At 42.1% G+C, this 72,089-nt stretch overlaps 3 protein-coding genes and 5 non-coding genes across 8 annotated transcripts; 2 read left to right on the top strand and 6 right to left on the bottom strand.

Annotated features, from left to right (window-relative positions):
- The first annotated feature begins 41,699 nt into the window (after window positions 1-41,699).
- LOC124673991 (protein LEO1 homolog) lies at window positions 41,700-48,991 on the top strand. The gene is made up of 11 exons (XM_047210034.1): window positions 41,700-41,969; window positions 42,410-42,762; window positions 42,914-43,028; window positions 43,504-43,686; window positions 44,306-44,482; window positions 44,913-45,044; window positions 45,136-45,315; window positions 46,485-46,613; window positions 47,697-47,810; window positions 47,896-48,123; window positions 48,573-48,991. The coding sequence occupies exons 1-11, from the start codon at window positions 41,718-41,720 to the stop codon at window positions 48,714-48,716; spliced, it is 2,007 nt and encodes a 668-aa protein (XP_047065990.1). The 5' UTR covers window positions 41,700-41,717; the 3' UTR covers window positions 48,717-48,991.
- A 3,193-nt stretch (window positions 48,992-52,184) lies between these two features.
- Window positions 52,185-55,358, top strand: LOC124678128 (LRR receptor-like serine/threonine-protein kinase RPK2). The gene is made up of 2 exons (XM_047214052.1): window positions 52,185-54,431; window positions 55,125-55,358. Exon 1 carries the CDS (start codon window positions 52,237-52,239, stop codon window positions 54,412-54,414), a length of 2,178 nt encoding a protein of 725 aa, XP_047070008.1. The 5' UTR covers window positions 52,185-52,236; the 3' UTR covers window positions 54,415-54,431; window positions 55,125-55,358.
- A 1,316-nt stretch (window positions 55,359-56,674) lies between these two features.
- Window positions 56,675-59,519, bottom strand: LOC124677525 (60S ribosomal protein L13a-4-like). Its single transcript, XM_047213510.1, has 3 exons — window positions 59,069-59,519; window positions 58,894-58,981; window positions 56,675-56,973 (listed from the first exon to the last, which is right to left on the bottom strand). The coding sequence occupies exons 1-3, from the start codon at window positions 59,455-59,457 to the stop codon at window positions 56,830-56,832; spliced, it is 621 nt and encodes a 206-aa protein (XP_047069466.1). The 5' UTR covers window positions 59,458-59,519; the 3' UTR covers window positions 56,675-56,829.
- Window positions 57,293-57,375, bottom strand: LOC124679890. Its single transcript, XR_006995312.1, has one exon. It is a non-coding gene; the product is annotated as a small nucleolar RNA SNORD24 (small nucleolar RNA).
- Window positions 57,728-57,810, bottom strand: LOC124679888. Its single transcript, XR_006995310.1, has one exon. It is a non-coding gene; the product is annotated as a small nucleolar RNA SNORD24 (small nucleolar RNA).
- On the bottom strand, window positions 58,065-58,145 carry LOC124679915. The gene has a single exon (XR_006995333.1). It is a non-coding gene; the product is annotated as a small nucleolar RNA R12 (small nucleolar RNA).
- LOC124679917 lies at window positions 58,255-58,334 on the bottom strand. Its single transcript, XR_006995335.1, has one exon. It is a non-coding gene; the product is annotated as a small nucleolar RNA R12 (small nucleolar RNA).
- Window positions 58,442-58,521, bottom strand: LOC124679914. Its single transcript, XR_006995332.1, has one exon. It is a non-coding gene; the product is annotated as a small nucleolar RNA R12 (small nucleolar RNA).
- Window positions 59,520-72,089: the final 12,570 nt, after the last annotated feature.

The following is a 72,089-nucleotide window of genomic DNA, read 5'->3' as shown; positions in this document are numbered from 1 at the left end:
TGCTTGTTTACTGTTTTACTGCGTTACTACTGCTACCATATTACCACCATCAACTACACGCCAGGAAGCACTTTTCTGGCGCCGTTACTACTGGTTAAAACATGTGCATTGCAAAGATCCGGTAGTCCAAGCTAATTAGGACAAGGTGCGGACACTATTAGTATACTATGCATGAGGCTTGCAACTTGTAAGATATAATTTTCATAACTCATATGCTTTATTACTACCGTTGACAAAATTGTTTCATGTTTTCAAAATAAAAGCTCTAGCACAAATATAGCAATCGATGCTTTCCTCTTTGAAGGACCATTCTTTTTACTTTTATGTTGAGTCAGTTCACCTATCTCTCTCCACCTCAAGAAGCAAACACTTGTGTGAACTGTGCATTGATTCCTACATACTTGCATATTGTACTTGTTATATTACTCTATGTTGACAATTATCCATGAGATATACATGTTATAAGTTGAAAGCAACCGCTGAAACTTAATCTTCCTTTGTGTTGCTTCAATACCTTTACTTTGATTTATTGCTTTATGAGTTAACTCTTATGCAAGACTTATTGATGCTTGTCTTGAAGTACTATTCATGAAAATTCTTTGCTTTATGATTCACTTGTTTACTCATGTCATTACCATTGTTTTGATCGCTGCATTCATTATATATGTTTACAAATAGTATGATCAAGGTTATGATGGCATGTCACTTCAGAAATTATCTTTGTTATCGTTTTACCTGCTCGGGACGAGCAGAACTAAGCTTGGGGATGCTGATACGTCTCCGACGTATCGATAATTTCTTATGTTCCATGCCATATTATTGATGATATCTACATGTTATATGCACATTTTATGTCATATTTATGCGTTTTCCGAAACTAACCTATTGACGAGATGCCGAAGGGCCAGTTCATGTTTTCTGCTGTTTTTGGTTCCAGAAATCCTAGTAAGGAAATATTCTCGGAATCGGACGAAATCAAGACCCGAGTTCCTATTTTTCCACGAAGCTTCCGAACACCGGGAAGGACCAGAGGGGGGCCACAGGCCCACCAGACCATAGGCCGGCGCGGCCTGGGTGTGGCCCGCGCCACCCTATGGTGCCGCCGCCTCGTTGACCCTCTGACGTCGCCTCTTCGCCTATAAGAAGCCCCTCGACCTAAAACCTTGATACGAAAAAGCCATGGTACGAGAAACCTTCCAGAGCCGCCGCCATCGCGAAGCCAAGATCTGGGGGCCAGGAGTCTCTGTCCCGGCACGCCGCCGGGGCGGGGAAGTGCCCCCGGAAGGCTCCTTCATCGACACCACCGCCATCTCCATCACCATCGTCATCAGCTGTCTCCCATGAGGAGGGAGTAGTTCTCCATCGAGGCTCGGGGCTGTACCGGTAGCTATGTGGTTAATCTCTCTCCTATGTGCTTCAATACAATAATCTCATGAGCTGCCTTACATGATTGAGATTCATATGATGATGCTTGTAATCTAGATGTCATTATGCTAGTCAAGTGAGTTTTACTTATGTGATCTCCGGAGACTCCTTGTCCCACGTGTGTAAAGGTGACAGTGTGTGCACCGTGTGGGTCTCTTAGGCTATATTTCACAGAATACTTATTCACTGTTATGAATGGCGTAGTGAAGTGCTTATTTATATCTCTTTATGATTACAATGTGTTTTGTATCACAATTTATCTATGTGCTACTCTAGTGATGTTATTAAAGTAGTTTTATTCCTCCTGCACGGTGTAATGGTGACAGTGTGTGCATCCGTGTTGGTACTTGGCGTATGCTATGATTATGATCTCTTGTAGATTGTGAAGTTAACTATTGCTATGATAGTATTGATATGATCTATTCCTCCTACGTGGCGTGAAGGTGACAGTGTGCATGCCGTGTTAGTACTTGGTTTAGTCGTGTTGATCTTTCTTGCACTCTAAGGTTATTTAAATATGAACATTGAATTGTGGAGCTTGTTAACTCCGGCATTGAGGGTTCGTGTAATCCTACGCAATGTGTTCATCATCCAACAAGAGTGTAGAGTATGCATTTATCTATTCTGTTATGTGATCAATGTTGAGAGTGTCCACTAGTGAAAGTCTAATCCCTAGGCCTTGTTCCTAAATACTGCTATCGCTGCTTGTTTACTGTTTTACTGCGTTACTACTGCTGCGTTACTACTGCTGCGTTACTACTGCTTGTTTACTGTCCTGGGCAAAGCACTTTTCTGGTGCCGTTGCTACTGCTTATTTATACCACTTGTATTTCACTATCTCTTCGCCGAACTAGTGCACCTATTAGGTGTGTTGGGGACACAAGAGACTTCTTGCTTTGTGGTTGCAGGGTTGCATGAGAGGGATATCTTTCACCTCTTCCTCCCTGAGTTCGATAAACCTTGGGTGATCCACTTAAGGGAAACTTGCTGCTGTTCTACAAACCTCTGCTCTTGGAGGCCCAACACTGTCTACAAGAATAGAAGCTCCCGTAGACATAAAGAAGTACGTGGTTTTTTGGTTTCAAACATGGAAAGTTCAAAAACCCTCTCAAGAGCTTCATTTTGTAGTGACTACGAAGGATACATGCTTAATTTTCATATTCATGTTTTAAACTTGTTTAAATCATGGTCAAACCTAGGATTTGACCAAGATTCAAATGGGCATAATTTAAAAAAAATGAAAAATCAAGGCACATAGTCTTCTTATGTCATATAGTAAGCATTCAATTAAGTTGATAAACAAGGTCTAGACATATTCAAACCAGAGAAATCATGTATCTACCCCCTAACCCTAAACTCTGTCTCATGAAGTCAAGCATGCATGAAGATAGTTGGTTTTTGGTTTCAAACATGGAAATTTCAAAAACCCTCCCAAGAGCTTCATTTTGGAGTGACTAAGAAGGATATATGCTTAATTTTTCATATTCATGTTTTCAACTTGTTTAAATCATGGTCAAACTTAGGATTTGACCAAGATTCAAATGGGCATAAAAATAAAAAAAACAATAAAATGAAAAACCAATGCACATAGTCATCTTATGTCATCTAGTAAGCATTCAATTAAGTTGATAAACAAGGTCTAGACATATTCAAACCAGAAACATCATGTATCTACCTACCCCTATCCCTAAACTCTATCTTATGAAGTCAAGCATGCATGAAGAGAAGTGGTTTTTGGTTTCAAACATGGAAATTTCAAAAGCCCTACCAAGATCTACATTTTGGAGTGACTAAGAAGGATATATGCTTAATTTTTCATATTCATGTTTTAAACTTGTTTAAATCATGGTCAAACCTAGGATTTGACCAAGATTCAAATGGGCATAAAAATTCAAAAAAAAACAATAAAATGAAAAACCAATGCACATATATAGTCATCTTATGTCATCTAGTAAGTATTCAATTAAGTTGATAAACAAGGTCTAGACATATTCAAACCAGAAAATTCATGTATCAAGCTACCCCTATCCCCAACAAACTCTCTCTTATGAAGTCAAGCATGAAGAGAAGTACGCGGTTTTTTGGTTTCAAACATGGAAATTTCAAAAACCCTCCCAAAAGCTACATTTTGGAGTGACTAAGAATGATACATGCTTAATTTTTCATATTCATGTTTTAAACTTGTTTAAATCATGGTAAAACCTAGGATTTGACCAAGATTCAAATGGGCATAAAAATTCAAAATAAATCAAAATAAATGAAAAACCAAGGCACATAGTCTTCTTATGTCATATAGTGAGCATTCAATTAAGTTGATAAACAATGTCTAGACTTATTCAAACCAGAAAAATCAAGTATCTAGCTACCCCTAACCCTAAACTCTGTCTTATGAAGTCAAGCATGCATGAAGAGAAGTGGTTTTTGGTTTCAAACATGGAAATTTCAAAAACCCTACCAAGATCTACATTTTGGAGTGACTAAGAAGGATATATGCTTATTTTTTCATACTCATGTTTTAAACTTGTTTAAATCATGGCCAAACCTAGGATTTGACCAAGATTCAAATGGGCATAAAAATTCAGAAAAAACAAAAAATGGAAAATCAAGGCACATAGTCTTCTTATGTCACATAGTAAGCATTCAATTAAGTTGATAGACAAGGTCTAGATATATTCAAACCAGAGAAATCATGTGTCTACCCCCTAACCCTAAACTATGTCTCATGAAGTCAAGCATGAAGATATGTGGTTTTTGGCTGGTTTCAAAGATGGAAATTTCAAAAACCCTCCCAAGAGCTTCATTTTGGAGTGACTAAGAAGGATATATGCTTAATTTTCATATTCATGTTTTCAACTTGTTTAAATCATGGTCAAACCTAGGATTTGACCAAGATTCAAATGGGCATAAAAATTCAAAAAAAATGAAAAACCAATGCACATAGTCATCTTATGTCATCTATTAAGTTGATAAAAAATGTCTAGACATATTCAAACCAGAAAATTTATGTATCAAGCTACCCCTAACCCCAAACTCTATCTTATGAAGTCTAGCATGAAGAGAAGTACGTGTTTTTTTGGTTCAAACATGGAAATTTCAAAAAACCCTCTCAAGACCGAGCTTCATTTTGGAGTGACTACGAAGGATACATGCTTAATTTTTCATATTCATTTTTTAAACTTGTTTAAATTATCTTGGTCAAATCTAGGATTTGACAAGATTCAAATGGGCAAACATATGATAAGTGATGCAAATATCATTTCTAAGTGCGGGCAAACCAGCCTTTAGCTTAACATATTTCTAAGTACAAGGTTTCGAGAAAATTGAGTGGGGGCTGCCGCCCTTGAGCTATAGTCCGGATCCGCCCATGCTATAGTTTGAGGCCATTTGGATGACGTCGAAAAAATTCTTTGATTAGAAATGGGGTTGTTCAAACCCCGTAGTTGGATTTTTTGAACCTTGATGCTGTAGTACTTGGGCAAAACCCTAGTTTAACCTATTTAATTATAGATTCGTAGGTCGATTTTTCTACGTACCTTTTTATTATTACTCTACTATGCAGCACATATGTGTTTGCCCGTCGAGTGAAACTCGGAAGGAGAGAAGAAGGAGGGAGAGCATTATGGTGTCTCCCCTTTTTCGGGCGATGATGTTGACTGTTGTGCAGGGTTTGTCAGTGAGCAGGAGGTGCGAGCGAGCGAGTCGAGCGAGGCCGAGAATGAGAGAGATTTGTTTTTTTTTTGTGAGAGGGACAACCGAAGGATCCTGAAGGACCCAGAGACTTCCAATACGCATCCTGATGCGTCTTCTCTTGACAAAGAAAATGGCTGGAAGTTTGCGTACCTATTGCACGTGACTTGTGCTCACTGAAGTGTGGGACCTCACGCATGGGCACCACACGTAAGTGACAGACCTGTTGGTGTAAAAACCTCGGTTGATTATTATAGTGCATTAGAATAAAGTTTCCTATGGATTCAAGGGTAGAAAATCTAAGTTAACTCATTTACATGACATTATTTTTTCCATGAAGCAAAGTTAACACATCTATCAATCGGTACATTTTGGAGTGACTAAGAAGATCCATGCTTACCTTTTCGTTTTCATGTGTTAAACTTGTTTAAATCTTGGTCAAACCTAGGATTTGACAGAGATTCAAATGGGCGGAAAATTCAAAAAAAAAAACAGAAAAACCCTCTCAAGATCGAGCTTCATTTTGGAGTGACTACGAAGGATACATGCTTAATTTTTCATATTCATGTTTTAAACTTGTTTAAATCATGGTCAAACCTAGGATTTGACCAAGATTCAAATGGGCATAAAAATTCAAAAAAAAACAATAAAATGAAAAACCAATGCACATATATAGTCATCTTATGTCATCTAGTAAGCATTCAATTAAGTTGATAAACAAGGTCTAGATATATTCAAACCAGAAAATTCATGTATCAAGCTACCCCTATCCAGAAGTACGCGGTTTTTTGGTTTCAAACATGGAAATTTCAAAAACCCTCCCAAAAGCTACATTTTGGAGTGACTAAGAATGATACATGCTTAATTTTTCATATTCATGTTTTAAACTTGTTTAAATCATGGTCAAACCTAGGATTTGACCAAGATTCAAATGGGCATAAAAATTCAAAATAAATCAAAATAAATGAAAAACCAAGGCACATAGTCTTCTTATGTCATATAGTAAGCATTCAATTAAGTTGATAAACAATGTCTAGACATATTCAAACCAGAAAAATCAAGTATCTAGCTACCCCTAACCCTAAACTCTGTCTTATGAAGTCAAGCATGCATGAAGAGAAGTGGTTTTTGGTTTCAAACATGAAAATTTCAAAAACTCTACCAAGATCTACATTTTGGAGTGACTAAGAAGGATAGATGCTTAATTTTTCATATTCATGTTTTAAACTTGATTAAATCATGGTCAAACCTAGGATTTGACCAAGATTCAAATGGGCATAAAAATTCAAAAAAAACAAAAAATGGAAAATCAAGGCACATAGTCTTCTTATGTCACATAGTAAGCATTCAATTAAGTTGATAGACAAGGTCTAGATAAATTCAAACCAGAGAAATCATGTGTCTACCCCTAACCCTAAACTCTGTCTCATGAAGTCAAGCATGAAGATATGTGGTTTTTGGCTGGTTTCAAACATGGAAATTTCAAAAACCCTCCCAAGAGCTTCATTTTGGAGTGACTAAGAAGGATATATGCTTAATTTTCATATTCATGTTTTCCACTTGTTTAAATCATGGTCAAACATAGGATTTGACCAAGATTCAAATGGGCATAAAAATTCAAAAAAACAATAAAATGAAAAACCAATGCACATAGTCATCTTATGTCATCTAGTAAGCATTCAATTAAGTTGATAAACAAGGTCTAAACATATTCAAACCAGAAAATTCATGTATCAAGCTACCCTTATCCCGAAACTCTGTCTTATGAAGTCAAGCATGAAGAGAAGTACGCGGTTTTTTTGGTTTCAAACATGGAAATTTCAAAAACCCTCTCAAGAGCTTCATTTTGGAGTGACTACGAAGGATACATGTTTAATTTTTCATATTCATGTTTTAAACTTGTTTAAATCATGGTCAAACATAGGATTTGACCAAGATTCAAATGGCAAAATTTAAAAAAATGAAAAATCAAGGCACATAGTCTTCTTATGTCATATAGTAAGCATTCAATTAAGTTGATAAACAAGGTCTAGACATATTCAAACCAGAGAAATCATGTATCTACCCCCTAACCCTAAACTCTGTCTCATGAAGTCAAGCGCATGAAGATATGTGGTTTTTGGTTTCAAACATGGAAATTTCAAAAACCCTCCCAAGAGCTTCATTTCGAAGTGATTAATTAAGAACCATACATGCATGCTTAGTTTTTCATATTCATGTTTTAAACTTATTCAAATCTTGGTGAAACCTAGGATTTGACCAAGAATCAAATGGTTTATAAAAATTCAAAAAAGGTCTTCTTATGTTATATAGTAGGCATTCAATTAAGTTGATAAATAAGGTCTAGACATATTCAAACCAGAAAAATCATGTATCTACCCCTAACCCTAAACTATGTCTTATGAAGTCAAGCATGAAGAGAAGTGGTTTTGGGTTTCAAACATGGAAATTTCAAAAACCTCCCAAAAACTTCATTTAGAGTGACTAAGAAGGATAAATGCTTCCCTTTTCATTTTCATGTTTTAAACTTGTTTAAATCTTGGTCAAACCTAGGATCTGACAAAGATTCAAATGGGCATCAAAAATAAAAAAAAATCAGAAAAATGAAAAACCAAAGCACACAGATCTTCTTATGTCATATAGTAAGCATTAAAGTTGATAAACAAGGTCTAGACGTATTCAAACCAGACAAATCATGTATCTACCCCTAACCCTAAACTCTGTCTTATGAAGTCAAGCATGAAGAGAAGTTGTTTTGGGTTTCAAACATGGAAATTTCAAAAACCCTCCCCAGAGCTACATTTTGGAGTGACTAAGAAGGATAAATGCTTAATTTTTAATATTCATAATTTAAACTTGTTCAAATCTTGGTCAAACATAGGATTTGACCAAGATTCAAATGGGCATAAAAATTCAGAAAAAACAATAAAATGAAAAACCAATGCACATAGTCATCTTATGTCATCTAGTAAGCATTCAATTAAGTTGATAAACAAGGTCTAGACATATTCAAACCAGAAAAATCATGTATCAACAAGCTACCCCTAACCCCCAACTCTGTCTTATGAAGACAAGCATGAAGAGATGTGTTTTTTGGTTTCAAACATGGAAATTTCCAAAACCCTCCCAAGAGCTACATATTGGAGTGACTAAGAAGGATAGATGCTTAATTTTTCATATTCATGTTTTAAACTTGATTAAATCATGGTCAAACTTAGGATTTGACCAAGATTCAAATGGGCATAAAAATTCAAAAAAAAATGAAAAACCAATGCACATAGTCATCTTATGTCATCTAGTAATTAAGCATTCAATTAAGTTGATAAACAATGTCTAGACATATTCAAACCAGAAAATTTATGTATCAAGCTACCCCTAACCCCAAACTCTATCTTATGAAGTCTAGCATGAAGATAAGTACGTGTTTTTTTGGTTCAAACATGGAAATTTCAAAAAATCCTCTCAAGACCGAGCTTCATTTTGGAGTGACTACGAAGGATACATGCTTAATTTTTCATATTAATTTTTTAAACTTGTTTAAATCATGGTCAAACCTAGGATTTTACCAAGATTCAAATGGGCATAAAAATAAAAAAAACAATAAAATGAAAAACCAATGCACATAGTCATCTTATGTCATCTAGTAAGCATTCAATTAAGTTGATAAACAAGGTCTAGACATATTCAAACCAGAAAATTCATGTATCAAGCTACCCCTATCCCCAAACTCTGTCTTATGAAGTCAAGCATGGAGAGAAGTACGCGGTTTTTTGGTTTCAAACATGGAAATTTCAAAAACCCTCTCAAGAGCTTCATTTTGGAGTGACTATGAAGGATACATGCTTAATTTTTCATATTCATGTTTTAAACTTGTTTAAATCATGGTCAAACCTAGGATTTGGCCAAGTTTCAAATGGGAAATTTTTTTAAAAAAATGAAAAATCAAGGCACATAGTCTTCTTTTGTCATATAGTAAGCATTCAATTAAGTTGATAAACAAGGTCTAGACATATTCAAACCAGATAAATCATGTATCTACCCCCTAACCCTAAACTCTATCTCATGAAGTCATGCGCATGCATGAAGATATGTCATTTTTGGTTTCAAACATTGAAATTTCAAAAACCCTCCCAAGAGCTTCATTTCGAAGTGATTAATTAAGAAGCATACATGCATGCTTACTTTTTCATATTCATGTTTTAAACATATTCAAATCTTGGTGAAACCTAGGATTTGACCAAGATTCAAATGGGTATAAAAATTTAAAAAAACAAAAAGGTCTTCTTATGTTATATAGTAGGCATTCAATTAAGTTGATAAACAAGGTCTAGACATATTCAAACAAGAAAAATCATGCATGTATCTACCCCCTAACCCTAAACTCTGTTTCATGAAGTCAAGCATGAAGATATGTGGTTTTTGGTTTCGAATATGGAAATTCAAAAACCCTCCCAAGAGCTTCATTTTGAAGTGACTAAGAAGCATACATGCTTACTTTTTCATATTCATGTTTTTTAACTTATTCAAATCTTGGTGGAACCAAGGATTTGACCAAGATTCAAATGGGTATAAAAATTCAAAAAAACAAGGTATTCTTATCTTATATAGTAAGCATTCAATTAAGTTGATAAACAAGGTCTACACATATTCAAACCAGGAAAATCATGTATCTACCCCTAACCCTAAACTCTGTCTTATGAAGTCAAGCATGCATGAAGATAAGTGGTTTTTGGTTTCAAGAATGGGAATTTCAAAAACCCTCCCAAGAGCTTCATTTTGGAGTGACTAAGAAGCATACTTAGGTGCTTACTTTTTCATATTCATGTTTTAAACTTGTTCAAATCTTGGTTAAACCTATGATTTGACCAAGATTCAAATGGGTATAAAAAATTAAAACCAAGGTCTTCTTCTGTCATATAGTAAGCATTCAATTAAGTTGATAAACAAGGTCTAGACATATTCAAACCAGAAAAGTCATGTATCAAGCTACCCCTAACCCCTAACTCTGTCTTATGAAGTCAAGCATGAAGATAAGTACGTGGTTTTTTGGTTTCAAACATGGAAATTTCAAAAACCCTCTCAAGATCGAGCTTCATTTTGGAGTGACTACGAAGGATACATGCTTACTTTTTCATATTCAGGTTTTAAACTTGTTTAAATCATGGTCAAACCTAGGATTTGACCAAGATTCAAATGGGCATAATTTAAAAAAAAACAAAAAATGAAAAACCAAGGCACATAGTCTTCTTATGTTATATAGTAAGCATTCAATTAAGTTGATAAACAAGGTCTAGACATATTCAAACCGAGAGAAATCATGTATCTACCCCCTAACCCTAAACTCTGTCTCATGAAGTCAAGCATGATGATATGTGGTTTTTGGTTTCAAACATGGAAATTTCAAAAACCCTCCCAACAAGAGCTTCATTTTGAAGTGATTAATTAAGAAGCATACATGCATGCTTACTTTTTCATATTCATGTTTTAAACTTATTCAAATCTTGGTGAAACCTAGGATTTGACCAAGATTCAAATCCGTATAAAAATAAAAAATAAAATAAAAAACAAGGTCTTCTTATGTTATATAGTAAGCATTCAATTAAGTTGATAAATAAGGTCTAGACATATTCAAACCAAAAAAATCATGTATCTACCCCTAACCCTAAGCATGTATCTCGTTGTTTGCGCTATGATACAATATCTACATATGTTACACTAATCTCCTCTCTCCTACTTAATTAGCTGCCACATCAGCAGTTTTGTGGGACCAATGTGTATGATACTAGCTATATATGATACTAGCACTATCATGTGGGTACCTAAATCTCGAGTCAAAGTTTGACACGAAACCGATGTGGACTTTATTAATGGTGGAAGGGAGTAACAATCATAAGCACATTATTATTATTGATTGAACAACATTTTATTTGATGTGCCATAAGAAGTTTAGAAACTCCTAGCCCCTGGAGGTGGCGTTTTGGCACACGCGTGCATATGCACCCATTATTGAAAATAATAAAAAACAATTATATAAATGTTAAAAAAATCTGACATAATTTTTTTGGTATACATTGTGACATCCTATGTTCGTTCATAAGTTTTTGTGGAAAAACAACATTTTGTGTGGTGTGTACAAAAAAAAAGGCAAAAAATGTGCTGTACGTAGTCGTGTTACAGCATCAAAATTTGTCTTTTTTACAGGAAAATTTTAGTTTAGAATTTTTTGACACTTTGAAATGTGGATTCACATAATGGATTCCTCTACCTCGACCCCCTTGGATTCCTGAACAGACTTACAGTACTACTAGTAGGGCCTACTATTTTTTATTATTATTACCTACTGCAGCCAAAATTTAATCTAATCGAGCGGTAAAATTCCCCGCCAACGCCCAAATATCTCGCGCCACAAGGTTTCAGATCTGCGAATATTTTTTCCCCTCAAAAGAAGGACTGCGAAATTCCCTATTTCTCCTCTATCGCCCAGCTTCGCCCTAGTTTCGCCCGCAAGCCCTCAGAGAAATCGCCCCTCTTACCTACCTCCCACCTTCACGGCCGCCGCACCGGAAAATCACCGCCGCACTTCGCCGTTCAAGCTGCCACGGCTTCAAACCTCGAGGCTGCCCTATCCGCTTGATCCGCACCTACTCCGGCGTCCACCGCACCGTATCTCTTTCGCCGACTCTATCGACCACCGCACCTGACCAGCTTCGCCGACACCGACGTCCCCGTGCACCGCACATCATCTCGCTTCACCGACCTTCTACTTCGGCCGGCGCGCTGAACACTTCATCGACCGCCCAGCATGTCCTTCTCCGACCCCCCAAGATCTCGCTTCCCCGGCACCCACCGCAACGGCGGTCCCTCGCCGACCTCCACGTCACCCGTAAGAACGCGGAACACGTCTAAACGCCGCCCGGAAATAGGTAACCGGACATCCCTGCGCGTTTTGTTCCGTTAGGAGTATTGCAGCTGACTCGTATTTCTGAATTCTTGCTATATTTTTAACTTACAAGTGCTTTCGTTGGTAACCACCTCATCCTTTAGATTTAAACACGACGCATAAGTATTTTTTCCCTGACCTAACCCACCCATTTGCTGAAACTCTACATGGTATCAGAGCCTAGGTTTCCTTCCTGCTAGTGCTAGCCGCCCCAAACAGTACCATACAGGTTCTTCCTTTGACCACAAAAACCACCGTTGAGATGTAGAAATCCCGGCGGCGGGAGGCCGCATCAGGTGCTCGCGTGGGTTGCGGCTATCACACACAGCGATGTGAGTTGTGTGAGATCGGCGGCTGCTCGCGCGGGGACAAAGAAGAGGGTGAAAATCGTTTTGGTTTAGAAAGGAGAGAAGAGGAAGTTAATCCGTGGCAGAGAGATCTGGATCCGTGCGAGGGGGAGATGTTGGAGGCGTGCGGAGTGGGCCGAGCCTTTGAGCGCAGGGCGGAGCCGGAGGTTGGTGCTGGACGTTGACCCGCGCGAGCCGGTCGATGTGGCCGGGTGCGGTCCGCCGGGTTGGCCGGGCGCGCGAGACGAGGCGCCATCCGAGTGGAAGTGAGGAGAAAATGGAGATGTGAGGCTGTGAGGATATGTTGTGATGGAGTTGATGAGGCTGCGGTTGAGTCGTGATGGAGTTGATGAGGCTGCGGTTTAGTAGTGATGGTGATGGTTGTGGATATGTCCAGGGGAAAGGCATGCGTGCTCGAGGTGAGGCTCGGTTGAGGCCTCGACCGGGGGATAGGCATGGGTGCTTGAGGAGTGGATGGTTGAGGCGGGAGTTGGCTGGGGGTTTGTGGGAGAGACGGAAGAGGTCAGTGGTCGGGCAGTGGAGAAGAGAGGCTGAGGACATTGAGGCGAGTGTGGATGGTTCTGCGGAACTTGTGTGGTGAGGCAGCCGGGGTTGTTGAGGACGTGTATGGTTAGGAGTTGTGCCTATCCCAGATGGTTGAAGCTGGATGTCTTCGCTGCTGATGAAGAGCTGAATCGAGATGACAAGATGATGGAAAGTGCAATGTTGTCATGTATCCTAGGAGTTATGCTGAAAGTTCATTACTCGTTGTCATATGTCTCATGTTGTTGTTGCAAGATGGCCATGGTTGTTTACCCATGATCATCTTGAGGGGGTGTGTTGGACCATGAGTGAGTTAAGTAGTAGCGCTATAGTAATATTGTATCCAGTGTGAGGCCCATAGAGGCCCATGTCCAGTGGTATTGTAACCCTAACTCGGATGATATAAATACAGAGTGTGGTGGTCTGAGTGATATAACCCACCCATTCGCTGAAACTATACAAAACTAGATGATTTCCCGCGCGTTGCTGCGGGGACGCCTGTAAACATGTAGCCATGGAATACTTTTACTGTATGCCCATCAATAATTACAGAATTGATAGAAATTCTTGATGAATAATTAATTTAGTAATCAGTAATAAACACCATTTTGTCAAGCACCTGTAAGGCAGAAGCAACATCAGCACTCGTACTACAACAATCTGGGATACCAAAATTTAATGTTGAGCATCATGGTTAACCATGAAGGTGAATGGTATGCATCGAGCTTTTACCAAGCGACATTTTGTCAAGCATCTCCAAGGCAGAAGCAACATCAGTAGCATAGCACGTACTACTGCAATCTACAATACAGAAATTTAGTGTTGAGCATCAACCATCAGGGTGAATGCGTATGCATCGGATATGGATGAGTCGCATGAATGAGTCACAATATGGACAAAAATAACAGACTACCTGGTCATGCACGCTGAAGAAGAAAAAAAGAATAGATGTGCGAAGGCACTGCTAGACTATAACCTTGGAGAAAGGAGCTGCAACATGAGCAGGCCAGTCCGAAAGCAGATGCCCTCTTGGAGCGTAGTAGGATGCTACCAACCCTGTTACTGACGATTTCAGGGTCATCGACGATGTTTTTCACAACCAGAGATAGGCAGTAAGCTTGGCCTTCTAAAGCGTCGTTCCCAAGACAATACCTGAGCAGTAAAGTACGGCAGCAGAAACTTCCAATCATAGCGGAGCGGGAAAAAAACTCGGATCTCTTGCTTGAGAAGACCACGGGAAGAGGAAGGAATGGAACGCTAGAGCAGCTTCTATATATAGAACAATCCCCTCGGTTCTTCTGGGAAGAAGAAAGGAAGAAAATCCATGAATGCTCCAATAAATGGAGGCCAAAGGTAACTGAAGATGGTGCATTGGAAAAAAAGGAAAAAAAAACATAATTTGATGACACCACTATCCGTCCGCATGTCCGTCAGTTAGGAATCAGTTTCTTTTTCAGATTAGTAGTGGAAAGATAAATTGTACTTAATGCAAACCTGTGGTCGTATAGGAAGGAGATCAGTGGGACTTTGAAGTGAAAGAAACTGAATTGGACCAATTGATGACGTGGCTTAAATGCATGACGTGGAAGATTGATGAGGTGGCATAGCTGCATGTTGAGAGAATTACCCTTAGTGGGTTGAAAAAACTCGGATCTTGCTTGAGAAGACCACGGGAAGAGGAAGGAATGGAACGCTAGAGCAGCTTCTATATATAGAACAATCCCCTCGGTTCTTCTGGGAAGAAAGGAAGAAAATCCATGAATGCTCCAATAAATGGAGGCCAAAGGTAACTGAAGATGGTGCGTTGGAAAAAAAGGAAAAAACATAATTTGATGACACCACTATCCGTCCGCATGTTCGTCAGTTAGGAATCAGTTTCTTTTTCAGATTAGTAGTGGAAAGATAAATTGTACTTAATGCAAACCTGTGGTCGTATAGGAAGGAGATCAGTGGGACTTTGAAGTGAAAGAAACTGAATTGGACCAACTGATGACGTGGCTTAAATGCATGACGTGGAAGATTGATGAGGTGGCATAGCTGCATGTTGAGATAATTACCCTTAGTGGGTTGCTCTCATTTGGTTATTATAGATATGAGCCACCAATCATGAACCGTTGAATGCTCTACATGTCCACGATTGATAACAACAAAGCCTTTATTCCCAAACAAGTTGGGGTAGGCTATACAAGTCCACCATTGACACGATTACAATTTCTCACTATTTGTCCGTAGGCTACTGCTCTAGTTACATCATGTTTGATATCTTTCTGCGATCCTGTATTACATGTTTATGCATGTCATAATGCTTCCACTACTGTTTGGTGTCAATTTAATTATAGCAAATCCTTGACTCGTAACTGTTTGTTGTTATTACACGTGCAGCAGGCACATCTTACACTCAGAAACGTAGAGTAAAGCTCGCCTATAATCATGTAAGTACCTGCTGTTTTTTGTATATTGCTTAATGCAAACTTCTATATCTTGGATCCTGTTTCTGTTTACAATTGGCCTCTCCTATAATCCGTGTGACTCAAAAAAAAGCTCACGTAAGTTCCCTGTTTTTTTTGGAATGTTAATTTACCTCCTGTGCGTAGTTCAATTGCATCATTTTTCTGTATGTTGCACTACCTAAGTTGCCTAATGGAATCTAATAAAATATAAACAATTACCATATGGAACATTGCACACTGCCTTTGACCCATCTGGCATCCGGCATGCCTGGGTATAAGTTACATGATTTGGCTATGTTAAACAAGTTCTGAAATTCTATTATGTTAATTTTTTGCCTGTTGCTTCATTGAGTTTGCCTGTTGTTCCATGGCTAGTGCATGAAGTTTGATAGAAATGATCCTAGCTGAAATGATGCACTTCGTGTTTTTTTAATGCTTTATTCCTAACCTAGCTTCCTATTCTACTTGAAACATGATTGCTTTATTCCTAACCTAGCTTCCTATTCTACTTGAAACATGATTGCTTTATTCCTAACCTAGCTTCCTATTCTACTTGAAACATTGTGAAAAAAATAGTTATATTACTTGTTTAAATGTCTAGCTTTGTTTTTCTGAGTCCCATTGACATGATGTGGTATATCCATATTCAAATGATCTGGTTGTTTATATAATACGCTCCATGTTCAATTGCTTCATTCATTTTCTAGTAATCTACTAGTAAGTAGCACGTGCTTTGCACGTCACGACATATATAATTTTAAAATATATTTCCATATTTTATTTGATGTTGATAATTATTATTTTTTGCTAAAATTACTCACAAAGCCTAAAGTTTGGCTTTTGAAAAACTAATACACCCTAAAAGAAGTAATGGAAGGAGTAATATGTGAGTTCACTACAATTAAGTTTTTTAGTCGGTATGAAATAGAAGTATACCCTAATACGAAAGTGACAAAACTTTTTCATGGACACCCCATTAGGATTATGTATATTTTTGTGATTAGAGTCGAGAATTTTTAAGGATCTATCTTACCTTTTGCGGCATGCATATTGCACGGCAAGACTATCTAATTTATATATTTCTACTCCGTACCATATTTTTTGAAATTTAAAATACATTATCCAATATCTATGTATAAATTTACTACCTCAATACTTTTTATCCGACCCACACATGGCCACCGTTAGATTTTATATCAAAACTGGTTTGTCATGGGAAAAAAGTTAGACCTTAATATGAGTAAATACGAAATATTAGTACTAAATTAATATATAATATTTTATCAGCCTTGGTTGGTGGACCAATGAACTTCGTATCTTCGAGCTTGAAGATGGTTCTTGTAACATAGTAATTGCTATTTGTTTTCCTAGCACAGAATTATATATCAATATCTTCACATAACCATGTACGATGAAGATGATATTTTTCATAACACGGTGCCAATGTAGACGATGGCTTGTGCTTCTATAAACTCCCAAAACAAAAATGTTTTCTTGAGTAAAACAAAAGAACGGCTGAGATTAAATGATACATGTTTGGTATTAGGGGTGAGATGGCTGAGATTAAATGATACCATGATACTCTTTCGGGGGATTACACTATTTTAAATTTTGATGGTATATGAAAGCTAAAGCCTTAGATTTTGTTGGCAAGTGAATGTTGTCATTGGCCCTGTTATGGATTTTGCATTTCTATTGCCACTACTTGTACTGACATCTCGCTTCATTCGTGTTTAATTCGGTCCCGTTGGTACTCGAACCCGGGTGGGCTGGCTGTGCACTCGCAAGCCTTGCCACTGAGCTAGCACTCAGTTCTCAGATTAAGCAATGCCTCGTTATGCTTAATTTAAATGTTATGGCACTTCATACAAGCCATACAATTAATTGTTGCATTGACCTTCTACGTTGTCGAAGGCACTATCTGAGTCATGCTTAAATCAATCATACATTATTTTCCTAATTGTATCCAATCCAACATGCACATGTTTTGACTGTATTTGGCTATTTGCTAGATTTCTTATGTGCAGTGACCTGGCTTCGTTATTGGGCACATGATGTCTAGTTGCTTGGTTCATTGTATACATCATCGCCATGATCTAGTTTGGTTTGTTCTAAGAGGCATGTGGCTTACCTGGTTTCTTTGTTATATCTGCCCATGGTTCTTTCAAAATTATGTCAACAGTGTTGTTTGTTTGCCGTGTATTGTATTGCATTTTAACTTGTTTTGTCTTAGTTTAAGTCTTCAAACAAAGCTGTAATGTCAGTAGGGACAACCCATTTATCAAGTGTTGCGGTCATTTCACAGAGCAACAGTGACGGTGGCATGTGCTCTCATTGGTCCACTGAGTCCGAGTACACCAACCGTTCCAGAAGAAATAGATGTACGAGGCTCTATTTTGGATTGCTTGCTATGTTATATCAGCTCAATGATGCTCTTGAAATTGGAGGTCTTTTATTGCATCATATGATGTTGTAACTTGTTTTATCTAAATTTCGGGCTTCAAATAAAGCTACAAAGCCGGAAGCAAGGGCCAATGCCTCAAGTATTGATGTTTCACAAAGCAGCAGTGAGAGTGCATATTGCTCGCATAGGCCCATGGTATCTATTGCTCAACCTAATCCGGCACAAAGAGATTTGGGGGATGCACTCCAAGAGGCAGTTGATATATTTGGGCGGGAAAACAAAGATACTCGATGAAATAATTGCCAACACACGCCAAGAGATACATGAATTGAAAAATAGGCAAACTTTGACCAGAAAATGTTCTAAAGAATCTCCTATGCACTTGTCATGGTAAGCCAGTTGTGATGTGTCTGGGAATTGAAGGTGTCTAAATAAACTTTGATTCTGTTGTTCAGTCAAGTGGATTGCCGATGCCAATGCTGTAATTACTTACTGCTCAAAATTTCGTTCAAAATTTCGTTCAAAATTTCGTGGTATGTAATAATTGCAAATTTTGTTGTTGTACTAAAATTAGATATGTTCCATGTGGCTGCTGTATTTTGTGTGAAATAATATCCTGTTGTGTACTTCAATTAAACCATAAATCGGCTGCATGCTGAAAATTTGAATCTGAGCGCACGTGTGAACTGTTTTCTGCTCGTAATGCAATAAAGGTTGTTTCTTCGAAGACTATGAACATGGTAGCCCATTAATAATACCTTAATAATTATGCCTGCTAGCAAGATAGATGGTCCTTATTATAGTCAGGCATGCCAACTTGTATGATTAAAAGTCGTTCCTACACATTAAATCTACCATCTGCATTTTTCTCTGTAATAACTTTTCTTTTTACACAACTCAAAACTTGTCATGCTAATATGAAATTCGAGATGGCAAAACATGGGAAAGATAAAGATATCACCAAAAACTCTTTCCTGCGAAATGCTGGGTTTTGAAGCCCAAGTCCAAGTCTTTCTCTGCTCAAGTTTTGGAGGAACAACTCCAAGTAGAACGAGTTGCAACAGCTATGCTAAGAACAAAAGTTGACATGTTGAGATCGAGATTAGAAGCATGTGATGCCCTACTCGCACGAGGCCAATCAAGTTCGTTATAATCTCCCAAAGACTAAGAAAATGCCATAGATAATTGGAGATGAACACTACATAGTGAGTACATTGGTCTTGTGAAATGTTTCCTTAGATTATGGCACCTTTCCTACTTTTGTTGGTGGATGCATTTATCTGCGGTTGGGATCAACTTGGTAGTTGTTCCTGTGGATGTTATATAAATTAATCGCATAGCCTTTTTCAATCAGTTCGAACTTAAATGGTATCATAGCCAAGGTCTCAAGTTTGAATTGTCGAACGTGTGGTTTAATTTAATCTCAGTCGGGCGGCAAAATCTCCCACCAATCCTGAAATATTTCAAACGCATTTTTGAATTGGATTAAGAAGATAGGGACAGAGATCCAGTGCCCCCACGTTCACAGGGCACAACGTGACCTGAGGCTTCCCATCCACCATTCGTTTCAATCCAACGGCAAGGAAAGCAACAACGTGACCCGATTAATTTCTGCTGAACTGAAGAGCTGCAGTGTTCTCTCGAACCTGAAGAAATAGAGAAGGGAACAGAAGATGATTTCGGTCCGAGCGCATCTGGCCGGGCCAAAAATGCGTCTGGTACACGCTCCAGCGGAGCGACGCATAGTGACTGGGCCGTTCACTGCGACGCAAACATGCCTAAATATGCGCCTCAGATCCGTCGCGCGGACGCTGCGTGGACGCGTAAAGTGTCCGCTCGCGTCTGGCTGATGTTTCGTTGGGCCCGCCTGGAAGTGACCTAGCGTCGATGCGTCTTCTCAGCGGCGCCGCTTCGGCAGTCCGCAGTCGCGTAAAATGGCGATGCCTCGCGTGGCACGAGCTGTCACCTACCTCTGTGAATGGCGATGCCATGCGTGCTGCGGCCGCCGCGTGCCTCCGACCTATATAAACAAGAGCGCACACATATCATTGTAGGATAACGTTGCATAGAAAACAAAAAATTTCCTACCGCGAACACGCAATCCAAGCCAAGATGCAATCTAGAAGACGGTAGCAACGAGGGGGTATCGAGTCTCACCCTTGAAGAGATTCCAAAGCCTACAAGATGAGGCTCTTGTTGCTGCGGTAGACGTTCACTTGCCGCTTGCAAAAGCGCGTAGAAGATCTTGATCACGATCGCTTCGGCGCCACGAACGGGCAGCACCTCCGTACTCGGTCACACGTTCGGTTGTTGATGAAGACGACGTCCACCTCCCCGTTCCAGCGGGCAGCGGAAGTAGTAGCTCCTCTTGAATCCGACGGCACGACGGCGTGGTGTCGGTGGTGGTGGAGAAATCCGGCGGAGCTTCGCTTAAGCGTGCGGGATGTGGTGGAGGAGAGAGACCGCTAGGGTTTGGGGAGAGAGAGGGGTTGGGCGCCGGCCCTCTAAGGGGTGCGGCCAAGGCTGAGGCTTGAAGTGGCCAGCCCCCTCTCCTATGCCCCTCATTATATAGGTGGAAGCCCCAAGAGTTCTAGTCCAAGTCTTCGAATAAGACCCCAACACTAAAACCTCCCATATGTGGGAAACCTACTCAAGGAGGAGTCCTACCCAAGGTGGGACTCCCACCTTTCCTTGAGGTGGGTTGGCCGGCCACCCTAGAGGAGTCCACCTTGGACTCCTCCCCTTTAGGGTTGGCTGGCCATGCAAGGTGGAGTCCCTCCGGGACTCTACTTTCCATGGTGATTTCTTCCGGACTTTTCTAGAACCTTCTAGAACCTGCCATAAATGCACCGGATCATTTCCAAACTTGGAATATGACTTCCTATATATGAATCTTATTCTCCGGACCATTCCGGAACTCCTCGTGATGTCCGGGATCTCATCCGGGACTCCGAACAAATATTCGAACTCCATTCCATATTCAAGTTCTACCATTTCAACATCAAACCTTAAGTGTGTCACCCTACGGTTCGCGAACTATGCGGACATGGTTGAGTACTCACTCCGACCAATAACCAATAGCGGGATCTGGAGATCCATAATGGCTCCCACATATTCAACGATGACTTCCGTGATCGAATGAACCATTCACATATGATACCAATTCCCTTTGTCACGCGATATTTTACTTGTCCGAGGTTTGATCATCGGTATCACTCTATACCTTGTTCAACCTCGTCTCTGACAAGTACTCTTTACTCGTACCATGGTATGTGGTCTCTTATGAACTTATTCATATGCTTGCAAGACATTAGACGACATTCCACCGAGAGGGCCCGAGTATATCTATCCGTCATCGGGATGGACAAATCCCACTCGTTGATCCATATGCCTCAACTCATACTTTCCGGATACTTAATCCCACCTTTATAACCACCCATTTACGCGAGTGGCGTTTGATGTAATCAAAGTACCTTTCCGGTATAAGTGATTTACATGATCTCATGGTCATAAGGACTAGGTAACTATGTATCGAAAGCTTATAGCAAATAACTCAATGACGTGATCTTATGCTATTCTTAATTGGGTGTGTCCATTACATCATTCATACAATGATATAACCTTGTTATTAATAACATCCAATGTTCATGATTATGAAACTAATCATCCATTAATCAACAAGCTAGTTTAAGAGGCATACTAGGGACTTCTTTGTTGTATATATATCACACATGTACTAATGTTTCGGTTAATACAATTATAGCATGATATATAAACATTTATCATAAACACAAAGATATAAATAATAACCACTTTATTATTGCCTCTAGGGCATATCTCCTTCAGTCTCCCACTTGCACTAGAGTCAATAATCTAGTTTACATTTGTAAAGATATAACACCTTGGTCTTCCGGTGTTTTATCATGTTTTGCTCACAGGAGAGGTTTTAGTCAACGGATCTGACTTGCTCAGAAACGTATGTATTTTGTAATTCATTTGCGTCTCAACGCATCACTCATTTCCAAATGAGTCGGCATTAAATATGTTTGGTCTTCTGGTGGAACCTTAATTCCGCGGTCTGAAATATGTCACTAATATTGTCACACACAATATAGCTTCAAAGTTCTGACTCTGTTGGAACTACACCAAGTTCTCAAAGAACCTCTTGACTTAACATCCTATGTCATTGTCAAAACAATGACATACTCTGCCTTCTTTTGTAGAATCCGTCACAATATTTAGAACTCTTCTAAATCTAGCATAGACAACTTCTATCTCATTGTGCTACCTTTTTAAATAACACTTAGCCTAATTGAAATTTATTTTTATATGTGACCAAACCAATATCGGTGCAACACCTTACAGCGATTTGTTTGTCATTACCTCATATAAAACTATATATGTATCCTTGGTTCTTCTAAAGCACACAGGGATATTCTTACTCGTTTGTCCAATCATCATCACATGAATCATTACTCCTAACATTTTAGAGCACAGGACATCCGATTGTGTACATATTAATTGTGATCTAAAATCACTCATGTGTTTTTACTCATTGAGTGTCGGATACACTCAAGTCTTGTAAAAACTTCATATGACAAGAATATTTTCTTAATATTTCTATATTGAACTATTTCAATATCTATTCTATGTACTTTGACTTAAACTTATTATGTGTTTCAATCTATCTTTATAGATCTTGACACTAAATTTGTTTCAGTCCATATCTTTTCATTGAAGTTAATTTCTCAATGAAACCTTTTTAATCAAGTATATAATTACATCATTTACAACCAACTATATGTCATCTACATAAAGTATTATAAATATGTCTCAGCGCTCCCACTTAATTTCTTGCAAATGCAAGCCTCTTCATCGTTTCTGATGAAATCAAAAACTCTTTGACTATTTCATATGGTGAAGATTCCAACTCCTCGATACTCACTTCATCCAATTTGAAGTTTGTATACCTATCTAGTATTCCACGGACTAGCAAAACTCTTGGTTGTATCTTGTATACACTTTTAATACACTCTTCTGATAAGAAATGTATTTTGCCATCCTACTAGCATATCTCATAAAAGAAATATGTAGTGATTACTAGAATAATCCACATAGACTATAAGCATTACTACGGAAGATCTAATCTTATCGTAGTCAACTCTTTGAACTTTGTTGTAAACAACTTTTCGACAAGTCGAGCTTCTTTCAAGGATATTTCATCCAAGTCCATCAATTTTATAGATCCATTTACTTTCAAAAAGTATTCATCTATCTTGGATTTCATGGTGTATAGCCATTTTAACGGAGTCAGGGCCCATCATAACTTCTTTGTTTGTAGTTGGTTTATCATTGTTCACAATCAATACTTTGTCCACAAATCATTTATTTGATCACAAAGTTAACCATACCTACAAGGTTCAATATGTATTTTGATCTCCATGGCTAAAACACTTTGTAGTCATGGGAGCCATGATCGTCGTGGTCGACTTACGGAACCAATTTCCGATGCTTGCGCTACTACGATCATTATGCTCGGGTTCATAAACCTTATCAAATTATATTGTCCTCCCACTCAAATACTTCACTAGAAACAATTTCTCGGAAATAAGAAACATTGACAAACACTTTTGTCTTTGTCTCGTGGGAAGAATTCCCAATCAAATCTCTGGGATGACCAACAAAGACATTCATCCGATTTTGGTTGTAAACTTATTTACTTATGCTATGCATACCAAAATTTAAGAAAAGACTATCAGGGTTCATACCCATGCCATAACTCGTATGGTGTCATTTCAACGGATCATGATGATGCTCTATTCAGTGTAAAAGCGGTAGTCACTAAAGCATAATCCACAAAAATATAATGGCGTCAATATCTTATCTCATCATTGATCCAACAAGGTTTGGATACATCTCTTGGATACTTCATCATTACTATGATACTCCAAGAAACGTGAGTTGTAGAACAATTTCATAACTCTCTTAGATGTTCGCTAAAACTCGTAATTCAAATATTTCCACCATGATCCAATCATAGATATTTGATTTTTCTATTACGATGATTTCCACTTCATGCTGAAATTTATTTGAATCCATTCAAATGTTTCAAACTTCTTCCTTATTGAATATATCCACATATATACTCAATTCATTGTTGGAAGTTTTCATGAAGTAGAAGAATCTCCCGCACACAACTATGCCCAGTGAACCACATATATCATTATGTATGTTTTCACTAAGTTAGTTGCCCGTTCAACTCTTGGCCTATGAACGGTATTTCAATCATTACTTTTTAGAAAAGATTTTGCAAGCGCCAAACGATTCAAAAAATCAAATGACTCCAAAAATCCATTTTCATGGAGTTCCTTCATGCGTTCCTTTCTAACATGACCTAAATGGCGGTTCCACAAATAAGTGGAATTCAAATCATTTGCCTTATGGCATTTTAGCGTCGGTATTATGTGTGTGTGTTTCACCATTAAGATTTATAATAACTTATCCATCGTACATGGAGTAATGTCATAATTTGAACAACTCATTGTTTTTATTTGACCAGAGCAAAATAACAATTTATTAAGCTCTTTATTATAAATTCTAAGGGTTAGGTAGAATGCCAACGACAAACATAATAACACTTTATTATGTTCCAGACGTGCATTATTACCATATTCCTTATCGATCACTTAGGCCATAGTATTCTTGTATTGTGTTGTTTTTGTATGACACTTCATACCAACCAATATAGTACTAATACCCAAGAATTTCATAGTGTGACTTAACTAGGAATACAACCATAACATGTATATCATTTATATACACATGAGCTACACTTTCTAGTCTTTTCTTTTTGCCAAAATATCTTTTGCAGTTTATCTTTTAGCTTTCCTCATTATTCAGAAAAACACTTTAACATTATTAACTTCTAGGTTTGTTGGTCAAATACCAATAACCTTGAGGTTCTTTACTTTAAGTTGATCATCATATGACAAGTGTTTCAGATTTCACTATTAGTAATATGATGAACAATTTCACTCATAATTTTATCCATTATATCATGACGACTTTCCGAGACCATGTCTGTACATGCTAGGCTCGTAAAGTTTTAACCTTGGTATTCGCATGTGCAAATCTGGCTTGCACCCGTTGTATGCACACGTAGAATCTATCACACCCGATCATCACGTGATGCTTCGAAACGACGAGTCTTAGCAACGGTGCATACTAAGGATGATAACTTCATGGATATGCGAATATTATTAGTGCCCCAATAGTTGGAGGATTGGGACGCCTTGCGTCTTCAACCTTCGTACATTCCCATAAAACTTATGAGTTTATGTAGTCTCACCAAATTATATTCTGTCATCTTGCAATAAGGTCTTAGATATCATATATATCTCATACCTTGATTATTTCTGAAAACTAAATTTTCAGCTCCTTACTTTTCAAACAGATTTGAACTTCAAGTTTCACGAAGACAAGATACCTTTAGGTACTAATTGAAACCATAGCTCTCTAAATCAACAATGTGAGGTTTACTAAAAGTTTGCAATAGGACTTAATCATTTCTTGATTCTTTAACAATACGGTACCAATCCGTAAAGTTTCTTGTCAGATTTTAACAGTATTTCTATCTCAATAACAAGACTAGCGTATGGTAGAAAAACGGATGCCAATACTACAAAATTAATTCAAAATACTACTCAGACTATGTTCATGATAATTAGTTCATGTTTTAATCTAATTACTAATGAACTCCCACTTAATACAACATCCCTCATAGTTGTTAAGTGGTACACGATCCAAATCCACTACACCAAAACCGATCATCACGTGAGATAATGTAGCTTCAATGGTGAACATCAACATGTTGATCATATCATCCATATGACTCGTGTTCAACCTTTCGGTTTCCGTTGTCCCGAGGCCATGTCTGTACATGCTAGGCTCGTCAAGCAAACCCTAGTATTCCGCGTGTGCAACATGGCTTACACCCGTTGTATGTGAACGTTGAGTCTATCACATCCGATCATCACGAGATGCTTCGAAACGACGAACTGTGCAACGGTGCATACGAGGGGAGAACACTTTATTATCTTGATATTAATGTGAGGGATCATCTTATAATGCTACCGTCGCGATCTAAGCAAAATAAGATGCATAAAGGACTAACATCACATGCAATTCATATGTGATATGATATGGCCCTTTAATCTTTGCGCCTTCGATCTTCCTCTCCAAAGCACGGACATGATCTCCATCATCGTCGGCGTAGCGTCAAGGTCCATGGCGCCGCCTTCATGGTTGTTCACCTCATGTAGCAACTATTACAACTATTTTGGAAAACTACTCAACATGAAATTTAAAGACAACCATAAGGCTCCTGCCGGTTGCCACAATACAATAATGATCATCTCATACATATTCATCATCACATCATGGCCATATCACATCACCAAACCCTGCAAAAACAAGTTAGACGTCTCTAATTTGGTTTGCATATTTTACGTGGTTTAGGGTTTTAGAGTAAGATCTAATCTACCTACGAACATGAACCACAACGGTGATACTAGTGTTGTCAATAGAAAGAGTAAATTGAATCTTCACTATGGTGGGAGAGACAGACACCCGCAAAGCCACTTATGCAATACAAGTTGCATGTCGAACGTGGAGCAAGTCTCATGAACACGGTCATGTAAAGTTAGCCCGAGCCGCTTCATCCCACCATGCCACAAAGATGCAAAGTACTCGAACTAAAGACAACATAAGCATCAACGCCCACAAAACCATTGTGTTCTACTCGTGCAACCATCTATGCATAGACACGGCTCTGATACCACTGTAGGATAACGTTGCATAGAAAACAAAAATTTCCTACCGCGAACACGCAATCCAAGCCAAGATGCAATCTAGAAGACGGTAGCAACGAGGGGTATCGAGTCTCACCCTTGAAGAGATTCCAAAGCCTACAAGATGAGGCTCTTGTTGCTGCGGTAGACGTTCACTTGCCGCTTGCAAAAGCGCGTAGAAGATCTTGATCACGATCGCTTCCGGCGCCACGAACGGGCAGCACCTCCGTACTCGGTCACACGTTCGGTTGTTGATGAAGACGACGTCCACCTCCCCGTTCCAGCGGGCAGCGGAAGTAGTAGCTCCTCTTGAATCCGACAGCACGACGGCGTGGTGTCGGTGGTGGTGGAGAAATCCGGCGGAGCTTCGCTTAAGCGTGCGGGATGTGGTGGAGGAGAGAGACCGCTAGGGTTTGGGGAGAGAGAGGGGTTGGGCGCCGGCCCTCTAAGGGGTGCGGCCAAGGCTGAGGCTTGAAGTGGCCAGCCCCCTCTCCTATGCCCCTCATTATATAGGTGGAAGCCCCAAGAGTTCTAGTCCAAGTCTTCGAATAAGACCCCAACACTAAAACCTCCCATATGTGGGAAACCTACTCAAGGAGGGAGTCCTACCCAAGGTGGGACTCCCACCTTTCCTTGAGGTGGGTTGGCCGGCCACCCTAGAGGAGTCCACCTTGGACTCCTCCCCTTTAGGGTTGGCTGGCCATGCAAGGTGGAGTCCCTCCGGGACTCTACTTTCCATGGTGATTTCTTCCGGACTTTTCTAGAACCTTCTAGAACCTGCCATAAATGCACCGGATCATTTCCAAACTTGGAATATGACTTCCTATATATGAATCTTATTCTCCGGACCATTCCGGAACTCCTCGTGATGTCCGGGATCTCATCCGGGACTCCGAACAAATATTCGAACTCCATTCCATATTCAAGTTCTACCATTTCAACATCAAACCTTAAGTGTGTCACCCTACGGTTCGCGAACTATGCGGACATGGTTGAGTACTCACTCCGACCAATAACCAATAGCGGGATCCGGAGATCCATAATGGCTCCCACATATTCAACGATGACTTCAGTGATCGAATGAACCATTCACATATGATACCAATTCCCTTTGTCACGCGATATTTTACTTGTCCGAGGTTTGATCATCGGTATCACTCTATACCTTGTTCAACCTCGTCTCCTGACAAGTACTCTTTACTCGTACCATGGTATGTGGTCTCTTATGAACTTATTCATATGCTTGCAAGACATTAGACGACATTCCACCGAGAGGGCCCAGAGTATATCTATCCGTCATCGGGATGGACAAATCCCACTGTTGATCCATATGCCTCAACTCATACTTTCCGGATACTTAATCCCACCTTTATAACCACCCATTTACGCAGATGTAATCAAAGTACCTTTCCGGTATAAGTGATTTACATGATCTCATGGTCATAAGGACTAGGTAACTATGTATCGAAAGCTTATAGCAAATAACTCAATGACGTGATCTTATGCTATTCTTAATTGGGTGTGTCCATTACATCATTCATACAATGATATAACCTTGTTATTAATAACATCCAATGTTCATGATTATGAAACTAATCATCCATTAATCAACAAGCTAGTTTAAGAGGCATACTAGGGACTTCTTTGTTGTATATATATCACACATGTACTAATGTTTCGGTTAATACAATTATAGCATGATATATAAACATTTATCATAAACACAAAGATATAAATAATAACCACTTTATTATTGCCTCTAGGGCATATCTCCTTCAATCATCTCCTCCCACACTAAACAGCGGTGAGTAGGAGGTTGAGCGACATCGGCTAGGGTTTAGTGTGGGAGGAGACGATATGCGCGCACCCCTTTATATATATGTCGGAGGCAGGCGACGGCCGCTGCACGCGTGGCGTCGCCATTCGCAGAGGTAGGTGACGGCGCGCGCCACGCGAGGCATCACCATTACGCGGCCGCAGACTGCCGAAGCGGCGCCCTAAGAAGACGCATCGACGCTGGGTCACTGCCAAGCGGGCCCGACGAAACGTTCGCTAGACGCGAGCGGACACTTTACGCGTCCACGCATCGTCCGCGCGACGGATCCGAGACGCATATTTGGGCATGTTTGCGTCGCTCCGAACGGCCCAGTCACTATGCGTCGTCCCGCTGGAGTTTGTACCAGACGCATGTTTGGCCCGGCCAGATGCGCTCGGAACCGAAATCATCTTCTGTTCCCTTCTCTATTTGTTCAAGTTCGAGAGAACACAGCAGCTCTTCAGTTCAGCAGAAATTAATCGGGTCACGATGTTGCTTTCCTTGCCGTTGGATTGAAACGAATGGTGGATGGGAAGCCTCAGGTCACGCTGCGCCCTGTGAACGTGGGGCACTGGATCTCTGTCCAGAAGATAGATGATGATCATGGTAGTAACCGGTATTTAATGTGATGATGATTTGATTTTGCACTCGGCCATGAACAGAGGTACTAGTACGGTCTCACAATTTTTTATCATTATAGTTGGACCTTAGCCAAATTCAAAATCTCATAGCGGCAAAACTTCCCGCCCACAAAATACAAAAATTTCACACGCTTCCAAATTCCCATTCTACCCCTGTGGAGATGACAGCAAAGTCGGTTGGTGGGGGGGGGTCTGCCCGTCATTTTTTGGATCACCACCTCCCTAGCCCGGAAACCCTCCCAAAAAAAATTCATTTCCCTCAGACCACCCACCGGAACTTCCCAAGTCCATCTCTCCCACCTCCACGACCACCGCACCGGAACATCCCCGCCGGACTTCCCTGGCCTACCCGAGGCCTCGCGATCCTCGTCATCCGGCTTCCTGCCGGAGCCGCTTCATCGACGCCGTCATCAACCGGACCGGATCATCCCCGCCGAACCTCGAAACCATATGCTCATCCAGCGAGTCTACCACGATCGCTTCAGCCTGCGGTATCGTCCACCCCACCGGAGCCGCTAAGCCGGATCCGTCGTCCACCGCATCGGATCTTGCTCACCGACACCGCCGTGCATGAACCGGATCCGCTTCACCGGCGCCGTGCATGATCTAAACTCTTCTACTGTCGCTTTTCTATTGCTTGCCTGCAAGTTCTTGTTTAATCTTGGGGGAACCTGTTTGTGCTAACGACGCACCGTTACGTTTTTGCAGATGAGATGAGTAACCATGAAGTGTAATGGCCGTCTCTCCAACCCCAAGTAGCACATGTTGCGTACTTCATCACCGGATCTATCAACCCCAGGAAGATCTGTTGTGACTCCCACAAGTGCTTCTCCTAATGTAAGTCTCTTGTTTTAGCGCCATGTTCCGGGTTCGGATGCTTGTTTGTCCGAAGCTCTTTTAGTTCATTCCTAGCTATGACCGTAACACCTTGCTATTTTCTAGTTCATTGCTAACTTTAAGCGATTGAACATTTTGGTTTGCATTCCTCGCTCTGTAGATGTAGCCATCATAACTTCTATCTTGCTCGGTCGTTGTTACAAAAATTATAGGTATTGTAGTAACATCCTGCTATTATTTAGTTCATGGCCAATTTTAAGTAATTGCACATGTTGGTTCGCATTCCCTGCTCTATAGCTTTTGGCATCGTAACTTCTATATTTGGTTTACATTGCCTGCTCTGTAGATCTAGCCATCATAACTTTATCTTGCTCGATCGTTGTTACAAAAATTATGGCATGCTACTATGTTGTTTGTGCCAATTTTTTACTCCATGACCATGTTGGCTTGCATTCCCTGTACTACAGGTGATGCCATTGTTTTGTATCTACTTCATTGTAAACTAACAAAGTAAGGACTTAGTTTGGCATGCTATCACTCTGCTATCTAGCCTGTAGTACAAATAAACTTGTCATATTACTAGATAATAATTTTGCGTGTCATCTTGTTCTTCAAAAGCTGCATTATTGACTTGTTTCTCTGACTTGGCATGACGCTCACATATGGAATGTCTGAACATATTGGTTTGCATTCCCTCTTATACAAGTTCACGAGTGATCCCACTATATTCCGTATCTGGTCCATCCTAAGCTCCAGCGATTAACTATCCTCTATGTGTTGCTCATTACAAGTTTATATCCCGAAACATCTTGATTTGCATCCCCTTCACTAGAAGTTCAGGAGTATTATTTAGTTCACGGCCAAAATGAAGTAATTGCACTTGGCACATGTTGGTTCACATTCCCTCCTCTTTAGCTTTTGCCATCGTAACTTCTATTTTTGGTTTACATTCCATGCTCTGTAGATGTAGCCATCATAACTTCATCTTGCTCGATCGTTGTTACAAAATTTATAGCTCGCTACTATGTTGTTCATGCCAATTTTGTACTCCCCGAACATGTTGGTTTGCATGGGACTCGACAGTAGTAAGTCACTGTTTCATTCTAACATGCTCGTTATATTGGTCGTTGGTATGCGGCATGCACTCTTTGTTTGCTTATTGTGCGCATTACAATGATCTTGTTATAACGACGAAATGATGAGTTCCAAATTCTTTGGCAAACAATATTGTAGTGTCTTTGCCTTTCCATTGTTGCTTGTCTTAACTTGTAATGTCTTTGTTTCAGATATAGGTGCCTGCATGGACAACTTAAAAGATTGCCGGATCGCTTCATTGTATTGCTAGGTTTAATTACCATTCAATTTCTCTCGGGTTCCGTAATATTTTTTCAAATCCGTGCGATCGATGTAATATTTAGTTAGTTTTTATAGTTCTTTCGCGCATTTTTTCTTTGTTTCTTGTGGTAAGTGAGGCTATCCGACAGAAATCAATGATGCGTAAATATTCTCAGTATCTAAATCACGAATTCCCATCCCTTAAACGACCCAATTAACCGAAATCACATATTGCCGGCTCGCAAAATCCTAAAGCGCCTATTATGCCGGCATATAAACAACAACTAAACGGGCTGGCCCACTTACTTATTGGGCCAGCCCATTTACTTATTGGGCCAGCCCATTTACTTATTGGGCCAGCCCACTTGATTTACGGTGGACCCCACTCTCTAATTGGGCCGGCCCACTTGCTTTAAGGTGGACCCCACCCACTACTGGGCCGGCCCACTAACTAATTGGGCCAGCCCAATTGCTTTTGTGGTGGACCCCACGTACTAAATGGGCCGACCCTTTAAGAGGAAAGTGGGACCCACCTGTGTTTTTGGCCCGGCCCACTATCTTGTTGGGCCGGCCCACTTGCTATAAGGTGGACCCTACGTACTAAATGGGCCGGCCCTTTAACATGAAAGTGGGACCCACCTGTGCTTTTGGCCCGGCCCACTATCTTGTTGGGCCGGCCTACTTGCTACATGGTGGACCCCACGTTCTAAATGGGTCGGCCCTTTATGAGGAAAGTGGGACCCACCTGTGTTTTTGGCCCGGCCCACTAGCGTGTTGGGCCGGCCCACTTGCTATATGGTGGACCCCACATACTAAATGGGCCGGCCCTTTAACTAGAAAATGGGACCCACTCGTGTTTTTGGCCCGACCCACTATCTTGTTGGGCCGGCCCACTTGCGGTATGGTGGACCCCACATACTAAATGGGCCGGCCCATTAACGGAAAGTGGGACCCACTGTGCTTTTGGCCCGACCCACCGGCTTGTTGGGCTGGCCCACTTGCGCATGGTGGACCCCACATACTAAATGGGCTGGCCCATTAACGGGAAAGTGGGACCCACTGTGCTTTTGGCCCGGCCCATCGGCTTGTTGGGCCGGCCCATTTGATCTAATGTGGACCCCACGTGCTAAATGGGACGGCCGATAGCAGGAAAGTGGGACCCACATGCTAATTGGGCCGGCCCAATAACTTCTTGGGCCGGCCCACTTGCTTTAAGGTGGACCCCACTTGGTAAATGGGCCGGCCCGATAACAGGAAAGTGGGTCCCACATGTTTTGTGGGCCGGCCCTTTTCCCTGTTGACCGGTCAAACGAGTGCATTCGGCCCGGCCCACATGCTTAGTGGGCCGGCCCATTACTGTTTTGACCAGTCAACCTTAGAGGTTAGGCCCGGCCCACGTAACTAATGGACCAGCCCAGCTATATAGTTGACCGGTCAAACTAAGTCAGCTGGCCCACCCGCAAACTTAATGGGCCGGCCCGCTTAAGACGTGGCAGGCCTCGTGTGGGCCTACCATCTACCACGGGGTTTCGGCGGTTAACGCCGTTAACCGCCGCTTAACGCGCGTCCGCCACGTGTCGGCTTGCATGACGTCGGCGATCAACGGGCTCCCGGAACACTTCGCAACGGTCCGATTTTCCGTGGCGGAAGGGCGCCTAAGCGCGACGGACCGAAAAATCGTCGTAGGACTTTGCCTGACGCAGTTTCGACAACAGAACCCATATCGTCGGGTTAGGCCCATAGGCGACGAAAAATACCCCTTAGCGGACGATTTTGAGACGTTGTCTATCAGAACTTTTCTTGTAGTGATAACTTTAATAAGAGAGTGCAAAATCATCTAATGGAAAATTCTAGAGCTATCAATAGTTTGCATGATATTGTGGAAAAAACCTCTAATGATGTTAGAATGCTTACATTTCCATATGGTTCAAACTCAAATTGATCAGCTCACTAAAGTGCAAAAGATTTGGTAGTTAATGCTTCTAGGAAAAAACATGCATATGGAATAAGCACTAAAGTGGTGTTTCTACTCAGGATCCTTTATATCCAGAGGGGCATCCGAAAAAATTGAACAAGATTCTCAATGAGCTAATGATATTAGGACTCAGTCTAAGAAAAAGAAAAAGAAACATGAAACGGTTGCAGAATCTTCTGAATATGCTAAAGATCCTAATAGTATATCTATCTCTGATGCTGAAACTTGAAGTGGAAATGATAAAAATGATGCTTCTGATAAAGAAGAAATTGAAGAGGATCCTGAAAAGCATACTAAAAATACAAAGTACACTAAGGAAGATTTCATCGCTAATAAACATGGTAGTGAGATAGAACATTGGGTGCAAAAACCAATGCCTTTTCCTTGATAAGAAACACAAATCAAAGGAAGAAGAACACTATAACAAGTTCTGTGAATGGATGAAAGCTTTGTTTTTGCAAATTCCTTTAACTGATGCTATTAAATTGCCTCCTTATTCAAAATATATGAAAGATATTGTCTCTAATAAAAGGAAGATTCCTAATGAGGAAATCTCCACTATGCTCGCTAATTATTATTTTAATGGCAAGGTTCTAAAGAAGCTTAGAGATCCAGGTATACCCACTATTCCATGCTCCATAAAAAATAATTATGTTAAAACTGCTTTGTGTGACTTGGGAGCAGGAGTTAGTGTTATGCCTTTTTCTCTCTATAGGAGATTTGATCTAGAAAAATTAAGGGATTTCTATTTTCGTGCCCTCGGGTCCTTAGTTGTGCTCAGTTTTCCCCAGCTCCTTAGTTTTTCCTCAGTTTTACCCAAGCGTTTGTCTGAAACCATCACACGTGATGTAACGGCCGGTTGCCCGACGGTTGACCGTTATCTTCCGACTAGTGGGGCCACGTAGAGCCTGCAAAGACACGTCGGACCATCCATCTTTGTTTGACCGTAAGCATCGCCGTATCCCCGACCAAAACGCGAACGAGTGGGGCTTCGGTATATCAAATGACAAGTGGGGCCATGACGCCGATACAAGGGGCAATACACGGGTAGGATTAGATTTTTAAACGGAGCTCTACGAGCGATGGCACGGAGGAGGTGGCATGCGGGGTGCCGAGATGAGATCGACGTCCACAAAGAACCGCATGAGGCGAGACCCGGACGCATTAGATAGATATGAACTAGACGCGTTTAACCATGCAAAGAAGAGAAGAAATGGTCGACGACATCGACGACCACCTCAAAACTTTGATCGACCGTGTCGGACACGAACGCGAGCAATGTAGAGAAAACTAGTGTCTCTCCTTTCTGGCGTGTATAGGTGGGTGCTAGGAGAGTGTGGTGGCGAAGGGAAAGACCTCGCGGCGGTCTGTGGCGTCCAGCATAGCGGGTCGGCGTGGCCGTACCCACAACGGCATGCATGCATGATCGGCATTGGCATCAACATGTACGTTCGGCATTGGCCTCGGCGGTATCTCTGGTGTGTCAGTGATCGAATGAGGGGACGGGATTGAGGGTGCATCCCGACATTGACCTAGCAGTGGCGGCGAGCATAGCCGTTCGACCATGCCGATATCGGCATCGGCATCGTTTGGAGGCTCGTGGTGCTCGAATCAAGTTGGGATTTGTTTCTTGTAGGCCAAAATGAATTTGAAACAAGTTTCATGTTGAAGGTTAGGTAACGAAAGTTTGTAACTATCCCAAAATTATACTAGCGCCATGGTGAGGTTCTTTTTGATAGAGCTATACGGTTGGGCAAACTTTTTTGACACTTTTTAGATAGGGTTCCTTGTTGTTACACGTATGGCATCATGTATGGAAAATTTGGGGTCATTTGGAGATGTTCGAAAAAATCACTTTGCTTAAGCGCATGCCGTTTCGTCTCGTCGAAACCAGCTTTTCTAACAAGGTGATTTTTTCTACCTTCTCTAAATAACCTCAAATTTCATACAGACTGATCTTCTATACATAGATAGATAGATTGTTTCGTTTTTACATTTTTCGAACTTTTTATTTCCCTTTACAATACCCAATTGATTTTCAGTGTCAAAACCTCGAAAAACAAGATCATGTATGGCATCATTTTCACCCTAAATTTTCTCGAAACTTTCCCTTTTAGATATTCCTTGTTGTTATAGGTATGCCATCATGTATGCCAAACTTGGTTAGGTCTCTCTGAAACCAGCTTTTGTAACAAATTTGTTTTTTTTTGCGTGAAAAGTAATGGCTACAACAAATTGTTGATGGTTTATCTTTTTTTTGCGTGAAAAGTAATGGCAACAACAAATCGGTGATGGTTTATCATTTTTTGCGTGAAAAGTAATGGCTACAACAAATTGTTGATGGTTTATCATTTTTTGCGTAAAAAGTAATGGCTACAACAAATTGTTGATGGTTTATCATTTTTTGCGTGAAAAGTAATGGCAACAACAAATCGGTGATGGTTTATCATTTTTTGCGTGAAAAGTAATGGCTACAACAAATTGTTGATGGTTTATCATTTTTTGCGTGAAAAGTAATGGCTACAACAAATTGTTGATGGTTTATCATTTTTTGCGTGAAAAGTAATGGCAACAACAAATCGGTGATGGTTTATCATATTTTTTGCGTGAAAAGTAATGGCAACAACAAATTGTTGATGGTTTATCATTTTTTGCGTGAAAAGTAATGGCTACAACAAATTGTTGATGGTTTATCATTTTTTGCGTGAAAAGTAATGGCAACAACAAATCGGTGATGGTTTATCATTTTTTTTGCGTGAAAAGTAATGGTAACAACAAATCGGTGATGGTTTATCATTTTTTGCGTGAAAAATAACGCCTAAAAAAGTTTATAATTTTTAGCGCGTGAAAAATAATACGTAAAACCGCCCTTCAAAGATACTTAGAGGGTGGAAGCTAATTAACCGCCAACAGAGAGAGACAGGGGTTATCCTGCCCGTTCCCTATATCATACGATCAACGGTCGATGGGCACGATCCGCGTGATATGGGCTAGACCAATCAGAGCAATGATGCACGTCTGCGAGAATTTGTGAAGAGAGAGGGCAAAACTGAGTACTATCAAGAAACCAAGGGCACCTGAGTAGTAAATAGACTAAGGGATTCAAATATGAGATTTAAAAAATGGAAAATGCGTGTTTTGTACAATGAAATCCATCTTGGCCTACCTCAAACTATTTGCAATACCAATATACATCAGTGTGAGAATTGTGGCCTCATTTAGACAAAGTATGATTTGGGGGAAGCTCGTTTTGGGAAGGGCTTATTGTGGAAAACCATGCACCTTCATAGCTACTAGGTGATTTGAGAAGTGGCAATTTGTGGTAAAACTTGATTTATCTATGATTTATCTATGATTTGAGAAGTGTCAATTTGTGGTAAAGACTCCATGAGTAAGTGCCACTCTTTTTAGGATTTTTTTGCACATTAAATGACTCATTTAACTAGTTAATCCCATTTGTTGACTCTCTCGTTGACCAGCCACTTGAGGGTAAAACTGAGTATATTGCACTAGCCAGTATTAGCACTCGAGGGGAAAATTGAGCACACAAAAAATGCTAGTATAAGACTCGAGGGTATACCTGAGTATATCTAAATTTCCGGGGTTAGACTCGAGGACACGTGCAATTGTTGACGCGTAGACGCGGGTCGCGGTGGAGAAGTCGAGACGTGCAATCGTGGACGCGTGTCGCGTTGCGAAGTCCAAGACGTGCGGACGTGCACCCGTGCACGCGTAGGACGCGGGTCGCATTAACCACCCGTCGCCTTTATAGACGCCTCCTCGCACTCGTCTCTGTCACTCTCACTCGCTCACGCATCGCCAACTCTCTCCCACGTCCCATCATCTTCTCCAAAGCAAAAACCCTCTCCCTCTCCCTCTTCCTCTTCCTCCGCCGGAGAGATGGACAAGGAGAATGCCAATCCCATCGTCGAGGTTGGCTCGAAGCGCGACGCCTCCATCTTCGGCCCCGTCCCCTCGACGGACGACGCCGCCGCCGCCGCCGTCGCCGGTGCATCGGAGGCTGCCGCCGCCGGTGGCGGTCGGATCCCGGCGGGATGGGACCCCTACGACCCCGTGCCGTACGTCCCGCCCCCGAACCCCTACGACACCTCCCTGGAGGACCCATGGAACGAGGTAACTACGGTTTGCTTCCTTTTTGTTCCCCATTCCTTTTTGAACCCTATTTTTGCTGGTGTAGATGGATCCGTAGATGGATGAGTATTGGGCTAATATTTGCGCCGATTTTATTCCATTTTGTTTTGATCACTTCTTGATTTCGTTTAAGATTTGGGGTTCGGTTGTTCGGTTAATTTATGCAAGTAATATTGGATCTCAATCAGTTAATTTATGCAAGTAATCATGGGATCTCAATCAGCTTATTTTATGCACTAATCAAAAGATATCAACCGTTTAATTTTGCAAATAATCTCGAATGTGTTCAAGTTCAGATCTAGTTCAAATCTAGAATCTGTTTCTTTGCCTATGATGAATGGTTGGGCACAAATTTTTACGAGGAGGGTTCAGCGAACCATTGCCGTGTACAAATCATGTTGTGCATGAGCTTTAGTTCGCTTACACCTTCCCCGTAGATATATAATCATGTCCACTCTAACCGAGGCTGACTCCGTTTTTCTTAACTTTGTTATCATGTACGTTAGTCATCGTTGCAACTCATTCACTAGTTTCTGTTTGATATGGATCGGATGTCCGGCAGCGACGTCGGCAGCGACGAAGAGCAGGAGGACGTCAAGACTCGCCAGTGCTGCGGAGGCTGCAGGTCGGCCGAGACATCTCCTACTTCGCCAAGGAGGTGTACAGGTGCCCCTTCGCACCGGGAGACTCGGCGCCACGGACTTCAACCGCCTCGTCACGCATGCCGAGAACATCAGCAACACCTTCCCCAAGGTCGGCACGACGGTGAATGTCCACTCCTTCCGCGCCAAGCACAGGGCGCTCGGCATGCACCTCCGCAGCTTGCAGGCCGGGTGGAGATCTCCGCCGGGCGCATGCCTCCGCTCAAGCCCAAGGCTCCCAAGGGGAGCAAGAGCAACAAGTGGAGGGAGAGCCGGATGGGGTAGGCGGAGTCCCGAACGTGTGCTGCTGCTGCTCGCCTCCTAGTTTGTTGTTGGGATCCCTTTGTTGTTAGCTAGGGATCCCTTGTTGTTATGTTAGTATGATGGTGCTCGTGAAGAACCTGTTACTATGTTGGCTGCCGTGTATGCAGCCTATTATCTATCCATATTATCTAGGGATTATCTATCCCTAGTCTACTATATTTTGTTGGCCGTACTTAGTTTTCTTGATTTACTATGACTCGTGAATTTATCGTACATTATCCCGGAGATTTGCTTCTAGATTTAACTACATACATATGAACCGGAGGGAGTACTAGATTTGCTGCCATATTGGGCAAACAACGAGGGCCAAAAGGCACAAATAATTGAAGAAAGTCGAAATGCAAGCTTCTCTAGATTTTATACTAATTTGGTGAAAAGGATAGAGAGAAAGAGGGGAAAAAGGTGCACTTAATAGGGATGCCAATTTGGGGCCGAGAGAGACAGAACCCAGCCTCCTGCTCACGTGCAACCAAACGCTTCTCGTCCCGTCCCACGCGGTCCCTTTCTACCAGCCCCACGCGACGCGGGACCACACGACTCGGCCCCACAAGACGCGGCCCCACACGTGACGTAACGTTAACTAAACGGGAATCCCGCCGTCCGAGCTGCTTCTGCGGGTTTCAAACAAGGGCTTGGGGAAAACTGAGGAAAAACTAAGGAGCTGGGGAAAACTGAGTACAACTAAGGACATGAGGGCACGAAAATAGAAATCCCAAAAATTAATACCAACAGATATATCCTTACAAATGGTTGATAAGTCTACTACTATTTCTATTGGTATATATGAGGATGTTCCTGTTCAAGTGGCTCATAATTGTATGCTATTAACTGACTTTGTTGTGCTGGAAATGCCTGAAGATGATAATATGTGTATTATTCTTGGGAGACCTTTTCTTAACACTGCAGGGGCTGTTATTGATTGCAACCAAGAGAAATCAACTTTTAATGTTAATGATAAGGAGCACACAATTTATTTTCCCGAGAAGATTGATAGGAAATTTGGTCTAAATTCAATTATTAACATTGAGACCATCCAGATTGGGAAATTCCATTTGCCTATGCCAATGCCAAAGAAAGAATATGATATTGTCATGATTGGGACTATGCCTATCAAGATTGAGGTAACATAATCATTTAGTGAAATGCAAAGTTTTGTTTCATATAAAATTGTTTTGGTAACAAGACTTGATCAACCTTGTTAACAAAGTGATTATGAATGAAACTATGTTTTCACCTATGTTCCACTGATTAATTCCATATTAGAATGTTTTAGAACTTTTGTATATTTGATCTTGAGGTTATTTTCCATCATTCCATAATTGTTTTCCTATGTTAGAATCATTTATCAAATTATGGAAATTTCCCAAAAATAAAGTTTCTCGAAAAATTCCAAAAAACTTTTACAAATTTTTTACGCATAAAAAGGGGCAGTGAGGCACCTGGGGCAACCTAGGGGGACCCACCAGGCCACCACACCATGTGGAGGCGTGGGGCACACCCTGGCCGCGCCCATGCCTGGTGTGGGGCCCCTGGCCCTCCACTTACTCCCCCACCTGCCATTCCACTCTCTCTCTCTCCCAAAAAAACACACCAACATTTCTCAAACTCGTGTTCTTGCTATTCTTGCTCGCGATTTTTTATCTCCTTGGTCAGCCCATCTTTCCTGCTGAGATTTGGAGCGTTTGCTCTCCGGTATGTGACTCCTCCGATTATTCAAGTATAATTTTGTTTAGTGGCGTATTTCTTGAGTATTTTGCTGCTGTAGGTGACATGTTAAGTGAGCTTGCATGCTTGTTTTATGCTTAGATAAGTTGTTTTGATGCATGTTTAGTACTCTTGCAAGTCTCTATGGTGTTCTCCTTCATTTGTTTGTCTGAAAATCATTTTTATGAGATTTGCTAAAAATTTCAGATAAGAAGGATGGACAATCATACCTATGGAGAAATCTTTGAGAAAGGTATTGTTAGCCACAAAGATTTGATCTTGCTTCTATGAAAGTCCATCAATTTGTTACTGCTGACTCTTTTGCAGGAAGTCTAGTCTATAGAATGTTATTTACTGATGAAGATGAAAGGGAAGTTCCCCTGCCACAACCTAATTTGTTTAGTATTCGCACGAGGCCGAGGTCGCACTCAAAGGAGGAGTTGGACGAGCAGCTGCGTCTGCTTGGGTTCCATGGGCAACACGACCCCCAGCACCAGGAGGAGGAGGAGGCGCCCTCTGATGACTACATCGTGCATTACACCGGGGCGTCCTCAAGTTCATATCAGGACGAATGTGCTTCTTCGTCGTATTATGGAGGCGCCACTTGTTGGCCCACTTAGGCCAAAAGCCTAAGCTTGGGGGAGGTATACCGACAACTCACTCATCGATACATCATATTCTGTCGGAACTTTGTATATCCATGTTTTGCTTTCTTTTGTTGTTGTTCTTGTTCGGTTTATTTCTGTATTTTTTCTTTTATTGAGTCTTGGAAGTTGTTAGCTTTGTAATAACCTCTCCTTATCCTTTTTATTTCTTTTTTGTTTTAAAATACAAATCATTTTTAAAGTCGATGACAGGGGGTTCCGCAGTCTAGTCTAGCTAGCCCGCACACAATTCCTTTCGGTTTCCTAGATCGAACGCCACACAACCCACACACACCTCAGCTCAAAGCGGGAACATAAGAAAACCCGAACCGGAGCGGAGCGACGACGACTATGGTAGGCAGTGTTAGGGAGAGGGGCGTGGATGTGGATATGCTCAACCAAATGATGAAAAACCTCTTAGCGGCCCATCAAGGGCGACGAGGAGGAGCCCCCTCGAGATCATCGACGAGGGCAATCAACCGCCATCACAACAAAGAGGTGTAGGCCTATGACCCCTACCACTCTGTAATTAACACACATCGCGATCTCCCCTCTCGCCTTAATTGATCTCTCCTGCTATACTCCCTATCATGAGAAGTATATATCACTGCAACCTTTTACACTTCAGGGTTTTGGTCCCTTTTTCCATTTTTTTAATTCGGTTTTTCCTATTTGATTAAGAGACAAGGTTTTTAGTTGTTGTTCGATTGTGTTGTGCCTGATTAATCATGGTTAAAGCATATACCATATAATCTCCTGCATGAGAAAACACACTCCCAAATCAAGGAAGGGAGTATACCTCAATTTTCGCTTTAAAATACAAAATTGATGTTTTAAGTGGGTCTGCCGTCTGGTCTACCCGGCCGGCCCGCACACAATTCCTTTCGGTTTCCTAGTTCCAACGCCACGCGACCCCACGCCCACGCGCACCTCACCTCACAGCGGAAACAGAGGAAAACCCGAACCGGAGCGGACAGCGGCGGCGGCGGCGGCGGCGGCGGCGATGGCGGGCGACGACAGGGAGAGGGACGTCGACGGGGCGACGCGCAGCCAGATGATGCAGAACCTCTTCGGCGACCAGTCGGAGGACGACGACGACGAGGAGCCCCTCGAGATCGTCGACGAGGACGACCAGCAGCCGCCACAGCAGCAGCAGCAGCGCCACCACCACGACCTGGACCAAGAGGAGGACGACGACGAAGAAGACGATGGACGCAGCCACGTCCACGGCCATGCCCACGACCCCTACCACTCGGTAACGCACATCCCAATCTCCCCTCTCGCCGTGATTCATCTCTCCTGCTCTACTCCCCATCCTGGGCTAGGGCTTAGCTTTTTCCTCGGGGAATCGTCGGTTCCAAGACCCGCGATTGGGGCTGTAACTTTTTCAGAAATTGGGCCGATTCCTGTTTTAGCGACCCCCCGAAATCTAACCGAAAACATTTGCAAGTAGAAATTTCGTAACAACCGGAGGGTGCGTATGTTTGTGCGCCAGTCTCCCAATTATTTGTGTGGTAGAATCTTGTGCATACATGAGGAATTCTGAGAGGTGTAGCAACTGATCTGGAAAAACCATGGCTAAAGAGTTAAAAGATAGGTTCCTGCAGATTTCCCTATATGCCCTAATTCTCCATCGACATAAATAAAGCTAGTATCTGATCTTGCATTTGGTTAATTACTGGTGTGCTTACCCAGGAAGAAGGGGAAGGCGAGGCGGAGCATGGAGGGGAAGGTGAAGCAGAAGGAGAAGGTGAGAGTGAGGGGCAAATTGGGATGGAAGAGGAAAGTGAAGGAGAGGTTCATCCTGCTGATCTTGACCAAGGAGAAAGTGACGCGGAAAAGGTTCAGAGCTCGCCCGAAAGAGAACTGAGTGACGGGGTGATGCAAACTGATGCAAGAGGCATGGAAAGTGAAGACGAGGGCTACGAGCGTCAGGCAGTTGCAAGCAGAAGAAGGGCGGCTGTTGCCTCCGAATCAGAGGGATCCGGAGATAATTACTACATAGATCAAGCTCACCAAGATGAGGAAGCTCCTCAAAGGAAGCCAAGGCAAGGAAAACCAAAGTTCTACTTGTTAAATTATGCATCATATGCTTTTAAGACCTGACATTACTAAGTAACCAGTTCGATGGTTGACTAATTGTTTATAGATCCTCCCGGTAGTTCAGTTACTCATAACAATCACAATATCATTACACAGATCACCAATGGAGGAAGAAGGAGAAGATGAAGTTGTCCGCGATGTGTTTGGTGATAGTGATGAAGACGAACCTGCTCCTTATCGTGCCCCGGATGAAATTGATGAAGATTTACGTGTAAGACTCAAAACTCACTTTCCTTGTCTTCCATCTATTCTAGCTAAAATGTAGGGATTTCAGAACTCCAGAAGAGATCTTAACAAGGGTTACCACTAGTGGCAAAACTTTCTGCAGTTAGTTATGACTATAGAAAGCCCTTGTCTTACTGGATGATAGTGATAATGTGGTACATGTTAGTTTAGCTTTTTTTTTATTGATACAGAACAGTGGGGAATTTGGTGGACTATTATTATTTAATCCCACTGTACCTTGGGATTTTGTCATTTTTGTGTTCCCCTATATAATTTCTAGCTTTATTAAGCGGTCATGTGAACACCGTAATTTTTCTTCATTTCTTGCATTTGTGTTGCATGAATATTGACCGACGCTTCCAATCAGATTTGATGTTTCACATCTATTGCTAATTATCTTGTTTAGAGCCCTCTCATGTGCCCTATGCATGCAATAAGTTTCCCTCATTCTTCTTTTGTAGAGATCTCCTATCGAAGATGAAGAGCAATATGAGAAAGACTTGCAGCCAGAGGATGTTGTGGGTGATGACAATATGCGGTATGAATCGGATGACAACCTTGAACTGAAAACAAAAGAGAAACCAGTTGGGCCACCATTGAACTTGGTGGTTCCACTTCAGCAACCACCAGCCCGACCCGACAAAGTGAGCTGACTACAGAACCACATCTTTCAGTCTTCGACCATGCATCCGTTACGCACTGTTGTCTTTCTGATGTATAAATGTATAATTGAATGTTGGTGCACTCGGCTTATCATTATATTGCCAACTACTCCCTGACATCTTTATACAGCATCTATTGAAGCATGAAGTCTAAAATCAGTATTATTTTCCTGTATAAGCCTGTTTTCATAAGCTCGCTTGCCCATTTGCTTTATCATGTCCATCAATTTTATTTTGTTGTTGCATGCCTTTTTCTGTTCTGCATGGCATACGTGCACATTGCTGCTTATTATGACTTCATATCTGTTACTACTTAATAATCCAATGCGTGATGTTCTATTTTATGCCTGGTACTCACCTGGCTGGTATAATAAAATGCCGCGAAGGAAGAACTCATGCTGTGAAGAACAACATTCCTATACTTTGATGATAAAAGCATTTTGGTCTTGTTGATCTTTTTTTATGATATGCTCATATTAGAGATAAAACCATGTCATGTTTTTTGGCTTCAGTAGGAATGTTATAACCCATGCCAAATAGTTTTGCACTTCCACAGCTATTCAAGTAGGGTTTTGTCACTTAATGATTTATTGTCTTGTAGATGAATGTGATCAAGGTATCGAACATTATGGGGATTGATCCAAGGCCTTTTGACCCCAAAACGTATGAGGAAGAAGATGTTTATGTTACAGATGAATCTGGGACCAAGAAAAAAATACGACTGGAGGACAACATTGTGCGGTGGAGAAATGTTAGGAATGCTGATGGCACTACGTCTGTAAGTAGTTGGTTTTTTTATGTAGCTTTAGCATGATGATATCTTATGATTCAGAGTTATGCATTTATATTACATCACCATCTCCCGTATTCTCTCTCGAAGTTGACGAGGCATTTTGTAGGATATCTAATTTATGAACGTGCTAGCCTACTTATAGTATGATGATTGCATTGGATCTCCTGTATGTGCTTCCAACTTGTCTTCTTGTGTTCAAAGCACAATTTGACGCCTCACCTTTAAGCTGTGTGTTTGTTATGCTAACATGAGTTGCCTGCCGAAACTTCTCTTTTTATCATTGCGAGTAACCAAATGAAGGTTTTTGCTGGTGTTTGGCACTCCTATGCAGTATTTTCTTCGATGTTTTGCTGTTGTATTAGTGGGATTTGTCTTCCCTCGATTATTGAAGCTTTTGCACATTGATTTCTTGCAGGTTGAAAGTAATGCACGCTTTGTCAAATGGAAAGATGGAACCATGCAGCTGCTGATTGGCAATGAAGTTCTTGATATATCTGTACACGAAGCAAATCACGACCAGTCCCATCTGTTTTTGAGGAGTGGGAAGGTAGGTTATTTTCGTGTCTCCATTTGAACAGCATTGCCTGTAGCTTCCACAATACTTTTCACTGACCTGATTAATTTGAATTGTAATACAGGGAGTTCTACAATCACAAGGAAGACTGTTACAGAAATTGAGATTTATGCCATCTTCCTTGTCTTCAAAGTCGCATCGTTTACTGACTGCTCTTGTTGATTCTCAAAATAAGAAAACAGTCAAGATGCAAAAATGGTTTGATGCTAAGGATCCTGAGAGAGTGAAGCACGAAAAAGAAAAGGTAACAAAAACTCAATATTTTGTCCACTTGTTGTATGTGCTCATTGACTTGTGCATGATTTGTGTTGCTTAAGCTAAGGCTTCAGATATAGTAGCACTTGTGTCATGTTACACGTCCTCTTACATGTATCTCAGGGGATGCCGTAGGGCTTGACATGTTCTCCACATTTATGTTTTTTTTCTAACATAGTGCAAGTAGGACTTCCTAGTTCTTAGTAGGGTCTGCAGCATTAAATGCAGGTGCTGGTAACCTCATGAAGAACATGTATTTACCATATTAATAAGCCTACAAGCAAAGCCTTCCCTTGTATGTGAGAGAACACAAAAGAAAGGGAACTCATTTCACCAGGAAAAGAACAGCATCCAGTCCAGCCCTTTGTTCTTCTCATTTTTTTCCTCTCTTTGATTGATCTATCGAACTGCTTTCCCTCCCTACCAGATCAAAGAGGGAGGTTGGCAGAGTTGAGGGAGGGAGCGCTGGGGGTAGATCCTGTTGGGCGGCCGCCACCCTGTCCATTAGCAGCTTCCATTCCCAAAACATTTGGATGAGCCCGCAATTTTGTTTCTTTCTCCCCATTGTTTTTAATCATGAGACAATGATAGTTTGAATTCCAAGATAAGAACTTTACACTTTTGACTTCATAGATAACCATTTGACACATGAAGCTCTTACTTTCCCATTGAAGCCACTGAGCACACGAAGCTCTTACTTTCCCATTGAAGCTCTTACTTCGTGAAGCTTTAAACTCATTTCCTTAGTCACCTATTAATCAGTGTTGGTTACCATTTATTTTGTCCGACACTCTGCCAATGCATACCAGCTAGCACAAGTCAACATTACTAAACCTGTTATCTCTGTGGAGTTTGAGTTCGGTTACTTCTGAAGTTATACTCGTGTTTTTGTTCCATCTAAACATTTTCAGCCTATTTGGTCTAAAATTTATCGTAGTCATGATTTGGTTTGGAATCTGATGATTATGGTGCCAACATTCCAAACATTATATCCAGTAAAGTTGCCATTTATGAAGGCAGTATATGTTTATATGTCCCTTAGCTAGTGAGGCATATTCATCGTGTTTCTTGCTGATCTTTTTCCTTTTTTGTTCAAAGCCGATTTCATGCGATTTCCAGTGAAATTTGTCCTTTTCCACTGACATAGTAACTGTGCAGGCCGAGGGCCAAAATATTCGAGCCCATTCACTTCTTCAACGCAAAAGAGAAAAGGTGAGCCGCAAATATACACAACCATCCAGGCGACGGCAGCTTTCTCCAGGGTTTTTGGAAGATGCATTAGATGAGGTGGGTTTGTTCTTTCTCTGCTTTTTGCCAATCAAGAAGGTTATAGCACAATTAGCTATTGCGGCATATACAGTGTTAGTATCTTCTACCCCCGTTCCACAATATAAGCCGTTTTAGCAAACTAAAATAGTTTGCGAAAATGAGTGCGGCGTTTTGGAGGCCGAGTTACGTGTAGCTCTTTATTTTCAAACAAAATTCATATTTCCAAGTTTCAAAAAAAAATTGAAACAAAATTCTAGAGGTAGCCAATGTTGTATGCTACAATGGTGTAAAACCTCAATGCAAATTAATTTGTATTCTAGGCTACATGAAATTGTCAGAATCTGACAAATTTTGTAGTCTTGAAATGTGCACTATTCACTATAAAATTTGTCAGAATTTATCATTTTTGTGTAGCCTAAACCATTGTAGTATACATTATTGGCTATCTCCAGAATTTTATTTCAGATTTTTTGAAACTTTGAAATATGAATTCTGACTATTCGCAAATAAAGAGCTACGTGTAGCTTGGCCTCCGTTTTAAGTTTTCCTTGCGAAAACGGCTTATATTATGGAACAGAGTGATAGAATCAATGATACTTAGTCTAGGCACATTTTTTAACTTGCACTAGTAAATGCCATTTGTACATCCACCAACCATTTAGATCTAAGTGTATATGTCGTTTATGTTTTTATCGTAGGTGTATCGTGTACTTATTAAAGCTTACTATGGTTTGTCTTAAATGATGCAAATGATAGATCATAGCATTGGCAGTTTAGTTTTGTATGAGATCCATTTCATGCTTCTCTAGTTTACTCAAATCTTTTGGGTTACCTTGTTGAATGGAGATTTCCAGTTTCTGGGGTGGTTAATTCCAGTCCTCTGTTGTGGCTATTTTGTAAAGACTAGAGAGTATCAAATGCTCTGCTGATTTGAACTTGACTGGAATTTTTTTAGGACATAGCAATAAACAACATTTGCATTTATGAGCTCTGGGGGACTTCTGCGTGTGTTGAGACATGGATGCTGTTATCCTGCATGCCCGTTACTAGCTTTGCATCCAAATGTGGAAAGGATTCATTCAAATTACCCGTTTTTGGCAGGATGAGGAGAACGATAACCACTACAGCTCCCGGCGAATGGCATCCCGTGGTCGTTTTGAGGATGACTTGGAGGCTGAAGCACAAGCGGAAAGGCGTATAATTAACGCAAAGAAGGTGAGTAACTGAGCAAAGAAATTTCCTCATTTGAGCTAATCATTTACTGTTAATGCTCATGTGTATTGCGTGCACATTTTTCCAGTCGAATTTGAGTAGGGGTGCTCCTCGCAAGCCATCCTTCCCTCCTTCTCGTCCACCAAGACGTCAGGAATACTCTGAGAGTGAAAGGGAGGAGGAATCAGAGTATGAAACCGAAGGCGAGGACATCGAGCACTCACCAACCGCTGGAAGGGAAGATATGCTGGATGAGGAAGATGAATACGAGGAAGACGTGGAGGAGGAGGCTGCTATGTCAGATGAAGAAATCCAGGTAAGATGTCATTGCCTCAAATTACAAATTTTCCTTTTACAAAGTATTCGATGTGGTGGACTGCAGTAACCTTCCAATTCAGCAGGGTTCAGGTCCTGTCATTTTACATGTAATTGGTATCAGATAAGTAGAAGATTGGTGGTAACTTTGACACTAGGAATATGGCCCACCGTTTCGAAGTTTGAACTGAAATTTAAAATTCGGAATCGAGATAATTTTACTCTGCCGTGCTGCCATTCTGATCTGACAATTATTAGATGGTAAACAGAATAGAAGGAAGCAGAAGGTGTTGTGTCGCTGTGATTTCCATTGAGCTTGTCATTCAGTCGTGGCTGACTTATTCTTATAACACTAAATCGCATGTAGTATTGAAAGGAAAGACCTGTTGCCGTCACGTATGGTGTAACAATACTAATCAAAACTGGAACTGGTGGTGCCTGCTTGTGCAGGAACCGAAGCGGAAGAGAGAGTCGGGTGCGAGCGGGAGCCAAAGGCGCAGGGAGGTTGACTCGGACGAGGATTCCCCGCCGAGGAAACAGCAGGCCGGCCATCGCCGGAAGGGCGTCGTTTTCGACAGCGACGATGACGAGTGAAGGATGGATGGGAAGAAGGAAGCTGCAAGCTCAGTGCAAGCCATTTTTCGAGGTCATTGGTGCAAGGAGGCGGTTGAGGGGGCGGAGCGATGCTGATGAGTATATCCCATTTGGAGAGCCCGGAAAGAATGTACGCGGGTCTCTGCTACAAAAATGTTGCCAAACGTTGGACAGATTGTATGTTTGAATGTTGTTCGTTTAGGAACAACGATGTTGTGAGTTGTCTGTTATAATATACAATAATAATCATGGGCAAAAAGGGTCGTGTTAAAGTATGGTTCCGCTGTAGAGAAAAATCGAGGCATTCATGTGCGTATTGTAGGGCTCGTTCGGTTTGTTGATCAAACAATCTCTCTGCCAGTCAAGGAATTGATCGCCTCAACTATGACACACATCAGTAAGAATATTATTACTGCTGTACAAGAATGGGTGATGCATCGCAGCCGGTGGCGCAGGAAAGAGACTCCCAATAATTTCTTTCTTCCTCTGTTTGATTCCATTCAACAAGAGAGACCGACGACCGCTTCACCACCGACACGTCAACGTCACCCAGCGACACCAACGACCACTGTCTCCTACTACCGGCGTCACGTCACCCTCCATCTATCTATCCATCTCCAGTGACGCGCTCCGCCGAGACAGACACAGCCTCGCCGCTCTCCAGACGGTCCACGGTGGTGCCTCGGTCGGCGCGCGCGCCATGTGGAGCCCACGCCGACACCTGGTGGCCTACCTGTCAAACGACACACGCGCCTCGCCTCCGCCGCTTGCTCTTCTCTTCTGCGGTGGGGCGCCGGCGTCACGACGTGACGTCCGAGAGATAGATAGAACACACAGGCCCTTCTGGCTTCCTGCCTTGGAAAAGCAAGCGGCGCTTTTTCGTATCTTCTAGTATTATTTTCCTACTATATCTGCACTTTTTGGAACCATACGAGAAAGAGTTATGACTGACGATCGGGCAGGGCTGCACCGTCCGTCGCTTCATTTCCTCCCAACTACCAACACCCACAAAAAAGATATCTTGCTTCCACTTCCACTTCCAGATAGATATGCATTAGTACAACTACTCCAGAACATACTCGATATTGCTTCCAGATATAGATATGCATTACTACTCCAGAACATACTCTATGCCTCTTTATTATTTATTACAATATAGTACTATAATAACACAACTCTCACCTACAACAAACAAACAAACAAACAAACAAACAGACGAGTATTGTGCAAAAAATACTCTAGTACAATGAATGAATCTCCATGAACCAGAATATTTCCAGACATGTCCATTACTCCAACAACCAACACCCACGAAAAGATGTTGCTTCCAGATATAGATACAGATATAGATATAGATATAGATATGTATACATATACTCCTAACATACTTCATGCCTCTTCATTATTTATTACAGCATAATACTAACACAATTCTCACACAATGAATGATCTCCATAAACCAGAATATTTCCAGAGATGTCCATTACTGCGATCCTGCGGCCTGATAGTTTGGCTGCCACGCGGGCCTGGGCGAGCTACGCACGGCAGACATCGACCGCCGCCCCAGGTTTCACTGCATCTTGCCACACACGCTTCCTTCCCGGCAACGTCCAAATTAATATCGCCTTCCACTAATCCACGGGAGGACTAGTCTGCATAATTGATCTAGTCCGCTGTTTCTTTTTTTTTTCCCACTCTGCTTTAGGGACCAACTTGGTAATTGTTAATGCGGTGATAATGGGTGGTCTCTGCCAGTTCAACATGTCTGGAAGGTGGTAATTATCAATGTAGTTTGTTCGCGTTTTCTTTTAAATAAATTTAGGTACCTGTGACAATGGGTGGTCTGAGCCAATTCAACATGTGTGGACGAGGGTTCAAACTTCAAATATTTGGAAACTTCATGGAGTGGAATTTCAACTACCGCCCTACATTTAGTTTCAAAAGGAGCATTTGCGAGTTTCAAGTTTGTGTGCCATGTTTGAAGAAAAATGTATAGATGACTATTTAACGACAACCGAAATAGGAAGCTCTGGCATGATGGACAATAAAGTGCAACTCCGGCACATGAGCGCTAACTAAGGCAATGTGCCATGGCTTTCTAAATTTGTTCGACCTTCTAACGAGCCCCGTACAAGATATGTCGATCACCGTATCTACATTTCTACGAAAATAGTTTCTTACTGCAAGTTGGAAAATAGTTGAGCTTTAAACCCGCGTGGGAATCGTCGGAGAATGCAGGGACACCATTATCCGTAAATATAGCGACCAACAAGTATATCGGTGTTCGTGGGGGGCTCATTAGGTCAAGAACGTTGCGTGCGTGAAGATATCGGCCATTTAGGCCCAGCTAGCGGTGGCGCCAAACTTTGTGGACCATAGCCAGAGCATTGCATTGGTATCGGCGCAATGAGCAATACACCCTTAACGTGTGTACCGCATGTGTTGTCGTTTTACATGAAAACGCTACGGGCTGATTAGGTCTAGGGGGTTCTCCGCTATCGTAAGGTGAGCGAATATGGCGAGCATTGAAGCCCAAACTTTCGGCCCAGCTAGCGTTGGCGCCAAACTTTGTGGATCATAGCCAGAGCATTGCATTGGTATCGGCGCAATGAGCAATACACCCTTAACGTGTGCACCGCGCGTATTGTTGCTTTACGCGAAAACTCTGTGGGCTAATTATGTCGGGGGGGGGGGGGGGGGGGGGGGGTCTCCTTATATGACGGGCATTGAAGCCCAAACTTTCAGCCCCAGCTAGCGTTGGCGCCAAACTTTGTGGACCATAGCCAGAGCATTGCATTGGTATCGGCGCAATGAGCAATACACCCTTAACATGTGTACCGCGCGTGTTGTCGCTTTACGTGGAAACTTTGTGGGCCGATTATGTTGGGGTTGGGGTCGGGGGGGGAGGGGGGGTTCACGAATATGGCGGGCATTGCAGCCCAACTTTCAGCCCAATAGACGGTACCGTTAAATTCAGTGGACTGTTTCGGGAGCATCGCATCGATATGGGCACCGAAAGCAACAAACCCTTGGAGTTGGGCCTAAATTATTTTGAACACTTCGATATACCTACATTTTGGCGCCAAAAGGATGAACTACTATGTTCATAAAAACAAATGTATTTAACAAATCACACGCCCAATAAGGTTAGATTTTCAAAATCGATTTCAGAACAAAAGAGTCACTGGTCTAGAAAACAAACTTACAATTCTAATGCTCCCACCCACAAGGTAAATTTGGCATACAGGAAATTGCCTTCCAAAAGTAAAGTACTCCACTAAGGAAGTGAATACGAAATTAACGGGAGAAATACTGAGAAATTAATGACAGGAAGATTGGAAAAGGCATACGATTCTCGCAGTCTAGCCCCTTAAGTTTCCTTCAATTTACTCTAGAGTCATCGCTTCGGCCATTATATATACCAGCCTTCGGCATCGACCCCACCACACAATTCTCTATTCACACTGACTGACTCGACAGCCTCAGCCCGCCAGGACCTCGTCGGCGAATAGTCGGGGAGATGGCCTCCCATCGCCGGAGCGCGCTCTGCTACACAACCACCGCCACCATATTCCTCCTCCACCTTCTCGCCACCGCCGCCGCCTCCACCTCCTCCTCGGTACCCCAAGAACAGGACAGGACGGCGCTCCGCCAGCTCAAGAACGGGCTCTCGTCCGTCTCCGGCGACGTTCCCCGCCACTGGTCACCAGAATCTGGCGGGGAACACTGCTCCTGGACGTCGGTGAGCTGCGACGCGCGGACCCGGGTCGTCGCCGTCTCCCTCCCTCCGCGACCCGACGGGGGCCTCGCTGGGCACTTGTCACCGGCGGTGGCTCGCCTCACCGAGCTCAAAGTACTCTCCTTACCCTCTCGCGGGCTGCGCGGAGAGATCCCCGGTGAGTTATGGCGTCTACAGCACCTGGAGGTTCTCAACCTCGCCGGCAACTCCCTCCGCGGCTCCCTTCCGGTCACCTTCCCCAAGGGACTGCGGAGCTTGGACCTTTCCGGCAACCAGCTCGCCGGAAGAATCCCTCCTGGTATAGGGGACTGCACGGCGCTCCGGCGGCTCCGGATGTCCGCCAATTCGTTGGAGGGTTTCATCCCGCCGCAGATTGGGAGGCTCGCCGAGCTGCGGGTTTTGGAGCTGTCCGGGAACAGGCTCGCCGGAGGCATCCCGCCGGAGCTCCGGCATTGCAGCTCTCTTGTCAAGATCGACCTCAGCGGAAATTTGCTTCATGGTCAAGTGCCTTCCTCCATTCTCAGGGAGCTCAGGAGCTTGAGGTTTCTGTCATTGGCTGGGAACAATTTCAGTGGTGAGATACCATCCGGTCTGGGCCAGCTGAGCACACTCAGGTTTCTAAATTTGTCCTCCAATTCTTTATCAGGAGTGCTTCCTTTTGATCTACTGGCACTAAGAAATCACACTGATCTACTGCTTGCAAACAATCTGCTCTCTGGGGAGGTATCAGCCCATATGTCATCACTCCAAGTGGTTAACGTTTCCTCGGTGGCAGGTGATAGTTCAGTGGTAAATTCACCTCCCCAGCCTAGTGAATTATTTACAGTCATCCCTCCATTCCGAAGCTCGCGGGTACTGACCGAGGCAAACTCGGGCACGCCGGCTGATGGTAGCAGTAGTGGTGGTCACTTGAGAACCGTAGAGATTATTCTGGCTGCTTCAGCTTCAGCAGTTATTGTTGTTCTCTTACTAATGATCATCGTGTACATTTGCAAAAAGAGATGTACCGGGAGGCCAGCAAGACGTTCTGGTATTAGAAGGGAGGTGAAGGTTTTTCATGGTCTTGATATTGGTGCTTCCCTGACTTATGAGGCAGTTGTCCGCGCCACTGGTAATTTTAATGCAAGCAACTGCATTGGTAGTGGCGGCTTTGGCGCGACATATAGAGCTGAGGTTGCACCTGGGATTTTGGTGGCAATAAAGAGGCTTTCTATTGGGAGGCAGCACGGTGCCAAGCAATTTCAAACAGAAGTTGAAACCCTTGGGCGGTGTCGCCATCCTAATCTTGTCACCCTCATTGGGTTCCATATCAGTGACCAAGAGACATTCCTGATATACAACTATCTGCCTGGTGGCAACTTGCAAAGGTTCATTCAAGACAGAACTAAGATGCAAATTAGTTGGAGAATGCTTCACAAAATTGCTCTGGATATTGCTCAGGCTCTTGCTTTCATGCATGACGAGTGCTCCCCCCGCATTCTGCACCGAGATGTTAAGCCAAGCAATATATTGCTCGACGACCACTTCAATGCATATCTCTCTGATTTTGGATTAGCAAAACTTCTCCGGAACTCAGAAACCCATGCAACCACAAACGTCGCTGGTACTTTTGGTTATGTCGCACCAGAGTATGCAATGACATGCCGCGTGTCTGATAAAGCAGATGTTTATAGCTATGGAGTTGTACTTCTTGAACTGATATCCGATAAGAAAGCACTGGATCCATCATTTTCTCCATATGGAAATGGTTTCAACATCGTTAGTTGGGCTAATAAGCTAATCCAAAGAGGTAGAGTTCGTGAGTTCTTCGTCGAAGGCTTGTGGGATAAGGCCCCACACGATGACCTGGTTGAGATTATGAACCTGGGGGTCATGTGCACAATGGAGGTGCCTTCTTCTAGGCCCACAATGAAGCATGTTGTTCGGCGTCTAAGAGAACTCCGTCCGCCTTCTTACTAGGAACAGCAAGAAAGGAGGTAAGAAGCTTGTCCCTTTATGTAGACTGATTTTATCCACTTAGTACTGTACATTAAGTTAGTTTACTTTGGGGTAGATTTCATACCATATTCTATGTTGATATGATAATTTAAAGGCAAATTGCAGTGTTGTTTTTCTCTTTTTCCCACGACGGTGTGAATGTTGCTAGCATTTGTTACTGACTCTTCATGTACCATCATGACACACATAGCCCAGAATCCTTGGTAGTCATAATTAGCACCTTAGGTAACTATTTCCATACAAGAAATTTGCCTACATAACCAAATATGGAGAAAAGTGTGCAAACTCAGGTTGATGCCAAACGTGGTGCTTGGTGGTGAAACTGAGGGTTGTTGGGAGGATAATTTGCTATGCAGAAATTATTTTCCAAAATGAAGTGTCAATGGAGGCTTAAAAAGCAACTCCTCTCTCTTGGGACATTTTGTAGATTTTTTTATTCCCATTATTCAAGTGAAATCTCACTTTGCTCATGGACATGCCTGACTGACATAATCATGTGATAGTTCAGTATACAAAGTGAGTTCCTATTTGCAGAATTTGGGGAACGAATAATACCTGAAAGTGAAATGACTTTTTCTCTAATTCTGTAGCACCTCGATAGGCTTATGGTTGTGTTTTATTTGAAATTTGTGAAGCTGTCGTTATTGACATGTGCCATTTCTTGTGTGCAGGTCACCGGAGCTTAATTATGGTGAATAGTGGTCTATTTAGCGCAGCAGATTCGAGGATAAGATGCACATATGCCGCCTTGTGTTCCAGGAACACCCTTAGTATAGTTAGCAAGATGATAAGCCATGTTTTTCTTTTCTTTTCTTTTCTTGTTTTCGTGAGAAAGACAACTTAATCCCCCAACATCTTCAGATGATTAAATACCATTGCAATCGAATTTGCTGGCTGTTAAAACATGTGGTGAGACTATGCCTGAATCACTCTTTGAGATGATGTTGCTGGACTGGAATTGTTTGCATCGTTTCCTTGTCACAGGGCTGAACAATATGAATGCTAGCACCTGAAAGGCGTGGGTTCTATTGGACCTTCTCTCAGGCTTGTCCTCCTCGGCAAGGTAATGGCCTCTTGGATTTCCAAAACATAGGGATAGGATGCCATGGCATGTCCTATCCTATAGGAATTGAAAAATGGGTAATTGATGTTTAGTCACACCGTAGGTCGAGTACCAATTCTGTTGTCTCGTTGTTTCGCAATTGCAAGGGGAATCAAGTCTTATCTGCCAATCCTAGCTTGTGTTTGGATGTGTAACTTTAGTGATTTGGTTTTCTCAGAGTTTGAATATGAGAAAGTTGTTCCTAATACATACTCCACACAAATTAGTGAATAATGAACAAAAGAGACGCATGTGTTTCATTAATGTTTCGACCTAGAAAATAAAATCGTGGAAGGCTCAGCTTTAGTTACAAAAGGGAGATTACACGCTTGAGGCATTCCCGTTGGTCTAGGGTTTTAGAGGAGGAGAATCAGAAGGAAAGGGAAGGAGGGTCACGGTAGGGAAGGAGATGCACCATGGGATGGGGTTGGAGCCGTAGCCAGCCAGAGTCCTCTCCTGCTAGTCGCCTCTCCAGTCTCTACCGCGGCAGCGGAGCCTTCTTGACTCGATGGTAAAAGCAGAGGAGGGTCGGAGGAAGAAAAGGCCCAAGGGAGGGTTATCTACTCCCTCCGTCCTGGTTTACACAGCCTACGGGTATTTCAAGATCGTCAATTTAAGTTTTACACTATAAATATTATATCATTAAAAAGTACATGATCTAAACTTTCTAATGGTATATATTTTGTAGAATATATGTTGTACTACGTTGGTTAAATTGACAACCTAAAAATGCGTGCAAGTTCTATAAACCGGAACGGAGGTAGTACCAGTTTAGGACTGGGTGGGGAATTTCGAGCGAAAACCAAAGGTGGGGGCGTGCAACAGAGGGTGTTCGCCTATACCAACTGGGAGATTGGAGTAGGGAGACAATTTCAGTTCAACGTTCAAACTAGACGAAGTGCTCATTTTCGAAACAACATACCTCTATGAGCACCTTCAAGAGACTGATTCAACGGTTAACAGAGTTACTATATGTGGCACGCTATTGACGGTAACGAAATTCAATGCAAGCAGACTATGGATGTGTTCCCGAGCTAAGAACATGAACCAAAAACTGTCCCCTAGATGACCGTAACAGTAGAAATGAACAGATGACGAACAGCAAGGTATCTCATAGGCTAGACCAACAAACCCAAAAATATCACATTTCCAGAAAACAAACAATTCATTTGCTACAAGATTGGAATAGTATAGGTACTCAGCAGTTTGAAATCTCATTGCTACTAAGGTAAATAATAAAGATCACAAGCATTGTCCAGCAATCCAATAGCACACTAGTACTGGATTGGTGCCAGGATCTCCAGCTGAGAACCCAACTTCTCTTCGGCAGCCTTCTCAGCCTTGACGCGTAGCTTGGTCAGTTGCTTCCTCCTGTCATACGAGACCTTAGCCTTCTCCTTCCGCTTCTCCTCAAGTTCCTGCCAGATCCAAACAAAAGATGTCATGAGACAACATACAATTCTACAGAGATGTGCACTATAGATCCACAAGCAAGCATAAAAATGGCTCCCCAATCAAGAGTATCTAACAGGACTTGGAGATCTAGATGGTCATGGCCAATAACTATGAATTGCAAGTTATTTTCTAACATCGTCATGGCCAATAATGTCTTATCCACAACGGTAGAAAACCATTTCCTGACGTTTAATGCATGTTCTGAAAAAAATCACACAATGAACAGACAAACTGCCAAACATTTGAACTGTAAGAAAACAATCCCTGTCTGCCATAGGCAGAGGCCTCAGAGATCTTGGTGGTTATGATCGTCAACTGGGTAGTACCCATCAAGAGTAGCAAATATTAATCTCACATCATAGGCTTAACATGGAAGTACAAGAGAAGCAAACAGAACACACACAGTGAAAGTCACCTAGTGGAATTACTGATCAAAGGTAGCTGGTTAAGGTAAACATTCTTCACAATCTATAAAAATCCAGCAGATGAAAAATAAGCATGCATTTTCAAAAAAATAAGAAGGTTTTGTCCACAATAGTAGGACGATACTTCACTGACATGCAAGTTCAATTCAATACCTGAACTAAAAAAAAGAGCTGTAAAGACAACCACCCATAACCCAGCCACGATTTATGATTTGCTGTTCAAATAAAAATTGAAACTAACAACAAATCAAAAATTGAACACCAATACAAAGTAATCCGTGTTTATACAAGAGGCCTCAGAGATCTTGGTGGTTATGATCGTCAACTGGGATTTACCCATCAAGAGTAGCAAATATTAGTCTCACATCATAGGCTTGTCACGGAAGCACAAGAAAAGCAGCAAACAAAAGGCCGTAAAAGCCACAACCAAATACTTAAGAGAGAACATCATTAAAAAAATTTGATCAAAAGTAGCTTGTTATGGGAATCATCATTACAAAATCAATGAGAACACATTTTGTTCTTCATGCAAAGCATGACCATTGAAAAGCTAACATTCGACATGATGGAAATCCATTAAGTTGTAAAGAATAAATCAAATTAGCACTTAGTGTCACAAAAATAGCATGACTAGTCAAAAGTAGCTGGTTATAAATCATCTTTGTGAAAAATCAATGGACATTAGTCCTGGTTTTTTGCATCATCCCAGTCATGATCATCTTGCAGACAGCTCAGTAAGTAAAACAAACACGAGACATTAAGTTGTAAACAAACAAATAATAAATCAAATTCGCAATTACTGTCAAAAAAAATAGCATGACTAGTCAAAAGTAGCTGGTTATAGATCATCTTTGAGAAAAATCAATGGACATGAGTCCTAGTTTTTGCATCATCCCAGTCATGCTCATGTTGCACACAGCTCAGTAAGTAAAACAAAAATGAGAGAAATCCATTAAGTTGTAAAGTAAAAATAGTACTAGCATTTACTGTAAAAAACGATAGCATGACTGGTCAAAAGTAGCTGGTTATAAATCATCTTTATGAAAAATCAATGGACATCTGTCCTAGTTTCTGCATCATCCCAGTCATGCTCATGTTGCACACAGGCTCGTAAGTAAAAGAATAGAAAAAGTTTTACTAAGAAATCAAGAGGGCAATCACACAAGAAAACATCTACATGGACAAAGACAGAGAGGCGACTTCAACAAATTAGGAACAGAAGAAGCCCCCAATTCGATACCCTTGCTCTATGGCTAGTCTAAGTTACATTTGATTCAACAAAGCTAACATATAACAGGAAAAGTTTGGCTTATATCTAACACAGAAATGATACGACATAAGTGGACTCAATCAGAACACATCTAGCATAGAAAATCAGAGCATAATATACATGCATCACAGCATCAATATTCTGTTCATATAGATGACAAGGATAGCGATCGAATCAACGCAACGTACCTTGATGGTTTCGTGGTAGTTCCATCCGACCTCCTTGGAGAGCTCGCCGAGAAGACAGTACTTGTGGCCCGGCTGCAGCCTCAGAACCCTAGCCAACAAGAAGTCACACAAAGATCATCACTACAGAACCAATCAAATCGCACATTAGAGCAGAAAGCAAGAGAGAGGCGCATACTTGAGGGCGTCGGGGATGACCATGCGCTTGGTGCGGTCGTACGGCGGCGGGACACCCTCGTAGGCCTTGAGCCTGGCAAGGGCGGCCTCGCCGCGGGCGGTCTTGTGCGGGATCATGCCACGGACCGTGCGCCAGAAGATGCGGGACGGGGCGCGGTAGTGGATGGGCCCGTGCGAGGGCTTGGTGTTCATCCGCTTGCGGAGGAAACGGAGGTACTTCATCTTCTGCCGGACCAGCCCGCCGGAGATGCTGATCTCCTCGCACCGGACCACCACCACGCGCTGCCCGTTGAGGAGCTCCTTGGCAACGATCGAGGCGAGGCGGCCCAGCATGTGGTGACGCGCGTCCACCACCACGCGGCGCGCGGACACACCGGAGCCGGACACCATCGTTGCCTTCCCTTGTCGACTCTCCCTTCGTCTCTGCCTCCGGCTCCGGTGTTGGTCTCGAGTGGCGGCGGCAGAGGAGGAAGACGGGAGGCGTTAGGGTTTATACATTTATAGGCGACGGCGAGGTCGGAGATTGGGCCGTGCAGTCCGCAGTGGGCTGGACATACGATGGACTGAATGGGCTTACGATAGAAGGAGCAAATTGCGCATGACATTAGGGCATGTGCAATGGTTGATAACAGTGTTTTATCTTAACTATATCACTGCCATGTAATCTAGATATGACAGTAAAACATGATGTACAATGGGTTATTTTTTAGTCTTATCTTTAGTAACTAGATATCCTAAATATGTGGTGAGACAGATTGTGCTAAGAGATCATCTCTTAGCTAAGAGAAGGCAAAGTCTTTTTTGACTTTCTCTTTCCTCCATATCACCATTTATCCTACGTGGTATTGCTAAGATATCACCATTGTACATGCCCTTAGAGGTTGGCGTCGGCAGCATAACCCCAACTCCCCAAACTCTAGGTTCTATGTCTACTTCACACCTTGTCATGATGCGCAACGGCGGGATGAAGAAATGCACGAGGGAGAAGAATGAGGCATTTTGTCCTCTAATTTTTGTAGTGATTGATAAAGACTCCGTATTTTGTATGTGTTAGGAAACACTTTGATTGTTATTTTGTGAAGTGCCCTGACACTAATTGGAGCTTATTAACTCCCATGGGACGCTCAATATGGTTTGGTGGTGATGCACTGTGTGGTATACATGTTGTTATATTGCTCAAATATTCTGATGTATTTTCACATAATTTTTATATATTTTCTACCTTCATGCTCTTAATTTTTTTAATTTGTCATACAGTTGTGGTATACAGTATAGGAATACATGTTAACATGTTAGATACACTTTAAATTAAGCCTCTACATCACTCTATTTGGGCTAGCTGCAACTTTTAGACAGAAATATGGGGTGAGTTGGAAAAGGGATTTGATTTCTGTGTTCAATGCAACAACTACACCAAACACTAGTGTTATGTGCAATTTTATCTAGAAGGAGGGTCCTTTTTCCCCTAAGACTCGTTTGGATACAAGGGATCCAAAGTGGTAACCGCTCATTTCCCACTTTCTCGCTCTCTTGGCCACCCTGGCTCCTCTTCCTCTCTCTTCTAGCGGCCTCGCTGGACGAACTGTGATGAGGACATCCCATTTCTTGATACAACCGTTGTACCTACAGCCACACAAATACAAGGACCAATCACTCGAACTCGTGCCAAACAACTTAACTATCAGGTACTTTCGTTTCTTGGAACTATTCCTCACATACATGAGAATATGATGTTGCCTAAATCAGATATGTTTGTTACTCTTAGAAATGATGGACCAAGCATGGATGAGGAGGACAAGCATTGGAGCATGATCACGCATGGAGGAGATGGCAGCAAGCATTTGAGGATTGAAGATGACGCCGCAAGTGGAGATTTCAGAACTTTGAAGCCACCATAAGAAGAGATGAAGACATGGACGAAATATAGAGTTTCCCACTTCATAATTTCGTCCATAGCATAATATGGTGCTGCGTCACCTTTAGTTTTGGGCCAGACCCATGTCATTTTCGTAGGAATTAAGTTAGCCACTTTTTAGAGTCCGTATTGAAGGGGGAAAGGTCTTCTAGGGTTTGGTTCGGCCACCATACGTATGGTTGGCCGAAACCCCACCTTTTCCTCCTTTAAATACCCCCATAGTCGTCACGTTTAGACTCGGATTTTGATTAGACTAAAAGTTAGTCATTGCTGCAACTCTCGTGTACTTCTTTTGAGGCCAACGCCCAGAACAAGACCGACTATTCGGAATCCCACCTTATTCAATACAGCTTTCATCTATATCCGCAATATTCTGATTGCATCATTAGTTCTTACTTGTTCTCGATTTCGTGTAGGAATTAAGACCCTTGCCTGGTCGGCCGATCGTGCATCCGCAAGATCAGTAACTCCCGGAGATTGTCCTAGCGATTGCATTGGCGCACGAGCTTTGCACGTGTAGTCGGATCGTCAAGCACGAACTCCACCAACAAATCGACACTATCATACTCTCATCGAAAGATCGGCCACCTTTGCCCTATCAAGTGGTATCAGATTTCAGGTTGCTCGGTGAGAATTTACAGTTTTCCTAGTTTAGATTGCATCTGCCATCATACCCATAAATCACCAAAAAGCCACAAAAAAACAGTTAGGGTTTAGATCATATCGTCCCATTAACCCCCCTGCCACGCCTTGCATTGTCTTTTCAGTTTTGCATAGTTGAATTTGTGTCTACATATTCGTGTCGAGTTGCTGGTCTTAGCGTCTAGTTCCTTTAGAGTTTCGAGTTCTGGTCATATTAGTCACGCCGCCGTCGCCACTCGCACCATACGCAGATCACCGCCATCATCGCCATATACACCTGTCATATACTTCCGCCATCGCCATATACACCTACCATATACACCTGCCATATACTTTCGCCATCACCATATACACCTGCCATATACACCCGCATCTACCATATACCCCGGTTCCTACCACGACACGGATTTGTGCTGTTTCTCTGCCGCGACAGAGTCCGTGTAGACTAAGGTTTTCCTGTTTTCCTTAATAGCTGTTGCCTTCTAATTTCATCCTGTGCTGTAGAAAAATTTCCGTGAGATAAGTTTCGGCCGCCAGTAAGTAATTGGAAGGAGATCAAAAAAAAAGTCTGGAAACGCCTCTGAAAAAAATTTCTGGCTACATTGGTTTTTCACCTTGGCGATCACTTTTCGCCACTGGCCGTTATAGCGACATTTTTTTTGCGCCTGCGCGCTTTCCGGAGCACCTCCGAAATTTCGACAATTTTTTTTTCTGAGGCTACTGTTTTTAGACCTTGGGGATCAGTTTGAGACACTTGCCATCATAGTGATTTTTCGCACCTCACGTCGCCACATCATCGCCACCTCATCGCTGCTAGTTGCTTGTGTGCCGCGCCGTGACCTCGCTAGTGTTCTAGGCTCGCGTCTCTAGTACGGTCTAGCCTAGGACCAGCACAGTACCATGGTTGAGCATACTTTCAATATTGCATTGCTGTTTTGACAATTGCTGTTTTGCTACCATATTAGCCTTCCTACAGCTCTACATATTGTCTCCACGTGCACTGTGTCGATATCTGGTAATCGCTTTGGCAATCTTTGGAGACGCTGATCCTTGTTGGTTGTTGTATCACCTTCCTCCTATTTGGTAAGAACTTGTAAGAGCTTTGTATTTTGCTTGACGAATTGTGCGTGAACCACCATATTCCGTAGTTCGTAGGCATATACATTTGTACTTTTTGTGTACTAACCATGTCAGGACCTGTTGATCCGGCCGCTGTTGACCCGGCCAAGATGACTAGTGAGGCGTTGCATGCTCACTTCACCCATATTTTGGGCGGGCATGCACGCGACACCGATGCACGCATTGGTGACGTGGATGCCAAACTCACCGACGCGTTGGACAAGCTGGATGGCCTCGAGGCAGCTTTCAACTCCAAGCTCGACGCCAAATTTCAGGAGCTTTTGACTCGGTTGCCGCCACCTCGCGACAACGTGCGACGACGCGCACGCCGCGTTCCTCGTGCGGATGTGCCTGCGGGTACCGCTCCTGCTGCAGCAGCCACATGATACGTCTCAAACGTATCTATAATTTCTTATGTTCCATGCTAGTTATATGACAATACTCACATGTTTTATATACACTTTACATCATTTTGATGCATTTTCCGGAACTAACCTATTAACAAGATGCCAAAGCGCCAGCTCTCGTTTTCTCGCTGTTTTTGGTTTCGTAAATCCTACACGAGAAATATTCCCGGAATTGGACGAAATAAAAGCCCACGGTCTTATTTTCCACGGAGCCTTCCAGAAGTCCTAAGAGGAGACGAAGAGGGGCGACGAGGCGGCCACACCATAGGGGGGCGCGGCCCCACCCCTGGCCACGCCGCCTTATGGGGTAGGCCCCTCGAGCGTCCCCCGACTCTGCCCCTTCGCCTATATAATCTCTCTGTCGCGAAAACCCTAGTACCGAGAGCCACGATACGAGAAAAGTTACTGAGACGCCGCCGCCGCCAATCCCATCTCGGGGGATTCTGGAGATCGCCTCCGGCACCCTGCTGGAGAGAGGAATCATCACCGGAGGGCTCTACATCACCATGCCCGCCTCCGGATTGATGCGTGAGTAGTTCATCCTTGGACTGTGGGTCCATAGCAGTAGCTAGATGGTTGTCTTCTCCTCATATGCTATCATGTTTAGATCTTGTGAGCTGCCTATCATGATCAAGATCATCTATTTGTAATGCTACATGTTGTGTTTATTGGGATCCGATGAATATGGAATACTATGTCAAGTTGATTATCAATCTATCATATATGTGTTGTTTATGATCTTGCATGCTCTCCGTTGCTAGTAGAGGCTCTGGCCAAGTTGATACTTGTGACTCCAAGAGGGAGTATTTATGCTCGATAGTGGGTTCATGCCTCCATTGAATCTGGGACAGTGACAGAAAATTCTAAGGTTGTGGATGTGTTGTTGTGATACGTCTCCAACGTATCGATAATTTCTTGTGTTCCATGCCACATTATTGATGTTATCTACATGTTTTATGCACACTTTATGTCATATTCGTGCATTTTCTGGAACTAACCTATTAACAAGATGCCGAAGTGCCGCTGTCGTTGTTCTCGCTGTTTTTGGTTTCGTAAATCCTAGTAAAGAAATATTCTCGGAATTGGACGAAATAAAAGCCCAGGGGCCTATTTTCTCACGAAGCTTCCGAAGTCCGAAGACGAAACGAAGTGGGGCCACAGGGGAGCCAAACCCTAGGGCGGCGCGGCCCCCCTTGGCCGCGCCGCCTCGTCATCCGGGGCCCCCGTGCCCCCTCTCGACTTGCCCTTCCGCCTACTTAAAGCCTCCGTGACGAAACCCCCGCACCGAGAGCCACGATACGGAAAACCTTACCGAGACGCCGTCGCCGCCGATCCCATCTCGGGGGATCCCGGAGATCGCCTCCGGCACCCTCGCCGGAGAGGGGAATCATCTCCCGGAGGACTCTACACCGCCATGGTCGCCTCCGGAGTGATGAGTGAGTAGTCTACCCCTGGACTATGGGTCCATAGCAGTAGCTAGATGGTTGTCTTCTCCCCATTGTGCTATCATTGTCGGATCTTGTGAGCTGCCTATCATGATCAAGATCATCTATATGTAATTCTATATGTTGCGTTTGTTGGGATCCGATGAATAGAGAATACTTGTTATGTTGATTATCAAAGTTATGCTTATGTGTTGTTTATGATCTTGCATGCTCTCCGTTACTAGTAGATGCTCTGGCCAAGTAGATGCTTTTAACTCCAAGAGGGAGTACTTATGCTCGATAGTGGGTTCATGCCTCGCATTGACACCTGGGACAATGGATGTAAAGTTCTAAGGTTGTGTTGTGCTGTTGCCACTAGGGATAAAACATTGATGCTATGTCTAAGGATGTAGTTGTTGATTACATTACGCACCATACTTAATGCAATTGTCTCGTTGCTTTGCAACTTAATACTCGGAGGGGGTTCGGATGATAACCTCGAAGGTGGACTTTTTAGGCATAGATGCAGCTGGATGGCGGTCTATGTACTTTGTCGTAATGCCCAATTAAATCTCACTATACTCATCATGATATGTATGTGCATTGTCATGCTCTCTTTATTTGTCAATTGCCCAACCGTAATTTGTTCACCCAACATGTTGTTCGTCTTATGGGAGAGACACCTCTAGTGAACTCGTGGACCCCGGTCCAATTCTCTTTACCGAAATACAATCTACTGCAATACTTGTTTTTACCGTTTTCTCTCGCAAACAATCATCTTCCACACAATACGGTTAATCCTTTGTTACAGCAAGCTTCGGTGAGATTGACAACCTCACCGTTTCGTTGGGGCAAAGTACTTTGGTTGTGTTGTGCAGGTTCCACGTTGGCGCCGAATCTCCGGTGTTGTGCCGCACTACATCCCGCCGCCATCAACCTTCAACGTGCTTCTTGGCTCCTCCTGGTTCGATAAACCTTGGTTTCTTTCTCGAGGGAAAACTTGCTGCTGTGCTCATCATACCTTCCTCTTGGGGTTGCCCAACGAACGTGTGAAATACACGCCATCAAGCATATTTTCTCGGCGCTCGTTGTCGGGGAGATCAAGACACGCCGCAAGGGGAGTCTCCACTTCTCAATCTCTTTACTTTGTTTTTGTCTTGCTTTATTTTATTTACTACTTTGTTTGCTGCATTATATCAAAACACAAAAAAATTAGTTGCTAGCTTTACTCTATTTGCTGTCTTGTTTGCTATATCAAAAACACAAAAAAATTAGTTACTTGCATTTACTTTATCTAGTTTGCTTTATTTACTGTTGCTAAAATGGCCAACCCTGAAAATACTAAGTTGTGTGACTTCACTAGCACAAATAATAATGATTTCTTATGCACACCTATTGCTCCACTCGCTACTACAGAGCAGAATTCTTTGAAATTAAACCTCGCTTTACTTAATCTTGTCATGAGAGAGCAATTTTCTCGGTGTTAGTTCCGATGATGCCGCTGCCCATCTCAATAATTTTGTTGAACTATGTGAAATGCAAAAGTATAAAGATGTAGATGGTGACATTATAAAATTAAAATTGTTCCCTTTCTCATTAAGAGGAAGAGCTAAAGATTGGTTGCTATCTCTCGCCTAAGAATAGTATTGATTCATGGACTAAATGCAAGGATGCTTTTATTGGTAGATATTATCCCCCTGCTAAAATTATATCTTTGAGGAGTAGCATAATGAATTTCAAACAATTAGATACTGAACATGTTGCTCAAGCTTGGGAAAGAATGAAATCTCTCGGTTAAAAATTGCCCAACCCATGGACCGACTACTTGGATGATCATCCAAACCTTCTATGCAGGACTAAATTTTTCTTCGCGGAATTTATTGGATTCAGCTGCTGGAGGTACCTTTATGTCCATCACTCTTGGTGAAGCAACAAAGCTCCTTGATAATATGATGGTTAATTACTTCCGAATGGCACACGTAAAGAGCTCCACAAGGTAAGAAGGTAAATTCTGTTGAGGAATCCTCTTCCTTGAATGATAAGGTTGATGCTATTATGTCTATGCTTGCGAATGATAGGACTAATGTTGATCCTAATAATGTTCCATTAGCTTCATTGGTTGCACAAGAAGAACATGTTGATGTAAACTTCATTAAAAATAATAATTTCAACAACAATGCTTATCTAACAATTCTAGTAATAACTATAGGCCATATCCTTATAATAATGGTAACGGTTATGCTAATTCTTATGGGAATTCTTACAACAATAATAGGAATTCACCCCCTGGACTTGAGGCCATGCTTAAAGAATTTATTAGTACACAAACTGCCTTTAACAAATCTGTTGAGGAAAAGCTCAATAAAATTGATATTCTTGTTTCTAGAGTTGATAGTCTTGCCTCTGATGTTGATCTTTTGAAATCGAAAGTTATGCCTAATAGGGATATTGAAAATAAAATTGTTACTACAGCAAATGCCATCCAAGTTAGAATTAATGAGAATATAAGATTAATGGCTGAACTCGCGTGCTAGGTGGGATAGAGAAGAAAATGAAAAACTAGCTAAAGAGAAGAATATAGCTAAAGTTTGGACTATTACCACCACTAGTAATGCTAATGCTACACATGTTGCTGCACCTCCTACTCATACTAATAAAAGAATTGGTGTTAGCAATGTTTCCACTTCTAATGCAAAGCGCGAAAAACTGCCTCGAAACTACTAAAACCGCCGAAACCGCTCGTGATAAAGCTGCTGAAATTTTTCCAACATTGGGGATGATGATCCCATTGCTTTAGATTATAATGGTTTGAATTTTGATGATTGCCACATCTCTGAAGTTATAAAGTTCTTGCAAAAACTTGCTAAAAGTCCTAATGCTAGTGCTATAAATTTGGCTTTCACGCATCATATTACAAATGCTCTCATAAAAGCTAGAGAAGAGAAACTAGAGCGCGAAGCCTCTATTCCTAAAAAGCTAGAAGATGGTTGGGAGCCCATCATTAAGATGAAGGTTAAAGATTTTGATTGTAATGCTTTATGTGATCTTGGTGCAAGTATTTCTGTTATGCCGAAGAAAATTTATAATATGCTTGACTTGCCACCGCTGAAAAATTGTTATTTGGATGTTAATCTTGCTGATCATTCTACAAAGAAACCTTTGGGTAAAGTTGATAATGTTCGCATTACCGTTAACAATAATCTTGTTCCCGTTGATTTTGTTGTCTTGGATATTGAATGCAATGCATCTTGTCCAATTATATTGGGAAGACCTTTTCTTCGAACCGTTGGTGCTATTATTGATATGAGGGAAGGTAATATAAAATATCAATTTCCTCTCAAGAAAGGTATGGAACACTTCCCTAGAAAGAGAATAAAGGTACCTTATGATTCTATTATTAGAACAAATTATGATGTTGATGCTTCATCTCTCGATGTTACTTGATACACACTTTCTGCGCCTAGCTGAAAGGCGTTAAAGAAAAGCGCTTATGGGAGACAACCCATGTTTTTACCTACAGTACTTTGTTTTTATTTTGTGTCTTGGAAGTTTTTTACTACTGTAGCAACCTCTCCTTATCTTAGTTTTGAGTTTTGTTGTGCCAAGTTAAGCCGTTGTTAGAAAAGTAAGTACTAGATTTGGATTACTGCGCAGTTCCAGATTTCTTTGCTGTCACGAATCTGGGTCCACCTCCCTGTAGGTAGCTCAGAAAATTACGCCAATTTACGAGCATGATCCTCAGATATGTACGCAACTTTCATTCAATTTGAGCATTTTCGTTTGAGCAAGTCTGGTGCCATTTTAAAATTCGTCAATACGAACTGTTCTGTTTTGACAGATTCTGCCTTTTATTTCGCATTGCCTCTTTCGCTATGTTGGATGAATTTCTTTGATCCACTAATGTCCAGTAGCATTATGCAATGTCCAGAAGTGTTAAGAATGATTGTGTCACCTCTGAATATGTCAATTTATATTGTGCACTAACCCTCTAATGAGTTGTTTCGAGTTTGGTGTGGAGGAAGTTTTCAAGGATCAAGAGAGGAGTATGATGCAACATGATCAAGGAGAGTGAAAGCTCTAAGCTTGGGGATGCACCCGGTGGTTCACCCCTGCATATATCAAGAAGACTCAAGCGTCTAAGCTTGGGGATGCCCAAGGCATCCCCTTCTTCATCGACAAATTATCGGGTTCCTCCCCCGAAACTATATTTTTATTCGGCCACATCTTATGTGCTTTTTCTTGGAGCGTCGGTTTGTTTTTGTTTTTGTTTTGTTTGAATAAAATGTATCCTAGCATTCACTTTATGGGAGAGATACACGCTCCGCTGTAGCATATGGACAAATATGTCCTTGGTTTCTACTCATAGTATTCATGGCGAAGTTTCTCCTTCGTTAAATTGTTATATGGTTGGAATTGGAAAATGATACATGTAGTAATTGCTATAAATGTCTTGGGTAATGTGATACTTGGCAATTGTTGTGCTCATGTTTAAGCTCTTGCATCATATGCTTTGCACCCATTAATGAAGAAATACATAGAGCATGCTAAAATTTGGTTTGCATATTTGGTTTCTCTCAGGTCTAGATAATTTCTAGTTTTGAGTTTGAACAACAAGGAAGACGGTGTAGAGTCTTATAATGTTTACAATATGTCTTTTATGTGAGTTTTGCTGCACCGGTTCATCCTTGTGTTTGTTTCAAATAAGCCTTGCTAGCCTAAACCTTGTATCGAGAGGGAATACTTCTCATGCATCCAAAATACTTGAGCCAACCACTATGCCATTTGTGTCCACCATACCTACCTACTACATGGTATTTTCCCGCCATTCCAAAGTAAATTGCTTGAGTGCTACCTTTAAAATTCCATCATTCACCTTTGCAATATATAGCTCATGGGACAAATAGCTTAAAAACTATTGTGGTATTGAATATGTAATTATGCACTTTATCTCTTATTAAGTTGCTTGTTGTGCGATAACCATGTTTACCGGGGAACGCCATCAACTCATTGTTGAATTTCATGTGAGTTGCTATGCATGTTCGTCTTGTCCGAAGTAAGGGCGATCTACACCGAGTTGAATGGTTTGAGCATGCATATTGTGAGAGAAGAACATTGGGCCGCTAACTAAAGCCATGATTCATGGTGGAAGTTTCAGCTTTGGACAAATATCCTCAAATCTCTAATGAGAAAAGAATTAATTGTTGTCAAATGCTTAAAGCATTAAAAGAGGAGTCCATTATCCGTTGTCTATGTTGTCCCTGTATGGATGTCTAAGTTGAGAATAATCAAAAGCGAGAAATCCAAATGCGAGCTTTCTCCTTAGACCTTTGTACAAGCGGCATAGAGGTACCCCTTTGTGAAACTTGGTTAAAGCATATGTATTGCGGTGATAATCCAGGTAGTCCAAGCTAATTAGGACAAGGTGCGGGCACTATTGGTACACTATGCATGAGGCTTGCAACTTATAAGATATAATTTACATGATGCATATGCTTTATTACTACCGTTGACAAAATTGTTTCATGTTTTCAAAATCAAAGCTCTAGCACAAATATAGCAATCGATGCTTTTCCTCTATGAGGACCATTCTTTTACTTTCAATGTTGAGTCAGCTTCACCTATTTCTCTCCACCTCAAGAAGCAAACACTTGTGTGAACTCGTGCATTGATTCCTACATACTTGCTTATTGCACTTATTATATTACTCTATGTTGACAATATCCATGAGATATACATGTTACAAGTTGAAAGCAACCGCTGAAACTTAATCTTCTTTTGTGTTGCTTCAATACCTTTACTTTGAATTATTGCTTTATGAGTTAACTCTTATGCAAGACTTATTGATGCTTGTCTTGAAGTGCTATTCATGAAAAGTCTTTGCTTTATGATTCACTTGTTTACTCATGTCATACACATTGTTTTGATCGCTGCATTCTCTACATATGCTTTACAAATAGTATGATCAAGTTTATGATGGCATGTCACTCCGAAATTATCTTTGTTATCGTTTTACCTCGCTCGGGACGAGCAGAACTAAGCTTGGGGATGCTGATACGTCTCCAACGTATCGATAATTTCTTGTGTTCCATGCCACATTATTGATGTTATCTACATGTTTTATGCACACTTTATGTCATATTCGTGCATTTTCCGGAACTAACCTATTAACAAGATGCCGAAGTGCCGCTTGTCGTTTTCTCGCTGTTTTTGGTTTCAGTAAATCCTAGTAAAGAAATATTCTCGGAATTGGACGAAATAAAAGCCCGTGGGCCTATTTTCTCACGAAGCTTCCGAAGTCCGAAGACGAAACGAAGTGGGGCCACGAGGGAGCCAAACCCTACGGCGGCGCGGCCCCCCTTGGCCGCGCCGCCCCGTCATCCGGGGCCCCCGTGTCCCCTCTCGACTTGCCCTTCCGCCTACTTAAAGCCTCCGTGACGAAACCCCCAGCACCGAGAGCCACGATACGGAAAACCTCACCGAGACGCCGTCGCCGCCGATCCCATCTCGGGGATCCCGGAGATCGCTCTCCGCACCCCGCCGGAGAGGGGAATCATCTCCCTGAGGACTCTACACCGCCATGGTCGCCTCCGGAGTGATGAGTGAGTAGTCTACCCCTGGACTATGGGTCCATAGCAGTAGCTAGATGGTTGTCTTCTCCCCATTGTGCTATCATTGTCTGGATCTTGTGAGCTGCCTATCATGATCAAGATCATCTATATGTAATTCTATATGTTGCGTTTGTTGGGATCCGATGAATAGAGAATACTTGTTATGTTGATTATCAAAGTTATGCTTATGTGTTGTTTATGATCTTGCATGCTCTCCGTTACTAGTAGATGCTCTGGCCAAGTAGATGCTTTTAACTCCAAGAGGGAGTACTTATGCTCGATAGTGGGTTCATGCCTCGCATTGACACCGGGACAAGTGATGTAAAGTTCTAAGGTTGTGTTGTGCCGTTGCCACTAGGGATAAAACATTGATGCTATGTCTAAGGATGTAGTTGTTGATTACATTACGCACCATAGCCTAATCCAACCGTCATCGTATGCCTAAAAAGTCCACCTTCAGTGTTATCATCCGAACCCCTCCAAGCATTAAGTTGCAAAGCAACGTACAATTGCATTAAGTATGGTGCGTAATGTAATCAACAACTACATCCTTAGACATAGCATCAATGTTTTATCCCTAGTGGCAACAAAGACAACACAACCTTAGAACTTTCTGTCACCGTCCCATGTGTCAATGCAGTGCATGAACCCACTATCGAGCATAAGTACTCCCTCTTGGAGTTAAAAGCATCAACTTGGCCAGAGCCTCTACTAGTAACGGAGAGCATGCAAGATCATAAACAACACATAAGTAATAACATTGATAATCAACATAACATAGTATTCTCTATCCATCGGATCCCAACAAACGCAACATATAGAATTACATATAGATGATCTTGATCATGATAGGCAGCTCACAAGATCCGACAATGATAGCACAATGGGGAGAAGACAACCATCTAGC

Source organism: Lolium rigidum, chromosome 7 (assembly GCF_022539505.1).
Source record: "Lolium rigidum isolate FL_2022 chromosome 7, APGP_CSIRO_Lrig_0.1, whole genome shotgun sequence".
NCBI classification, from domain to species: Eukaryota; Viridiplantae; Streptophyta; class Magnoliopsida; order Poales; family Poaceae; genus Lolium; species Lolium rigidum.
This window is presented reverse-complemented; position numbering and strand designations above follow the sequence as displayed.

Coding starts and splice junctions, on each gene's coding strand:
- LOC124673991 (XM_047210034.1), top strand. CDS start 41,718: ATGGCGGGCGACGACAGGGAGAGGGACGTCGACGGGGCGACGCGCAGC. Junction 43,687..44,305: donor CACCAGCCCGACCCGACAAA/GTGAGCTGACTA, acceptor ATTGTCTTGTAG/ATGAATGTGATCAAGGTATC. Junction 44,483..44,912: donor ATGCTGATGGCACTACGTCT/GTAAGTAGTTGG, acceptor GATTTCTTGCAG/GTTGAAAGTAATGCACGCTT.
- LOC124678128 (XM_047214052.1), top strand. CDS start 52,237: ATGGCCTCCCATCGCCGGAGCGCGCTCTGCTACACAACCACCGCCACC.
- LOC124677525 (XM_047213510.1), bottom strand. CDS start 59,457: ATGGTGTCCGGCTCCGGTGTGTCCGCGCGCCGCGTGGTGGTGGACGCG. Junction 58,982..59,068: donor GTCATCCCCGACGCCCTCAA/GTATGCGCCTCT, acceptor CTTGTTGGCTAG/GGTTCTGAGGCTGCAGCCGG. Junction 56,974..58,893: donor ACTACCACGAAACCATCAAG/GTACGTTGCGTT, acceptor TGGATCTGGCAG/GAACTTGAGGAGAAGCGGAA.